The sequence below is a fragment of the Arvicanthis niloticus genome, chromosome 1 (genome assembly GCF_011762505.2).
Source record: "Arvicanthis niloticus isolate mArvNil1 chromosome 1, mArvNil1.pat.X, whole genome shotgun sequence".
NCBI classification, from domain to species: Eukaryota; Metazoa; Chordata; class Mammalia; order Rodentia; family Muridae; genus Arvicanthis; species Arvicanthis niloticus.
Genome location: NC_047658.1, coordinates 2,005,445 through 2,077,533, shown reverse-complemented (window position 1 = coordinate 2,077,533; position 72,089 = coordinate 2,005,445). Strand labels below are relative to the sequence as shown.

Here is a 72,089-nt window from a genome sequence, read left to right as displayed (position 1 = left end):
ATGTGGGGAAGAAATCTCGCGGTCGGGGGGAGGGAGACCGGCGGCAGGGTCCCAGGGCAGGCTTCCCACATCGCCAGCGGAGGATCCCACATTCATACAGCTGCCTCGGGCTGGCGGCTGCATCGATCGACAAGGTTCCAGGGTTCCAAAAGCTGGGAATCAGCCAGAGAGACCATGTGACACGCGACACGTGTCTGGTTTTCCAAAGCTTTATTGTTCATGACATGGTAAATGGATGCAGGTGGTACGCGTTTCCCCCGCCAAAGGCCAGGGGACTCTCATTTTATAGGGAAGGAAAAAGGGGAGGGAATAACTTAATTAGCTACGCCCCTGGCCTTTTGATAACTCATTAATATTTAAATCTCTGGAGGTAGAGACTTGTTAATCACGCCCTCTACCTGTGTCCTACGTGACTGAAGGTAACAGGTTAAATGGAGTTACCTCGTCCAAGGCCCAACAAAAGTATTATTGCCCCTGAAATTTTTAAATCTGTTTTCAAATTCTCGCATCAAATCAAGAACAAGACTACAGGACCCACTTGGTTGGAGAAAAATCAACTCCCACAAGCTGTCCCCTGTTCACACACATAAATTAATGAAGGAGTAAATAAACAGAATTCAAGTGTTTCAAATAGCCCCCAAAAAACCTTTTTTGGGGCACCAGCACTTGTGTACATATAGACCTGCCCACACATACACAAAATTTAATAATAAAAACAGCCAGGAGAATCAATTTTCCGAGGAATGTCAAAAAATGCAGTGGGCAAATCACAAATAGTTGGTGGGTTCTTTTTGATTACCACTTGTTGAACTTATACTGACAGGTGTGGTTGATGGGTAGGTAAACACCACTTCAGATTCCCCAGAGAGAAGTGAAACTTTCCCAGTAAAAAATTCTGTTTTTAGTTCTGAGGAGCTGAGGGGTTGGAACATTGTGTCCTGCGTTCTGGGAAATGACAGCCAATCTCTCTTGTGTGCCATCTGGCCCATTGTGGCTCCCGGCAATCTGTGCTCTTCAGGCTGCGCATGTGTTCCACCTTCACAGCGAACTAGTCCAAAGCCCAGAGCCGGTGCCAATGCTCCCACACCCCTGGCCCACTCCCAGACTTCGTGCTCAGTTTCTCAGCTCATATCACAATCCTGAACCCGCCCAGACATACTTCTCATCACCACGGTCTCACGGCACAGCTGTCAGCTCTTTGGTTCTTTCCATTCTGGTTCACATCAACTCTAAGCCAAGTGTTTCTCTGCTAATGCAAAATGTGTTTTTTTTATATACTATGCAATGTGTCAAAGTTATTTAATGATAAGATGTTTATTCCTATCCTGCCTTGGTAAATGATTTTTACTATTGCCACCAAATTATAGTGTGCTATATTTACTATATACATTCTCAAGCAACTGATTTAATAAACACACATTGTCTAACTCACATATGGCCAATCGATATAGTTCTCAATCTTGTCAGAAGTCCATATATATATATATATATATATATATATATATATATATATATATATTAAGCTTATTATATATATATGTCATAATGCTTATGACAGACAGGGAGACTCGAAAAGCCTAACAGCTTACCCAACAAGGCTTCAGAAGATATGAGTGAGGCTACAAGAGACTGCCTAAATTGTGTAATGAAAACCACTGAAAAGCATCATCATCACCCTGCCTGGGCTTGGTCTACACTGTGGAAAATAATTAGAGAGTCAAATGCCTCATATTGCTTAAGTCAAGGTGAGTCATTTCTCATTTCATGCATTATCTGATCCCCAGAAAAGAAGCCCTGCATCTTCTGGGCTTGAAAGCCAGACCGACTCTGCCCAAGTTGTCACAGAGACTACAGAGAACTGCTTGGACTATAAATGAATTCTGCTATTTCTTAATTAATATAAGACTACTAGATTATAATCTACTCTACTCTGCCACAGATTTCTGACTACTTTGACAGCCAAGGTAACTAACTGTAGCTTGACAGGTAGACAAAAGATCTAGCTCCTTACCTAAACTCAGTTTCTAGCAACTAGTTCAGATGTAAGTATTCACAGATGTAATCTGTTATTTCCTTACCTAAACTCAGTTTCTTCTTTTTGCTGTGCCACTGTCCTAACATTATTTGAGTCCTTATAAATTTGACTAACTCTAATAAAACATTTCAACTATATGGTCCAACTTTTAAATCACAAATTCTTGTTTCTTCTGCTCCACAAAAGGCTCATCTTAAAGACTGTTCATTTTGTTAACTCATGCTGTTATCCCTTTTATAAACTTATAAACTACAGGAAACCCACTCAGATCTACCTCTCATGGACAAAATAGACTCCATCCAGGTAAGTACATCTGTGTTGAGAACCACTCTACTCCACGCTTGGGGGCCAAAAATGTTGCAGACTGCACTACCCCACATTTGGGGACCAAAATGTCACGGACTGCTCTGTCAGTGTTGGAACCCACACTGCCAAAAGCCTTGGGGGCTAAATTGTTAGAGCCTGCACTGCCCCAAGCTGCTCCAGTCTGCAGGTCAGGGTTCAGCAAGAGAGAGAGTGAGGATGGATGGGAAGAATGGAAACCAGACAGAGTATGATTCAATCCTGTTTATTCTTCAGTCTCTCTTCTTCTCTCCAAGTCCCTAGTTCCTAGTCCCTAGTGCCTCCAAGTTCCAAGCTTCTTTCCAAGCTACCTTCCAAGTGCCTAATACTTAATAATTTCTTCTGTCTGCCTCTTACCTTTTATATGTCTCACTTCTAAGCCTTGCCTTTAAGTCACGCCTTTAAGTCATGCTCTTAGGTCTTGTCTCTAAATCTGATCTCTAAGTCACACACATTTAAGTCTCACACACCCAAGGGAAAATCCTGGTTATCTAAAACAAGATGTTATCAGAGTGTGCTCAGCTGTTGTAAGCTATTGTAATCCAGTCTCTTGTCAGGGTACATGGCTCAAGATGGCTGCAAGGATGATAGCCGCCTTCTGTCCGCTCCCCACACATCTGCTAACAAATATCCTAAAGTTCCTACTTACTACCTATTCTAGAGGGTAGAATTCCTTTCAGTTTCAAATGTACATAGACCATACTCTGAAACTGAACTTCTCAAAACAACAGCAGAATGGGGCCAATGGCTCAGCTCCTACTCTGCCTCCCGATGTCCTCCTGATTCTGTGGATGAGAATCTGCCCCAGCTCAGGCTCTCTGATCTTGTCACATAAATTAGTCTGGGAGCAACATGTGGAGGCAGATGTGTCTCTAGGAGTCTTGGGTAGTTATTCATGTCAAAAGGTTAGATATTGGGTTAACACATGTAATTGTGTGGGCATCTTGTGTATTGAACATTTGATAATACATAAATCCATTGGATAATCTGTAAGCATTAACAGTTTTCTGTCTACTGGGTACTGGAAAAATATATCTACCACATGGGGTTGGCAGAGTTGGCCCTTGGGCCATGCTTAGAGCCATAGACTCCACAGAGCTGACTGGCGGAGACAGCAGCCAAGCTAATGTGTCATGGAGCCAGGGCGGTTGCTCCAGTAGTATGGGAATGTAGAGCAGGAACATGGCGGAGGTCAGGAGCTAGCTGGACCGCTGCCGTTTTCTCCAACACCTCCTGCTACAGGATATTGCTATTCTAAATATCTGTGCGTCAAACACCAGGGCAGCCAAAGTAACAGAAGAAACACAAATAGACCTAACAGCACATATTGACCCTTACACAGTGATACTGGGTGACTTCAGTACCCCACTCACACCAACCAAAAAGTCATTCAGATGAACTAAATAGAGACATGGTGGAGGTGATGTCATCAACATAATGGATTTAGCAGGCATCTTTAGAACATTATGTCCAAATACTAGAGATCTTTTCCCAGCAGCCTGAGGAAATCTCTTCAAAATTGAAAACAAATTTGGACACAAAGCAAGTCTCAACAGATATAAGATAACTGAAATAACACCCTACACCTTGTATCTGACCACCATGAATTAGAGATTGATATCAACAACAGAAACAACAGAAAGTTTGCAAACTAATAAAAACTGAACAATTCACTACTAAATGAAATGGATCAAGACTGAAATTGAGAGGAAATTAAACACTTTTTAGAATTGGATGCAAATTTGCTTCTCCGTAGCCTGTAAGCATTAGCCTGTAAGCATTAGCCTGTAAGCATTTTCAGGGATATCCAACAACTGATATCCAAAAGTGAGGGTCACGACCATTGGAAAAGGTAAGAAAGCTTTTTAATTGGATATTTTATTTATTTGCATTTCAGGTGTTATCCCCTTTCCCAGTTTCTCCTCTACAAACTCCCTATCCCATCACCCCTTACTCTGCTTCCATGAGGGTGCTCCTTCTACTCCCGACTCCCACATCACCACCCTAGCATTTCTCTACACTGGGGCATCAACAAGCCTTCACTGAACCAAGGGCCCCCCTTCCCGTTGATTCCAGATAATGCCCCTTCAGCTCCTTCAGTCCTTCCCTAACACCTTCATTGTGGTCCCTGTGCTCAGTCCAGTGGTTGGCTGTGAGCATCTGCATCTGTATTGGTCAGGATCTGGCAGAACCTCTTAGGGGACACTGTATCAGGTTCCTGTCAGCAAGCACTTCTTGGCATCAGCAATAGTGTCTGGGTTTGGTGTCTGCATATGGGCTGGAACCCCAGGTGGGGCAGTCTCTGGATGGCCTTTCCTTCAATCTCTGCTCCACTCTTTGTCCCTGTATTTCCTTTAGACAGGAGCAATTCTGGGTTAAAATTTTGGAGATGGGTGAGTGGCTCCATTCCTCAACTGGGGGACTATGCCTAACCTCTGGATATGGTCTCTACAGGTTCTTCCTACCCTTTGTAGGGTATTTCAGCTAAAGCCATCCCCGTAGGGTCCTGGGAGACTCTTGCTTTTCTGACATCTGGGACTTTCTGGTTGCTACCCCCAGCTCCCCAGCTCCCACTGCTACCTACTTCTGTTCAATTTCCTGACCCTCTGTATTATTATTTCATTTGGACTGATCAGTTAGTCAGACCAAAATATCCCCCATTTGTGTTACTAAATATTTGTATATCAACTTTCATCCAGACAACTGGTTCTTTTTTTTTCTTTCTGAAATTTCTTATTTATTTATTTATTTATTTATTTATTTATTTATTTATTAGGTCTTTTATTTACACTTCAGATGCCATCCCCTTTCCCCATTCCCCCCTTAGAAAACTCCTATCCCATGTCCCCTTTTCCTTTTTGCGTTTATACATTTTTTAAAAAAATGTTAATCATAGTCTTTATAAGTATGGTATTGCTCAGAGGTGTAACCCACTACCCAACCTAGATATAACAACTATCTTTGACTGGTGGAGATACATGAATATCTGCCTCCCTGTCTCCCCCCTCTTTCTCTCTTTCATCACCTAGCTTCTCCTCTCCTTCTTCTTCTCCTTTCCTTACTCCTTTTCTTCCTCTCAGTACTCCTCCCACCTTAGCTCCTCCTACACATCACCCTTCCTGTTAAAATGCAATTTTTCTCTCAAAATACAATTAGAGCATAATTATGCCAACTTGTACCAGTGAGGTACAAGATAGTCCTAATACCCAGTCCATCCTTTTGTTGACTAACCAGCACCTCTGTCATCTATCCTAACTAAAACATTTAGTTCTGAACCTGGCTTTAGGATGAATGTCAGCTGCCGACCATCCACTCAACTCATTTCTCTCAAGGTAAATAGCTATAAGTTTTCAACCCTGTCAGAAATCCAGAATGACTGAGTTATCTATAATTGTGGGAAGCACAAAGCATAGCTTCTAAAACTTAGCCAATTTATAGAGACCTCTGAACACCCGGACACTCGCTCTACTTCAAAACGTTGGAGCATCTGTTCTTCTGCCTTCTGGCCCAGGATCATCTGACAGAACTTAGTGCTGCAGAATTATTAAGGGCTGATTACTCTGTCTAGGCAGATATAATCAGTCGACTAGTCTGCAAGTGTGTCCTTTTCTGGACAGTAATTTGTCTGTAGAAGGAAAGAGGCAATTCTTGTCTAGTGGCTGTCTCACCACAACTGGAGTAACTCCAAAGATGCTCAATTTCTTCTTAGAATTCAATATAGGAAGCTGTCCGGAGCAGAAAGGTCTCTAATGAAAATGAAGATTAATACAGAAATGTTTGTGATGTCAATTCTAAGGATTTCTGATGTTTTGAAAACCAACTATCCATGTAAGGTAATCTGGACTGTTGCCTGTTAACTCCACTCAGCTATTTCTAAATAAAACATAGAAAACATCCTAACAATAAACTCCCACCCATGAATTTGCTGTAGTCCCTTAACTGACAGGCTGACCATCTTAAATCAGTTAAAAAAAAGTTAAAGAAGGACTGGGTCTAAGCCTTGTATTCGTAAGTGTGTTATACTGGTCCAATGCCTATGAGGGTAACAATATTCATCTCACTCTTATATCAATAAGAAGCTGATGCCAATGAAAACCTTAAAATTTGTAATCAAAGTAAATTGGTGCCATTTAAGAATTTATATCTTCATCTTGATACTAGTTATACAGATTTCTACTAATAGGTTATGGCTTTGCAATTAACCCCTAGGTAATCCTCTCTTCCCACAAAACCACTACTTTTCCCTAGAAAGACAGTCCAACATTTGCCACCTTAGTCCCCAAGCCCAGGGAATAGGGGCGCTGACTCTTCATTAGCTTCTTCAAGCTGATTATGGGCATTGAGATATTAGAAGAGGAGTGGGGGGAAGAGCAAATTGACAAGCCTCTGTCTTGCTGTGTCTTCACTGCCTCCAGATGGAATTCCCGGACCTCAGAGGTTTGAGCAGGTCTGCCCAGCTTGCTTGTTGAGTAGCTACACCAAGGCTGATCATTCTGCAATATACAGTTCTCAAAACAAATTTTAGTATCAAGATAGTTTTTTTTTAAAGAGGGCTGTCATTTTATTAAGAATGTTGGTTCTAACCGCTTTTCTTTTTTCCCCTCTTTTATTGGATATAATATTTACATTTCAAATTTTATCCCCTTACCGCATTTCCTCCACCACCCAGGAACCCCGTATCCCATACCCCCCTCCTCCTGCTTCTATGAGAGTGTTTACCCACCTACCCCCAGCCCTCCTCCCCACCCTCAGATTCCTCCCCCCCAAGTGCTCAGCCTTCAAGGTGCCAATGACCTTGTCTCCCACCTATGCCCAACAAGGCCATCCTCCCCTACATATACAGCTGGAGTCATGTGTCTCTCCATATGTGCCCCTAGGCTGGTGGTTTAGACCCTGGGGAGCTCTGGCTGGTTGGTATTGTTGCTCTCCTCATGGGGCCACCAGCCCTTAAGGCTCCTTCAGTTTACTCTCTAACTTCTCCATTAGGAACCTTTAATCAGATTAATGGATAGCTGCGAGTATCTGTCTCTGGGTATGTCATACTCTGGGGGACCTCTAAGGAGACAGCCTTATCAGGCTGCTGTCAGCTTTCCCATCCTGACATCCATATCAGTGTTTACTTTTGGTGACTGCCCATGGAATGAATATCCAGGTGGAATGGTCTTCATACAACCCCCCCTTCAGATTCTGTCCCACACTTTGTCTCCATATTTGCTCCCTTGGGTATTTAGTTACTCCTTCTAAGACCTAGGCATCCTCACTTGTTATTTCTTCTTCATGAGCTTCATGTCGTCTGGTAGTTGAGAATCTTTGTGGTTTCAAATTTTGGGCTAATCTCCGCTTATCAGTGAGTAAATACCATGTGTGTTCTTTTGTGATTGGGTTACCTCACTCAGGATGATATTTTCTAGTTCCATCCATTTACCTAAGAATTTCTTGAATTCATTATTTTTAATAGCTGAGTAATATTCCATTGTGTAAATGTACCACATTTTTTGTATCCATTTCTCGGTTGAAGGGCATCTGGGTTCTTTCCAGCTTCTGGCTATTATAAATAAGGCTGCTATGAACATAGTGGAACATATGTCTTTGTTATTTGTTGGGGCATTTTCTGGGTATATGCCCAGGAGTGGTATAGCTGGGTCCTCAGGTAGTGCTATGTCCAATTTTCTGAGGAACTGCCAGACTGACTTCCAGAGTGGTTGTACCAGCTTGCAACCCCACCAACAATGAAGGAGTGTTCCTCTTTCTTCACATCCTCGCCAGCATCTACTATCACCTGAGTTTTTGATCTTAGCCATTCTGACTGGTGTGAGGTGGTATCTCAGTGTTGTTTTGATTTGCATTTCCATGATGACTAAGGATGTTGAGCATTTCTTAAGGTGCTTCTCGGCCATTCGAGTTTCCTCAGTTGAGAATTCTTTGTTTAGCTCTGTATGCCCTTTTTAAATGGGGTTATTTTGTTGTTTGGTGTCTAATTTCTTGAGTTCTTTGTAAATATTCGATATTAGCCCCCTATCGGATGTGGGATTGGTAATGATCTTTTCCCAATCTGTTGGTTGCCGTTTTGTCTTGTTGACAGTGTCCTTTGCCTTACAGAAGCTTTGCAATTTGATGAGGTCTCATTTGTAGATTCTTGATCCTAGAGCATAAGCCATTGGTGTTTTGTTCAGGAACTTTTCCCCTGTGCCTAGGTATTCGAGGGTCTTCCCCAACTTCTCTTCTATTAGTTTCAGTGTATCTGGTTTTATGTGAAGGTCTTTTATCCACTTGGAGTTGAGCTTTGTACAAGGGGATAAGAATGGATTAATTTGTATTCTTCTACATGTTGACCTCCAGTTGAGCCAGCACCACTTGTTGAAAATGCTGTCCTTTTTCCACTGGATGGATTTAGCTCCCTTGTCAAAGATCAAGTGACCATAGGTGTGCGGGTTCATTTCTGGGTCTTCAATTCTATTCCATTGATCATCCTGTCTGTCTCTGTACCAATACCATGCAGGTTTTTATCACTACTGCTCTGTAGTACAGTTTGAGGTCCAGAATGGTGATTCCCCCAGAGGTTCTTTTATTGTTGAGAATAGTTCTTGCTATCCTAGGTTTTTTGTTATTCCAAATGAATTTGTAAATTGCTCTTTCTTTCTCTATGAAGAATTGATTTGGAATTTTGATGGGTATTGCATTGAATCTGTAGATTGCTTTTGGCAGGATAGCCATTTTTACTAAGTTAATTCTGCCAATCCAGGAGCATGGGAGATCTTTCCATCTTCTGAGATCTTCTTTGATTTCTTTCTTCAGAGACTTGAAGTTCTTGTCATACAGATCTTTCACTTGCTTGGTTAGATTCACTCCAAGATATTTTAGTTTATTTGTGGCTATTGTGAAGGGTGTCATTTCCCTAATTTCTTTCTCAGCCTGTTTATCCTTTGAATAGAGGAAGGCTACTGATTTGTTTGAGTTGATTTTATATCCAGCCTCATTGCTAAAGTTGTTTATCAGGTTTAGGAGTTAGTTTTAGGGTCACTTAAGTATACAATCATATCATCCACAAATACTGAAATTTTGACTTCTTCCTTTCCTATTTGTATCCCTTTGACTTCCTTTTGTTGTCTAATCGTTCTAGCTAGGAATTCCAGTACTATATTGAATAGGTAGGGTGAGAGTGGGCAGCCTTGCCTAGTCCCTGATCTTAGTGGGATTGCTTCAAGATTCTCTCCATTTAGTTTGATGTTGGCTACTGGTTTGCTGTATATTGCTTTTACTATGTTTAGGTATGGGCCTTGAATTCCTGATCTTTCCAAGACTTTTAACATGAAGGGATGTTGAATTTTGTCAAATGCTTTCTCAGATCTAGTGAGATGATCATGTGGTTTTTTTTCTTTGAGTTTATTTATGTAGTGGATTGCATTGTTGGATTTCCAATTATTGAACCATCCCTGCATTTCTGGGATAAAGCCTACTTGATCATGATGGATAATTGTTTTGATGTGTTGTTGGATTTGGTTTGCAAGAATTTTATTGAGTATTTTTGTATCAATATTCATAAGAGAGATTGGTCTATAGTTTTCTTTCTTTGTTGGGTCTTTCTGCGGTTTAGGTATGAGTGTAATTGTAGCTTCATAGAACAAATTGAGTAGTGTTCCTTCTGTTTCTATTCATTGGAATAGCTTGAAGAGAATTGGTGTTAGGTCTTCCTTGAAGGTCTGATAGAATTCTGTACTAAAACCATCTGGTCCCGGACTTTTTTTGGTGGGGAGAATTTTAATGACTTCTTTTATTTTTTTAGGGTTTATAGGACTGTTTAGATGGTTTATCTGCTCCTGATTCAATTTTGGTATCTGGTACCTGTCTAGAAAGTTTTCCATTTCATCCAGATTTTCCAATTTTGTTGAGTATAAGCCTTTGTAGTAGGATCTGATGATTTTTTAATTTCCTCAGTTTCTGTTGTTATGTCTCCCTTTTCAGTTCTGATTTTATTAATTTGGATACTGTCTCTGTGCCCTTCATTTAGTCTGGCTAAGGGTTTATCTATCTTGTTGATTTTCTCAAAGAACCAGCTCCTGGTTTTGTTGATATTTTGTATAGTTCTTTCCGTTTCAACTTGGTTGATTTCAGCCCTGAGTTTGATTATTTCCCGCCTTCTACTCCTCTTGGGTATATTAGTTTCTTTTTTTCTAACGCTTTCAGGTGTGTTGTCACATTGTTAGTGTATGCTCTCTCCAGTTTCTTTTTGTGGGCACTTAGAGCTATGATTTTTCCTCTTAGTACTGCTTTCATGGAGACCCACAAGTTTTGGTATGATGTATCCTCATTTTCATTAAATTCTAAAAAGTCTTTAATTTCTTTCTTTATTTCTTCCTTGACCAAGTCATCATTGAGTAGATCATTGTTCAGTTTCCAGGTGTATGTGGGCTTTCTGTTCTTTTGTCTATATTAATGATGAGTCTTAGTCCATGATGATCTGATAGGGTACAAGGGATTATTTCAATCTTTTTGTGTCTGTTGAGGCCTGTTTTGTGACCAATTATATGGTGTGTTTTGGAGAAGTTGTCATGAGGTGCTGAGAAGGTATATTCTTTTGTTTTAGGATGAAATGTTCTATAGATGTCAGTTAAGTCCAATTGGTTTATAACTTCTGTTAGTTTTATTGTGTCTCAGTTAAGTTTTTGTTTCCATGATCTGCCCATTGCTGAGAGTGAGATGTTGAAATCTCCCACTATTATTGTATGAGATGCAATGTATGCTTTAAGCTTCAGTAAAAATTTTTGTATGTGGGTGCCCTTGCATTTGGGGCATAGATGTTGAGAATTGTGAGTTCCTCTTGGTACATTTTTCCTTTGATGAATATAAAGTGTCCTTCTTTGTCTTTTTTGATTACTTTTGGTTGAAAATCGATTTTATTTGATATTAGAATCACTACTCCAGCTTGTTTTTTGGAACCATTTGCTCGGAAGATTGTTTTCCAACCTTTTACTCTGAGGTAATGTCTGTCTTTTTCACAGAGGTGCGTTTCCTGTATGCAGCAAAATGCTGGATCGTGTTCATGTAACCAGTCTGATAGTCTATATGTTTTTACTGGAGAATTGAGTCCATTGATATTAAGAGATATTAAGGAAAAATTAATGTTGTTTCCTGTTATTTTTGTTATTGGCAGTAGAGTTATGTTTGTGTAACTATCTTCTTTTAGGGTTGTTGGAAGGTTACTTTCTTGCTTTTTCTAGGTTGTAGTTTCCCTCCTTCTGTTGGAGTTTTCCACCAATTATCCTTTGAAGTGCTGGATTTGTGGTAAGATATTGTGTAAATTTGGATTTGTCATGCAATATTTTGGTTTCTCCATCAATATTGATTGAGAGTTTTGGTGGGTATAGTAGTCTGGGCTGGTGTTTGTGTTCTCTTAGGGTCTGTATGATATCAGTCCAGGATCTTCTGGCTTTTATAGTCTCTGGTGAGAAGTCTGGTGTAATTCTTATAGGTCTGCCTTTATATGTTACTTTGTCTTTTTCCCTTATTGCTTTTAGTATTTTTCTTTGTTTTGTACATTTGATGTTTTGATTATTATGTGGCAGGAGGTATTTCTTTTCTGGTCTAAACTATTTAGATTTCTGTAGGCTTCTGGAATATTTATGGACATCCCTTTTTTAGGTTAGGGAAATTTTCCTCTATAATTTTGTTGATGATACTTACTGGTCCTTTATGTTGAGAGTCTTCCCCCTCATCTATACCTATTATCCTTAGGTTTGGCCTTCTCATTGTGTCTTGGATTTCCTGGATGTTTTGGGTTAGTACCTTTTTGTATTTTGCATTTTCTTTGACAGTTGTGTCAATGTTTTCTATGGTATCTTCTGCACATGAGATTCTCTCTTCTATCTCTTGTATTCTATTGGTGATACTTGTGTCTATGACTCCTGATTTTTTTTTTTTTTTTTTTTTTTTTAGGTTTTCTATCTCCAGGGTAGTCTTACTTTGTGATTTCTTTATTGTTTCTACTTCCATTTTTAGATCTTGGATTTTTTTGTTTAATTCCTTCACCTGTTTGGTTGTGTTTTCTAGCAATTCATTAAAGGATTTTTGTGTTTCCTCTTTAAGGGCTTCTATCTGTCTACCTCTGTTCTCCTTAAATTATTTGAGAGTGTTATTTATGTCCTTCTTAAAGTCCTCTATCATCATCATGAGAAGTGATTTTAATTCTGAATCCTGCTTTTTCCAGTGTGATTGGGTGTTAAGGGCTTGCTATGATGGGGGAACTGTGTGGTGATGATGCTACATAACTTTGGATTCTGTTGCTTATGTTCTTGTGCTTGCCTTTTGCCATCTGGTTAACTCTAGTGCTACCTGTACTTGCTATCTCTAACTGAATCTTGCCTTTCCACTTATCTTGCTTGTGTCTGAACTCCTTGGGGTTCAGATGTCTCTGTGATCTTCTCCAGCTGCTCTGAGTACAGTGGTATCTCTAGGATGACTCAGGATAAGGTGTCTCCAAGGTAGCAGACCAGCTATGTGTCCACTCTTCTGGGTGCAGTGTCTCCTCTAGGATGTCCCAGGATGAGGTGCCCACTGCTCTGAGTGCAGTGGCTCCTCTAGGATATCTTAGGATATGTTGTCTGTTGCTCTGAGTTCAGTTGTTCCTTTGCCGCTCTATATTCAGTGGTACCTCTGCTGCTCTGGGTTGAGTGGACCTTCCAGAATGTCTCGGGTAGAATCCAGTGTCTCTGGTGGAACCTGGTGTCCACACAAGAGCAGACCAGGCAGAGGTCTGCTCCAGGCCTCAGATCCAGGAGCGGTAGAGACCTGTTAATCATGGCCTCTACCTGTGTTCTACATGATTGGTGGTTCAGGTTAAATGGAGTACAACGTCCAAGGCCGGACATCCCACTCTCTTTTCTTTCATAAAAGGAGGGGCAACTCTGTGTCATCTGTAGTCTGCAAGGTGCAGGTTAATGAGAGATGTGGATTGCATGGAGTAGTTTGGAATCCAGGAGCATGGGTAGATATATGCCGTCCCTGACAGGCAATGACCTGTTGGGTCCCTGGCTACCTCAGACCCGGTGCTCTACCAGGGAGACCAAACTATCTCTTCACAGCCCAACATCTCACTCTCTTTTAGTGAAAATTTTGGATGAGGGAGTCAAAAGAAAGCACTACACAGGCTGGAACGTGGAGCATAACCAAGCCAAGGGCAAAAGGCAATTGAGGATGGTGTTTTATAAGGCAGGTTATCATTGAATCAATCAAATACAGGTTGTACAGTTTGAGGATAATGACATCTGATTATTCTAAATAGACATTATGTTTTCCTCACTAACATGTAACTTTAGCTATGTGACTTTGGCAAAACAGTTTATCTGCAGCTGGAAGGTCTGGATCTGTCTTCTGTAGTGAGCATCTCTGGGTTTTGGCATGCATCTCTGGAGTCTGGTGTATGTCTCTGGATCTCAGTGTGTCTCTGCTGGAAGAAAGCAGCTTGGCAGGTTCCAAGAGGTGGCACTGTCTCTGGGTTTCAGTGTTTCTCTGGAGTCTCTAGTCAGATGAGGTGGCTGGGAGATGTAGCTTGGTGTCTCAGGCAGGTTCCAGAAGATGGTGATGTCTCTGGGTCTCAGTGTGTCTCTGGAGTCTGCAGTCAGTCAAGATGGCTGGGAGAAAGCAGCTTGGAATCTCAGGCAGGTTTCAGAAGATGGCATTGTCTCTGTTGGATCTGTGGGTATAATCACAGGGAAGCAGCATCCCTGGCAGGAAGATGTCTGCAAAGGCTGGATAGTGAGCATTAAGTCACCTGGAAGCAAGCACATCATGGTCTGTCATTAAGATCCTAGAAAAGCAAAGGTGTTTGAGGAAGTTTTAGTACCTTTGAGTCTGTTTTGGATGGCTGAAGGAGAAAAACATAATGTTGATTATGTATTTAGGATTGGCAGCAACAGTTTGTCTGTAAAAAATTAGTTGTTTTTTAAGACTTGAGAAATGGTGATCAGCATTTGGTTTTACCTGTGGAAGTAGATTAGATGGCTTTTGAACCTTGAAGAAATCTTAAAAGTTGAAAAAAAACAATGTTGGACATATATCACGAGTGTTAATAGAGAAAAGAAACATCGGCCTCTGAATGTGTAGGTGGGGGCACATCCTCATAGAAGCATGAGGAGGGGGGATGGGATAGGAGGTTCCTGGGTGGTGTAGGGAAGTGAGGTTAGGGGATAAAATCTGAAATGTAAATATAATATCTAATAAAAAAGAGAGAAAAGGAAGCATTAAAACAAAAAGAGAAAGTTTTGGTTGAAAACTATGAACATTGTTGTTTTAGAGATTCTTGTTAGGGAGAAAAGGAAAGGTTTAAAATTTTTGGTTGAAAAACAGGAATATTGTTGCAAGTCTTCCTGCTGGGAAGAAGCAATGGGGGGAAGGGCTTACTCTGCCATGGATAGTTGTTGTCTGTCAAGTGGTGGCTGGATGTTTCAGCAGAGAGGCCCTGTGTATTCCCGTTCTTTTTTTCTTAGCTGGTAAAATTTAAATGTAGAGAAGAGGATGTGAAAATAAAATTTGAAAGCAGCGTTGAAACAATAACAAAAAATTCATGGTCAGCAAAAACCACCAACAATTTGTTAAATATTAAGTCCCTGCAGGGGCAGGGTGACCAAAAATAAAGGCATGCAAGGGCGTGCCCAGACAATTCCAAACAAGCCCAAGTGAGTAATGGGCTATCTGGTGTTTACTTCTCTCTCCCTCCCTTTCTGGGAGGTCCAAGGTTCTGCAAGTTCTGACAGTTCTGCAAGTTGCTGATGTTTGAAATATCCAATCATGTGTAGCTGCGCGAAAGTGCAACCAATCATATGTAACCGCGCCAAATTTTCCCGCTCTCCCCAACCCCTACCGATAAATATCCCAAGTTTCCTGGGTCCGGGGTCGGAATTTCTATCTCCTGCGTGAGATATGTTCTGGCCCGAGGGCCCTCGTCATTAAACCTCCTCTGCAATTGCATCAAGATGGTTTCTTGTGTATCCTTGGGTTTGTGCAGGTCCGGACTTGGGTGAGGGTCCCCTTTTGGGGGTATTTCAAGGAAAGGCCAGCCTTGAAGAAAAGTTCAAAGCAAGAATCATTGGGGCTTGATAGGAGAGCTAAGAGTCAGAAAGAGTGAAAGTCTGTGTCTATGGGAAAGATGTGGAAGCTGTATTGGAGTCAAGCAGCTCTTGAGAGAAACTGGCAGGTGGCAGCCAGGCCCAGCCTGGCATTTTTAGCCATGAGAAAGAAACTGAGGAACACAGGGTCAAAGGGTGCAGGTGAGAATTTTGATCTGCTGCTTCAGGCAAGATGGCTGAGCTAAGTAGCTCTAGCTGGCTGCAAGTGACTGAGGGGGAGGGGAAGTATACTCTGGCTAAGGAACACAAGGCTGGGTAGCAAGCAGGGTGTCACCCTGTTGCTTCAGGCAAGCTGGCTAAGCCAAATAGTTGTAGTCTGTTGCAAATGATGTGGGAACAGGGGAAGAAGCTGCCTGGCATGGTGCTGGGGACTAGGGTTAGGAGCCAGTGAGAGAGAGAGAGAGAGAGAGAGAGAGAGAGAGAGAGAGAGAGAGAGAGAGAGAACAGTCTCAGGCGTGAGAAGGAGTCTCTCAATCAAGGGAAAGAGTCTTAGAACGAGGGTTACAGCAGGTGTTGTGGCTTGAAGGACAGCTGTTAGCTGTGAAGGATCCCTCTGTGGAGCTGGGGGATGGGAAGATTGGGGGGCTAGGGAGCCACCACCATCTTGCCCTTCAGCTGGAGAACATGTGAGGAAAGAAAGAGACCTAGTCTTTTTGAACTAGACATGAGTTAGACTGTAGCTAAGAATCAGAGAAAAGACATTAGCCAGGAATAAGAAAGAGAGAAAGAGGGGGAAGGGTGAACAGAGAGAGATGTTACTCATGGTTTTTGCAGGCACCAGCAGGGGGCGCTCTTGGAGCTGGCTCTGCACGAGATGCCCACCACCTGCAGGAAAAGATGTAGGCCTGCGCATCTTGGGCACGTGCCGGAGTGGGGTTTTCTGCTGTGTTGAGTTGTGAGTCTGCACATCTTCTGTTCTTTGTAGAAACAGAAGCATGTGCAAGAGGTGTAGCTGAGTGGTTTCACACACGGCACCGAAAGGGCACTATGGTGTCCCTCCTGGTGGGGGAAAATTTCACTCAGCCTCGTTCTGCAGGGCAGGGCAGAGCTCGCATGGGGACATGGGGGTTGATGTCTCTATTTGGAGTTCCCAGACACCACTTGGTGGGGGAGGCACAGCAAATTAGAGATGGGGTATGCAAGTGCAGCTGGCGGCTTGCATGCAGAGAGACAGGTGGCTCTGGCACTGACACCTTTTGGGGAGGGAGTGTTTGCTGTGAGGTTGAGCCCGGGCAGGGAGCAAGGTTCTCTCCAGTGGGGAAGTAGGAATCTCCCTTTGTGGCCCCAGACTCCGTGGGAGGAGGCTTGGCAGAACGAAGACCTTTGGGTGTGCATGGAGCTGTGCTCTGTCAAGAGACAGGCTCACATGTGCACCGAGAGGTGAGGGAGATAGAGAGAGCCCTGGGGCCATGCCCCACGGGATGTATACTTGCTTGGCAGATTTGTTTGGCCTGGTTCTTAAAGCCATGTGGGTGTTTGTGCCCCAAATTTGATGCCAGCTGTGGGAAAAACTCACTGGGTAGTCTGGCAGTGGGAATAAAGTCATGTGGCAGGCTTTCCACACCACTGGCAGAGAGTTCCACATTCACGAGAAGGTCTGGTTCCAAAGGCTGGGAACCTGGTGGCAGGCCCAGGAGACACGTGGAGTCCAGCAGTTTTCCAAAGCTTTTATTGTACATGGCATGGTGAATGGGTATAGATGGTTTGCGCTCCACCAGGGTGAAATATCCTAAACAAAACTCTAATGGCTCATGATCTAAGATCAAGAATTGGTTAATAAGATCCCATTAAACTAGAAAGTTTCTGTAGGGCAAAGGACATAGTAAGACAAATTGGCAATGTATAGATTGGGAAAAAACTTCATTAACTGCATATCTGATAGATGGCTAGTATTCAAATTATAGAAAGAACACAAGAAGCTAACCACCAAAAAAAAAAAAAAAAAAAAAAACCAAACAAAAAATGGGGTATAGAACTAAACCTAGAATTCAAAGCAGAGGAATCAGAGATGGTTGAGGAACACCTAAAGAAATGTTCAAAATCCTAAGTGATCAGAGAAACACAATGAAAACGACCCTGAGAATCCACCTTACACCAATCAGAATGGTTAAGATCAGAAGCCCAGGTGACAACACATGTTGGGAAGGATGTGGAGGAAGAACACTCCTTCATTGCTGGTGGGATTGCAGACTGAATTTCTATTCTACATATTGGTGTACCTGAGATAAGGAAGGTAAACTAAGATTTGAGGACAGAACATCTCAGACAACCGTCAGCTACAATGCACACACATAGCTCAGTTATACTCATCACATGGGCCACATCATCTCCTGAAACACAAAGGTGAAATCCCATGGCCTCTAGAAAACAGAGCAGATAACAACTGCCCTTGACTTCAACATATTCCCTTAAGAACTGATAGCAAGAGTTGTAGTTCTTCACTGAGAACTGTCAACAGGGGAGAAAAGTTCAGAGCATATTTATTGCCTGGTCAAGCCTACATCCATTGCTACTGCAAGTGAAATAATTGCAAGTCTGAGGGGAGATGAGGTCACAGAATCACAGATCCATATCTCAGGCCCTGGTAACTCCCTACAGATGACTTTTTGAATTTTGTGGCCAGGGCAATGATATCAGCATCCCAGGAAGAGAAATGGTGCAGAAAGTGGAACAGACTGCAATCTGAGAGCAGAGACGATTCAATATATGAGTCTTGGTAAGTAATCATAAGGGACATTCAGACCTGGCACTGAATCTGGATGAAGAGCAAAGCTACACAGAACACAGAGCACCTCCTCAGGAAGGGAATCAGATAGAAATGAATGCTGGGGTCCTACAAGCACTGCATTCCACTTCTAGCTTAGCCCATTCCTCACTGCCAGTGTCATCTGTGCTGTCATATTCATTAACAATCTGGTGCTTAAGAATGTCTGTCTGAAAGAAGTCATTTCCCTTATGAAAGATTTCACTAGGACACCTGACAAAGGATGGTTGTTGAGGTCAGTGACACTGCACGACACTGCACATCTTTGTAGTAAGTTTATTAGTTTTAGTTTTCTGTGTGCTGTTATGCACAGTGGTGACTCTGTACAGTGATGGATTAGATCATAAGTTCTGGATGGAGGATTCATTTACAGGGTATTTGTGGCAGAGATTCTTTCATTATACACTTGGATATGTACAAATTATTTCGTGAAATATTTGTAAATATTTTTTATAAACAAAATGGGCTAAAATCTAAGTACTCCTGACAATAAATTCACAGTTTAATAACCTGTTATTCCTTGAAATATGCATAGTACATTTTCAGGACTTCTACATGTACAATTACTATTACTTCAAGTTTGAAGGGATGAGTGGAATGTGTTCCAGAAACGAGTTTGTTCTATCAGGAGTTTCACACAACAGCCAGGCAGTGGTGGCATACGCCTTTAGTCCCATCACTTGGGAGGCAGAGGCAGGCAGATTTCTGAGTTCGAGGCCAGCCTGGTCTACAGAGTGAGTATCAGGACAGCCAGGACTACACAGAGAAACCCTGTCTTGAAAAACAAAAACAAAAACCAAAACAACAAAAAAAAGGATTTGCACATAACTGATGGCCTCATTTGAACAAAACTTTTTAGAGTGAGAATGTGATAATGAAAATAGGTTTCCTATCAGTTTGAAATTATAATAACTGAATGAATACCAGGTTTTTTCCTGTGTATATAGAAAGGGTCTTTTAAATTAAGGCATTTATAAATTTTATTTCTTTCTGACTAGAATTAAATATTTTTGCATATAGTGAAAACATTGTCATTAAATATAAGATTTTTTATTAGTTGTATAGGAAATTAAAAGCAGAAAAACTGGCCCCATAGACGAGTTCAATAGAATGTTGTTTTCTCACTACTAACTTTTCCTCTGAACCTAAACATTTTAAACATTAATGTCTATTGTTGTAGTAATCTTTTTCCAACTGTGTTAATGTTTGAAAATAATGTTATCACAATGCGAGTGGGATTTGTACCCTAAAATTACAAAACTCAAGTCTTATGTTCTTAATCATAGCATCACTTCACTTGGTGATACAAAGATAATATATGACCTTCCTTTAATAATAATTTTGTTACCCTATTACATTACTTTACATGGATTTGTGTTTATTTCCCAGACTTAAATGTACACCATATGACTACTGACTAGTTGATTTGATGGGGTCATTGCTTTATTTCAAACATGAGCCAGTACTCTCACTGATATTTTTCTGCTTGTCCTGTTAATGAGACTTTGTTAGTTTTTCACACATTTCACATAGTATGAACCTAGAAATATCCAATTGCTTTGAGGCCTCTTTCAATTACTTTTATGTGTAGAAATTATGCCAAAGTGGTTGATGCCCTAATCATTGAATATATCTTGTGAATTCATTGAGAAGAGAGAATGGTGACTGTGTCTCCAGCTTCACCTTGCCATGCAGGATCCTCAGTTTGAGAACAAGAACTGACAACATGGGAACCAGTGAGTTGCTTATAGGAATGACTTTCTTCTCTCTGACTATAATTGGAATTCTAGGGAATTTTACTCTCCTATACCACCTTATATATATTTACCTAACAAGGTATAGGTTAAGGTCTACAGACTGGGTTCTGATGCACTTGATTGTGGCTAATATCTTAACTGTACTGTGTAAAGGTGTGCCCAAGACAATAGCCTCTTTTGGGTTTAAAGACATTTTCAATGATATTGGATGTAAACTGTTTACTTTTGCACACAGAGTCAGTAGGGGTGCTAGTATTGGCAGCACCTCATTTCTTAGTGTATTTCAGGCTATCATCATCAGCCCCAGGACCTCAAGGTATTCAGAACTTAAGGTAAGGTCACACAAGTGCATTCATTGCTGTGTGTACCTCAACTGGGTAATTCATTTATTTACAAGCAGTTTATTTTTTGTGCACTTGAGGGCAAAACATGGCAACGAAAGCACAACAAACCTGAAATCTTTTTTATACTGCTATGCTGCCCGGCATGATCCAACCAGTGACATGCTATATGCCACATTACTGTCAGGTCCTGATATGGTTTTGCTGGGTCTCATGCTATGGGCCAGTGGCTCCATGGTTCTCACACTGTACAGGCACAAGCAGATGATGAAATACATGTCAAGAACCAATGCTTCTTCTAGATCCTCCCCTGAGTCCAGAGTCACTAAAACCATCCTTCTCCTGGTCAGTACTTTTATCTCTGTTTACACAATTTCTTCCCTTGGTCAATTCTTTGTATCTGTCGTGTATAATCCTAGCTGGTCTCTGTTGAATATGGCTGAAATGTCCTCTCTGCTTTTCCCTACTCTTTGTCCCTTTCTTCTCATGAGCCAAGACTATCGGTCATTCAGTTACTTGAAAAGGAATAGACATTTCCCCAAGCCCTCTGACCAAGAACAGAATTGAGATCTTCTGCACAGATTTGCATGGTTATTCATTCATTCTGACAGCACTGTGAGCATAATTACAGTAATATCGTGGCATTGTAGAGGCTCTGCAGATAAGCAAGATATCAGTGTGCATGCAGGTGAATGTGTTCACACACACACACACACACACACACACACACACACATTCAGGGATGCACAAATGTAATTGTGCGTGTCACTTTGTATGCAAGTGTAACTGAATTAAATTACAAAAACTAATGAATAACTTGGTAAGTTTTAGGTTTTAAGTCTAGTAGGGTCTTGGTGTTGTGCTTTCTAGTTTTTGGTGACACACCCAGAAATAAGCAATATAACCATTTACTGGAAATCTGTGCTTATAGTTAAGTCCAGTAGGGTCTTGGTGTTGTGCTTTCTAGTTTTTGGTGACACACCCAGAAATAAGCAATATAACCATTTACTGGAAATCTGTGCTTATAGTTTGTATCCTTGCATTTTTGCATTCTATGCTCTACCCCATTTTCTTAAACTGGAAAGTAAAATTGCACTCTGAATTTTCGTTTCCTCCTGTGGATATGTGACATTGTATCCTCCTTCCTTTGTTATACTGATAGTTTAAATGCAGACATATACCTATAACACATTTCTTTTTTTTAGTTTTTTCATATTTTTTTATTGGATATTATGTTTACATTTTAGATTTTATCCCCTAACCCCATTCCTTCCAACACCCAGGTACCCCCAAGTGGCCTTAAATTTATTTTTCAACTTTGGATATAGATCTGCATATAGTTTCAAAATAGAAAGTAATGTAATAAGGCTCAAACATGCCTTCTCCACCTGCTCCTGTATCAAACAAAAACCTTAATGTGCAGGTCATTTTAAATAATTTCATTTCACAAATAGGATGTGTTTCTGAATATATAATTTACATCCGACGTTTACAAATTCTCATGTTTCATATACACTGTTTCTATGTTCCTACACATTGCTGATAGAATTCACCTCTGTGAATAGGAAAGAATCAACATGGACACTGATCTTTTCAGTTCTAGGAAGAAGGATCAGCAGTTCGAAATGTGTACTCCATTCACATAGACAAGCATTGAAGTCCAAACAACTCCACACATGAGTTAACCACTGTCTCTGACTCTAGATTCCAGGGTGCAATGTCCTCCTCTGGAATTTCCAGGCACTGAACATTGCATACAAAATTTAAAAACCTTCAAAATAAGTTTTAAGGATACTTTGGTTTCAGGAGCTGGAGAGATGGCTCAGTGGTTAAGAGCACTGACTGCTTTTCCAGAGGTCCTGAGTTCAATTCCCAGCAACTACATGGCGGCTCACAATCATGTGTAATTGGATCCAATGCCCCCTTCTGGTGTGTCTGAAGACAGCTACAGTGTACTCACATGTATAAAATAAATAAATAATTCTAGAACAAAGAACAAGAAGGAAACATCTCTGAGTGACGTTTTAATTTGTTTAAAAGAAAGAACACATTGTTTTCTTAATCAGCGTGGTCTGTGATATGGAAACATTCTCAGTGTCTCCGCAGACACCATATATTGGAAGCTTGGTGCCATTTAGGAGGTTATCCTGGAGGAAACATTACAGGTTCCAGTTCCATCTAACTACTGGTCTTTACATGTGAGTTCTGAATTATGTTCCCACTAACTTTGATCACATCTGCTCTGCTGTCCTCACTGTACCTATGGAGATTTATCAACATTCATCTACACCTTCAAAATAAATTATTTTATTTTTTGAGAATGACTCAGGCTTATGCATTTTTTCCTGGAGAGAAAGGTTGAGAAAATCAATGTGTGTATTTTTCAGTACAAAGTATCAAGAAGTGAAGTGACATGTGGCTTTTCAAATATGAGCGGGTGGTAGCTAACCACTTTCTGTGTATAAATGCATGTAAATACTTTTTGGTTCACACATATTTTAACAATTTCCCCTGATTTTTATGTTTATCTCTATTCAGTGGATACTCATTTTTTTAAAAAAAATCTATCATTCATAGATTTTGTTTTGTTATGAATGCATTCCTGTTATAATAGCTCTGCCTTGTTACTTCTTCAAAACAATTAGAAGAAACAATCAGTTTCTTCAAAACAGAGAGAGAGAGAGGGAGAGAATTAGGATTTCTCAAGGATAAAGCCCTTAATGTAAGCCTTAAAATTATCAACATTCTGGTAACACAAAGTTCACTTACTAGGTTTTACTTATAAATTTTAATGCAAATGTATGTGATGAGGTTGTAGTCATAATGAAATGAGGTCTTCAATTTGAGATGCGCTGAGTCAGGGGGACATTGAGTGGTTTGAAGGAAGAAAGAAGAGAAATATAATTGCATTTCAATTAAAATAAAATATCATCTTATACATTAAATAGATGGCAGAATAATGCTCACAGTCAGTATACTGAATTTGTTAGGAGCAGTTTAATTTTTTCTTTAAAGGAAATTATACAGTTCAATATATTTCAAAAGTGCAGTGTTGATCTGGGTACTGACATCTGTCATTGCCTCTCTCAGGTTGTCAGCCCTCACACTCTAATATTTGTTTTTAACTCTCTCACTATTTCTATTACTTGTTACGTCTCAAGTACATTCATGACATAGCACACAACACTGAATATTAATCATAGGATCAAATGTCTCATCTAGGGGAGCATCTTGATAAGAGTGTGCAGTCAAAAGCATCAGTGATCTGTCTTCCCTATACATGACATTCCAAAAATCTGATGCAATGATTCTGGTAGTATAAAGTGCACTGAACACTTGACACCTTTCATTAAAACCCTGTATTGTATTTCACTTCTAATTCCAGACTATAGTGCTTACACAACTATGTCCATCTATATTACAACACTTATATGAAGTCATTATATTTATGCATTACTGAAGTATCCCATGCCCATCTCATAAAAGTAATGGTGAGATGTATGAAATGTATAATTGTAAGATATCTAAATGTTAATTGATGTTTTAGTTGTGGATGTGTTTACACAGACTCAGGAAACCATGACTACAAATTTTCCTACACACATGTACATGCCTTCCTCTACTTTCTCCAGATTTAATGGACTAACATAACCTGTATCCTTATGATCATCTATGTATTATACACTAACTTGTTCATATCAGAGCAAGTAGAGATTTTTGGTTAATCAACAATAAGTAGGAAAATAAAGAAATGAATTTGAAACAGGAATTAACAAGACACACATACAAATTACAAGAAAGTGTGAGTGAAGTAGCATCTATTAAATCAGTTCAATGCTGTTGCTCTTTGTGTTGTTTGAAGTGCAATATATATATTTATATATATAAATATATATATATTTATATATATTGCACTTCAATATATATATATATATATATATATATATATATATATATATATATTGCACCCTTCATGACCAAGGGCCTTCCATTGCTGTAAGGCAAGGTCATTATCTGCTACATATGTATCTGGAGCCATGAATCCCTCTCTGTACACTCCTTGGTTGGTGGCTTAATCCCTGGGAGCACTGGGTGGTCCAGCCAACCGATGTTGCTCTTTCTATAGGGTTGCAATCCCCCTCTGCTGGAGGAAAACCTCTTAAGGGATGCTTTCCTTAAGGGATGTGAGGACACTCAGGGCGATGTGAGGGCTAACAAGACTAACTCAGGGCGATGTGAGGGCTAACAAGATGGAGAGGATGCTGGGGACAGCATGGGGACAGCGTACCATGACAGGGACTGCCTGCAGTAGGCTGTGATGGAGACATCTCAGAAGCCCGTGGCAGCTCTTTGTGAAAGAAAATAATGGCATCTTGGACCCTGGAAAGCAGGAGACATATCACTCCAGGGGACCCACCATTGGAAATAAGGGACTGCCTGCAGCAGGCCGGGATGGAAACACCTCGCTAGCCCGTAGGCAGCTCTTTGTAAAAAGTTGTTCCCGTTTCTCTTAAGCTTAGCCCTGGACAATGGCTGTATAGATTTTATTTGCTTTTCAGTTGGTCTTGGTGTGCATAATTATTTTATTATATCTGTCTTTCCTAATTTTTTCTCCTTCTGCTCTGGTGAATTCTGTGAAACTTAATGTTTCTTCATGTAATGATTCTAAAAACAATAAAAAATTGAGGCATAGGGCCCAGCACAGCACAGTCCTAATGGTCCAGGTGCACACTGTGTGTTCTCATCTTGGAAATAATGCAATAACTGCACAATGGTAGTTGTGGATTAATGTTGACTTGCAAAGAAAGTTTAAAGAAATCATGTTTAAAAATATTAGAAAATGAAACAGAGTCATGTACTGCTAGGGTCATACAGGGTCCATTACCAGAAAGTGAATTATTGGAATTATGAAAAAAGCATTAGTAAGAGAGATACAATCATGGAATAAGGGAACATAAACACAGGGTACATTAATTCAGAAAGAAAAAAACTATTCGAGTTGTGATGAGTTTTGCACAACATTTGAGAGTCATTCTTGGTCTCCTTTGGAAATGTATGGATAGGAAAATGTAGAATACATAAAATTTTATACTAGTAAAACTAAGTCAAAACACTGGGACTCTTAGAAGAGTCATTGTGTGCAATGTACAGAAGTAGAAAGTTAGTGGAACTACTGAGTTAAGGGTTAAATTGATTCTTTCCGGCCACTGCCTGGCAGCTTTGCCCATGTCATTTATCTTTAGAGCTTCACAGGAAAATGCAAGTAGGTAACCTTGGGGCTGTGAGCTCTGAAGTATAAGTCAAAAGTTAAAGTTTAAATAGTGATAAGTTCACTATTATTATTATTATTATTATTATTATTATTATTATTATTATTATTATTATTTTGGCCACAGGTCTGGGAATAGGGGAAGCTTGAAACTTTAGGGAACAATTGTAATTCTTGATTCTTTGTGAGATGTGGTTATTCTTTTGAATTTGAGTTGGTAATGATTATATAATGTCCTTTTCTACCTGCTTTTGGAGTAATAATAAAAGACGGGGACTAGAATAAGGTGGAACAGAGAGTGTAGAGAGCCGGGCAGTGGTGGCGCACACCTTTAATCCTAGCACTTGGGAGGCAGAGGCAAGTGGATTTCTGAGATCGAGGCCAGCCTGGTCTACAGAGTGAGTTCCAGGACAGCCAGGGCTACACAGAGAAACCCTGTCTCAAAAAACCAAAACAAACAAACAAAAAAGAGACTGTAGAGAGTGTGAGGAGTGTGTGTGAAGAGTTGTGTGTGTGTGTAAGTGACAGGAGGGTACATGTGAGATGTGTGTGAGGAGTGTGTATGGTGTGTGTGTGTGTGTGTGAGAAAGGGAGTGAACAAGAGAGCACAACCTCTAGCCTGAGGAGGGAGCAAAAGTGTGCACAGCTTCAAGTTGAGAGAGAGAGAGACAGAGAGACAGAGAGACAGAGAGACAGAGAGACAGAGACAGAGACAGACAGAGACAGACAGAGAGAGACAGAGATACATAGAGAGAAAGAGCAACATCAAGCCTTGAAATTTGCCTGTCAGCTTGTACCTGAAATAGTTGTCTGTGTGTGTTTATTATGCACCCTTTGCATATCCCTGGTTCCAGTTGAGTACTCTGATCCTGTGTCAAGGCTGGACCCAGGGAGAGAGGAACCAGTTGGCTGTAGGCCTGTGAGTGGCCAGTGGTGAGGGTTAGCAAAAGAAAACAAAGTATTATGATGAAACTGTGCAAAAGTGTCATGATGGATAACTCAAATCCGGTCCTTGAGAGTGAAAGATAGATTTAGAGGTATTTGAGAAGAGATATGAGCAGAATCATGAATATTTAGCCAATTGCTTTAAATGTGTCTGAGCCCTCTGAAAGACAACAAATTAGATGATATAGCTTGAAGCATTTCAAAGTACCCCGTTTTCTTTACTGGTCACTGTCATGCAGCCCACCTTCCCAGAGGTAGCCAGAAAGGTTTGCAGAATGATGGGTGATGTTAGCACACCTAGCGTTGGGCTGTGTTTTATTGTGAAAGCCATAGATACCAGAAGAAGACTCACTGCTGCCATTCTCCTAAACCAATATAATTCCTGTGGTCTAAATCCTTTTCTTTATACCCAAAGTTCTCTCTCCTGCCTATCAAAGAACTTTCTTTTTGAAACATATGGAGAAGATACAGAGATTCAAAAATTATAAAATGTAAAGAATAAGTGACTGTGGGCTGCACATAGTGCAATCCTAGCTCTAAGGGAGTGTCATTGAGGAAGAGAAGGAGAAGGGAGGGGAGGAGAGAAAGAGAGAAGGAAAAATTATGAAGGAAGAAGGAAGGAGAGGAAGAGGAAAAAGGTATAGAAGAAGAGGAGAAAGAGGAGGAGAAAAAGATGTAGCAGCAGCAGCAGAAGCAGGAGAAGAAGCAGGAGAAGAAGAAGAAGAAGAAGAAGAAGAAGAAGAAGAAGAAGAAGAAGAAGAAGAAGAAGAAGAAGAAGAAGAGGAGGAGGAGGAGGAGGAGGAGGAGGAGGAGGAGGAGGAGGAGGAAGAGGAGGAGGAGGAGGAGGAGGAAGAGGAAGAGGAAGAGGAAGAGGAAGAGGAAGAGGAAGAGGAGGAAGAAGAGAGGAGGAGGAAGATTGTGAGAGCCAGAGAATCAGGATGCCTGTGAGAGGAGGTGTTTCCATTAATTTTCAACCATATGTTTTTCCACCAAGCCTGAATGTTATCAGTTGACATGCTACTATGGATGGGGAAAAGATTCATACAGACTAGACAAAGAGCTATAGGTAATCAATAAGTGTTGAGAGATGGAGAAATCAGGTTTCCCCTGTGATTAAGTTCCCTGATAGGTTATCTAATTCCATGTGGCCAGCCCTAAACCTATGTACATGCTAGCAACACCAAACAGAATGAATATTATGTTATATAATATTATACACAATATACATAATAATGTAATAAACACAGATAGATAGAATAGGTCCTTGTTTGGAGAGGTAGTGGAGGGCACAGAGGGAGTTGGGAGAGGCAAGTATATGAATAAAGTAAATGAAATTCCAAAAACAATAAAAACTTAATAAAAAACCATTCTATCCTTTTGCTGTGCTGTTCCATTTCCAGAGTTTACTTGTCATCTGTGGCTACACCACCCCAGTGTCTGAGACAGCAAAGGGTTTTTTTTATGCCAGACTGCTCATCACTCAGCTCTTGGGATTCTTCTTGGGAAGGTCACCTTCTGAGGTCCAGGTTGGAATTGAAAGTCATTCATTCTGTCTCCACTCTCCTCTTGTGGGAATGTGTCCTGGCCAGGTTTCCCTGTCACTCACTCTAGATGTTTCCAGTGTCTTAATTTACTTCCAGTGTCTTTTACTTCATTTTTAAGATTTTCAGTTCCAAATTGAATTGAATAATACTTTCCTGGATGTGATCCTAGACATAGAACTAATACAAAATGGGTTATGCAATGGTGCCTGAAGGTAAAAGATGTCCAGTGAAGTCTATGTTCTCTTCTTGAAGATATGATTGTCTTACAAATACAGTAACTGGATCAGAGCCCATTCTTTCAAACCCCAATTTGTCTTTAGGAATACATATTTGTGTGTGTGTGTGTGTGTGTGTGTGTGTGTGTGTAAACAATTAAATCAGAAGGGGATTATGAAGTTGAAATACATAAATGGAAGGTACATAGGAGTGTATAGAGGGTGGAAAGTGTAAGAAAAATGATATAAATATATTATAATTTCAAAAATATATTTAAAAATATTCAACTCATTTCCCAGCCTGCTCTTGGTGCTAGACTCCCAGTTGTATCATAAAGGCCCTGTTTCTGAGTTTTGACCCTTCACCCATTTCTGTCTCCACTGCTGCCAGACATCCATATTCACCCACATTCTTAGTCTTTCTTTTAGAGTTACAAAGGTTAGTTATTATTCTTTTTTTTCTGGACAATGGAATGCATTTAGATGAAAATATTAAAGTGGTTTGGATCTTCTGATAAAAATTATATATGACTATGAGAACCTTAATCTTATGGATCAATTCCTGCAGCAATACATGTTCATTGATGGTGTTGGAGATTCAGGACTAAAGAGATGGTTCAGCAGTTATGAGCACTTGCGTATGTAGAGGACCTGGGTTCAATTCTCAGCAGTCATGTTATAGCTCACAGCCATCAGTAACTCCAGTTCCAGGATGTATGTGATATATACACATATATAGGCTCAAGACACCCATACATATAAAGTACAAAAATCTAAAAATTTAAGAAAAAAAGATGTTGAAGACTCAACATAGTTAGTAGAAGCTTGCCCATGTACTCCAAGAAGGGGTCATTATCTTGAACATTAATGGAGGCTCTGGCATCTGTCTGCCTTGAGCATCCTTCTCTTTCTCCTTTCTTTTTTTTTTATAGCAAAAGACATATTATTATAAACACTGCCCCGGCCCGCGGGGATTCGACGAGACCTTAGGGAAGGGGTCAAACGAATGAAAGGACAAGAGACACAAAGAATGAGAGCAAGTCTGGGTTCTGATCAAGCTCTGAAACTTTAATTTTGGGGGCAGGTTATAAAGACACAGCAATCCGGGAAGTTTGGGCGAGGGTCATTGTTTAGGGCTATCTTACTATGGAATCCTTACTGTCTAAGACCTTCCCACTGTCATAATCTTATCACCCTAGACCATCCCACTGTCATAATCATCTCCAAGGAAATGCCAGACGTTCTTTAGGTTCCTGGGACCTGAGACCTGAGACCTGTGAATGTCCTTTCTTAACCTTGTACTGACTAGACTTTCTAAAACAGCAGGCAATTTCCTGGGCTTGGCTCCTGGCAAACACCTCTCTGTATCTGGGAGAATCTGATATCAGAGATCTCAGTGGGGTCAAAACATGTTACCTAGCATTGAACTGGAATGACTGAATCCTGTGCCTCAGATTTCTTCACAACTAAGAGACTTCTTTCTTCATGGATAACCTGCCTCAGTCATCTTGTTATGGTCATGAAAGCTGACTAATACAATCTTTGAGACTTAATTTTTCTTTACTTCCTAAATCTGGCAACTTTAGGCAGTAGTACCTACTTGCACCAACTATGAAATGTACCTCTAGATTCAAGGCAAAGGAGGCTCTAATGCTTCCTGAGCTCCCAAGTGGAAAGTGTACACAAGGAACACCTAAGACATCTGAATATTTTCATAGAATCTCTTAAACTCACTCTAACTCAATTCCAGGTCAGGTTAACATAATTCCTTGTGTCAAAGTCCTGTCATTATCAGAATGACATGGAAGGCTGGTTCACTTTACATGTCTATGTTCAGTCAAAGACACTGCTAGGAGCTCACATGAGCTTCATGCTCCTTTAACAGTTGCCATGTCTCATGTCCTCTTATAGCTTTAGAGCCAAGGCTGCAACTGGAGTCCAAATAACAGAACCAAAACTCCATCCTGCCTTAGCCAAAATGTCCAACAATGGGGAGATGGAACTTGATGAGACCACCCCAAGTAGATAGACAGGGCCCCCAGTGGAAAAATGGTGTCACCTACATACCTTCAAAATTTTTGACCCAGAATTGTTCCTATCTAAAAGAAATGAAAGAAAAAATGGATCAGAAACTGAAGGAAAGGTGTTTCAATGACTGGTCCAACTTGAGTTCCATCCCATAGGCAGGAACCAAACCCTCACACTATTACTCATGCCATGTTGTGCTGGAGCCTAGCATGGCTATCATTTGAGAGGTTCTACAAATAGCTGACTGAGACAGATGCTTACAGTCAACCACTGGACTGAGTTCAGAGATCCCTATGAAAGAGTTAGGGGAAGGATTGAAGGCACTGAAGGAGATGACAACCCCACAGGAAGACCAATAGTATCAACTAACTTGGGCTCCTGGGAGCTCCCAGAAACTGAGCCACCAACCCAAGAGCATACCTAGGCTGTCTTGTGTCCCCTGGCACATATGTAGCAGAGGACTGCCTTGTCTGGTCTCAGTGGGAGAGGATGTGCCTAATACTGTAGAGACTTATGCCCCAGGGAAGGGGGATGCTGGGGGGTGATTTAGTAGGAGGGGGTTGGTGGGGTTGGGGTGGGTAAGGGAGCACCCTCTCAGAGGCAAAGGGGAAAGAGGATGGGTGAAGAACTCTTAGATGGGGACTGAGAATGGGAGACAACACTTGGAATGTAAATAAATAAAATAACTTAATAATAAAAATGATATATTAACACCCCCATTCTGACATATCACAAATCATCACACATAACCTTCTCTGTCTCAATTTTCACTTTGAGTCCTGGCCCCTCCTCCTGTCCTTATTGTTCTTCTACCATAGAACCACTTCCACTCAACTCTGAACACACCCTTTCCTGAGTTCTTGCCTCATCTTAATGAGCTCTGTTAATGCTTCTTTCTTTATTGTTAATAGCTCCAGACAAGATGCCATGCATACTTTCCCCTCCTACAGAGCTAGTTTCTAAGTCAATTCACCTCATGGAATAATAATGCTCTGTAGGTGATACCAAAACCAGTATAGGCTACTTCCCAGGAAATAATCTGTATTATATGAAGGAGCCAAATTATCAAACACATTCACTTTCCAAATGATGGTTTCCATCCTCACCCATCTGTAAGCATACTCAGGGAGTTTTAGATGGTGGTGGGACTAAGACCAGAAGGAAGGAAGCTAATATTGATAGGGTTGTGTGAATTGGTTACTTTCCCTGTCACCTTATTGATTATTGCCAGACAAGGAATGGCATGGAGGTGCATTCTAGCATTTACTCAGAGACCATTCCATGCCAGTGTCAGGAACAGAATCTCCTGCCCCTCCTCCCATCTGCTCCAGCTGTCTGTTTGCTGCCAGGTCATTTTCTCTGTCTCTTTCTCTTCTTTGTGACTGGTTTTGAATTATCACCACTCTGCTTTTTTCTCAGCCTTCAAAGGGGAAGAGAATCATAGTACTCTGATGCCTGTTGCAGGAAAATGTGGTGAAAAGCAGGTGTACACTCCTAGGAGATATCCTCCACCATGGCCTCTCTTCTCTGATGGACTGTAACATCAGCTCTCACAATTTTGTAGGAGGGTCACACACACACACACACACACACACACACACACACACACAGAGAGAGAGAGAGAGAGAGAGAGAGAGAGAGAGAGAGAGAGAGAGAGAGAGAGAGAGAGATTGCAACATTGGGGAAAACGTATTTAACTGTGGATAAATTACATGTCTTGAGACCTTGGTGATATAATTGAGTGCCTTGAATAACTAATTTTCACTCTTTGTAGAATCCACAGGTAAAACCAGGAAGCATTTCAGATTTGACCTTACACAGAGATCAACTGTCTTCCTAAAGGAAATAAACATGATGCAGATTTTGGAAAAGCGAAGGATATTTATGAAATTTTTTGGTTTCAGGCTTGGGCCTCTTACAGAGGGACATTCTACCGAATTCAGCCAATAAGCTTGGAGACTTAAAGACCAGGTGGGTGTCCCTTATTGATTGCGTTCTGGCATGAAATGAAACAACATTTCAGGTTGGTTGCCAAAGCAGCCACTCTGCCTTTGAAATATTCTACTCTTGTCTTTTTTTTTTTTTTTAAAGGTTTATTTATTTATTTTGTGTATATGAGTTCTCTATTTGCATGTACACCTGCATGCCAGAAGAGGGCATCAGACCCCATTATAAATGGTTGTGAGCCATCATCCGGGTGCTGGGAATTGAACTCAGGGTCCTGGGAAGATCTGGAAGATTAGCCAGCACTCTTAACCACTGAACCATCATTCCAGCCCCTTGGAAGAGCCTTGTATGCTACTATTTGAGCAGTTTCATTCTGGGTGGGGAACACTTCTTCCCACCTGGAAAAGGTATCTACAAAAACTATCAAGTACTTGTATCCTTGCCTGACAGGCTGGATCTTGGTGATATTGGTTCCCAGAGTTCTTCTGGGTGTTGGCCTCTCATTAGGATGCCATCCTGTGTTAGGGTTCTCTGGATTGGATTAACTTGAGCACAAACTTGGCATTTGACTGAAACATCCCATTCCAGGCTGTCCATCTAGGTACCTTGGTCTGAGCAACTAAAAATAATTTGGCCCCCAGATGACTAGTAGTCTGGTGAAGGTCAATTACTAGAGTCCTGTCAATTGTTCCTAGGAGAATGATCTTCCATCAACCTGTGGGATTGAAGCTCTTCTATATCCCCTGGGTTGTACCATGGAGTCTCAGCATCACTGGGACAGGCATGATGTCATAATATCAATAGGCCTCACTGGTCATAGGGCCATTTGTCAGGCAACAGTGGTCTGGTTCCCTCTTGCATCAGAGGAGTTTTCTTTTGGAGTCCTTGGCAGTGGAGGATAGTAATTCATAGGGGGAGCCAAATAGCCTCTAGGAGGGCTAGCATTTTTTCTTTGTTTTAATGTCCTTTTCCTCAGGGCTGAGACATCCCCTTCTCTATAGTTCATACCTTGAACATGAACAATAGTAAATAGTAAAAGTATAGTGACTATCCATGTATATGGTGATGGACTCTCCTTTTACCTCTTTGAGAGCCTGACTCAGATTGATCAGTTCAATCTGATCAGCTGTCTGGGCTGAGGTATCTAGCTCAAGCCCAAGTCATTTTAAAGTAACTACTTCAGCTCCCATGTACCTTGTTTTGTGTTTCATCTCCTGACAGTCAAGGATGAGCATCTGTGGGTCATCATCAGGAAAGAGGGTATCAGGATTGATATATGTGGGTTTCTCAAACTGGACTTGAGGATAGTTCAAGAAAAGGACCAGGTACTAGGTCATATAGATATTAGATGGCCAACATTCTGGTGTTCTTCTGAGAAGAAGGACCAGGTACTGGTTCACACAGACATTAGATAGCCAGCATTCTGATGTTCTTGGGAGAACTTTAATGGTATGGTGTTCTGTGAGTATAAGATCCTGCCCTTGAGTTAAATTTTCTTAGACAAATGTCCTAGACAGGTGGGCCATTCTGTGGCTGCAGGGCTCATTTCTTTGGATAGTTATGTCACAGGGTGTGTTCATTTCCCCAGACTTTGGGCAATGTCTTTTGTTTTGTAGCGAAAGAGAAGAAAAAGTTTTAAGACCCCTGGAAGTGTTAAGGCTAAGACATAAGTCAGAGTTGTTTTTAAATGACTTTTGTTTAGGCTCAGTCCAGATTAGAGGCTCAGCTCCCTTCCTTGTAGTGGTGTGTAGAGGCCTTGTTATTCCTGCAAGGCTTCTGGCATCTAGAGGCAGTGATACCTAACCTTGACTAGGAACTCTTGAGCCTATATCATAGTTATTGGAGTTGGGATTGGAAAGATGGTAGCAATCTTAACTCTGAGTCAGTCTCCTTTTGCCTTCTTCATCTGGTAGCCAAGATAGCTAGTCTCTGATGTGTGAAGTTGGGCTGACTTAGCTCATATTCTGTTACCAAAAACGTGTCACTCTTGCAGCAGTCCCTCAGTGGTTCTTTTATAATTTATTTTAATTTTGGAAGCTAGGAGGAGGTCATTTACATATTATAGAGTATGATTCTGGGGAACCTCTGACAGAAGAACAAGAGATCAGCATTCAGTGTCTTATCAAAAGAGGTTGGAGAAATTTTAATTCCTTGGGGCAACCTGATTCACACAAATTTCCTGCTATAACCCCCCTCTGGGTCTGTCCATTTAAAAACAAAGATTGAAATTCACCTCTGCCAATAGGATGCTAAAGAATAGATCTTTTGGGTCAAATACATTATACATCTGTTTTTCAGGAAGAATCAGACTCATGAGAATCAGAGGTCTCAGGTTTCCTCACAGGTAGTAATGACACATTCCAGGATAACTGTCAGGGCCTTGGGATACTTGTCTCTCTAATCTGGGCAATATGGGCTGTAATTTCTCTTTTTGTATACAGGATTATTGAATATTGTTTTATATGGACATGGGTGGCCTTGGGTTGCTTTGTCTCTCTAATCTGGGCAATATGGACTGCAATTTCTCTTTTTGTATACAGGATCATTGGGTATTATTTTATATGGGCATGGGTAGCTGAACTGGTTAATTAATGAATTTATAGGAGCTTGGTGTTAAGCCAGTCCTGAAGGGTTGGTTTTTGCCTATTGGGTTCTGGGAATTGCTGCACAAACCACCCAAACATTAATCTCAGTCAAATAGGATGGTTTATTGAATGTCACACCCTAATACTGACTGATCAGGGCCACTGTACAAGATTAGGGAACTGAACTGTGATTTGAATCAAGATCCTACAGTGTTTTTAAGCCTAAAATCCACAAACATCTGTGCCAAGTTATTCCACCAATCAGGATTTAGGGATAGGGGATTTTCTTAGGAAAATGTTTTTGTTGTACATTTATTTTGTTCCCATTGGATAGGGTATTCAACTTGTCTAATATCAATGTCTTAGCTTGTCTACCAGGATGGCAACTACCCACATACTTGTCCCTTTCTGCCAAGTAGGATGCCAGTTGCCAGGGAGATCATTGGAACTTAAACTTTACTTGACCTCTACTCATAATGAAAATCTTATTCCAAATAATTTTATTATATTGGTGCAGGAGTCTCTCTTATGGTGGGTCTATCCCAGGGGCAGCTTATACCATAAAAACTTATACATAGGTGCAGAAAGTGTTTCTGGGTGTTTGGTTCAGGTTCAAGCTTATTGCAGGCAACTATACAAAGCAGTTCTACTGAATTCTATCATGACTGGTTTCCAGGGGCACAGAACATAACAGAATATGAAATCAACTTGGGCATAGAAAGTTTCCTAGTAATAGCAGAAACATATGAGAAAGTTTTATTTTATAATGGCAGGCTAGCCAAGTAACAGTTACTTAGGCCTTAACATCACAGAGTCAGTTGTGTTAAGGTCTGTGGACCTACAAAGTTCTGGAATCTTTTTACAAACTCACTTTATAGCTGTGACTTTTTGTTGCACTATGCTCCTTTCTCTTTGTCTACCATCATAGCCAACACACTTCAGATTTCATCATTGGACAGTGCCTGAATTTCAATGTCTTTGACTTAGGTTGAACTTTATATAGAATTATACCTCTACACACTTCCTATTGGATTCCTGTGCCTGTGAGAAGACACATACCTGTGGCATGCCTTAGAGCCCCGGAGAAACTGCTGACCAAGTCTGTGAGGAGAATATCAGGGTAAACAATAAGAACACATCTTGGTGGGACAATGCACAGGTGCTGGCAACTTCTTCCATATCAGCCCAGATGCCATAAAAACACAGCTCTACTAGCAGCTTAACTCCTTATTCAAAGAGCAAATAGTAACATATATTGTAGATGAAGATAACAGAGAACTCTTCAGATAGATAACATGAAAAATGTGAACAAGCTTGCCAATTTAGTCGACTGATTACATCTCCCTAGACAGAGTAAAAGTTTTATGAGAGAAAAGTTTTATTTTAACAGGAAGGGTGATATGTAGGAGGAGCTAAGGGGGAAGGAGTACCGAGAGGAAGAGAAGGAGTAAGGAGAGGAGAAGAAGAAGGAGAGGAGAAGCTAGGTGATGAGAGAGAGAAAAAGAGGGGGGCATGGAAGCAGATGTTCACGTGTCTCCACCAGTCAAAGATAGTTTATATATCTAGGTTGGGTATTGGGTTACACTTCTGATTGAGAATTACCAAACTTATAAAGCCTTATAAAATGATTAACATTTTAAAAAATTGTATAAAAGCAAAAAGGAAAAGGGGGCATGGGATAGGGGTTTTCTAGGGAGGGGAAATGGGGAAAGGGGATGGCATCTGAAATGTAAATAAAATATCCAATAAAAAATAAAGTAGTGTTCTATAATAATTTCCTAATATGTATTTGACCATATTCAGCCCTTTCAAATACTTCTACATCCATCCCCACCTCCTGACACAGCCACCTTTATGTCTTTTTAAGCCATTGAGTCCAGTGTGTGATGCCCAAGTGGTTTAGGTGTTGGACTGTCTCATATAGCATGGTTAACATACCAGGAACTATATTATTAGAGTAAATGGATTCTCCCTCCCCTAGAAGCTATTAGTTGCCAACAGCTCTTCAGGTAGTGGTGGAGCTTCATGCCCATTCCCCTTCTCCATATTTCAGTTTTGTCTGTCTTGAACTTTCTCAGGTTTGTGAATGATGCCACAATGGCTGTGAGTTCATGTGTGCATCTGCCATATGATGCCCAGAAGATACCATTTTGTTGTAGTCACCTACCACCTCTGGCTTGTATAACTTTTCCACTCTCTTCTTCTGTGATGATCCCTTAGCCTTGGTTAGAGGTGTGTGTGTGTGTGTGTGTGTGTGTGTGTGTGTGTGTGTGTGTGTGATAGAAATGTCTCATTCAGGACTTAACATTTCACAGTCTCTTTTTCTATATGATGACCAGTTGTGGGTCTTTATTCATCACCATCTACTGCAAGCAAAGTGTCTTTGATGAGAGCTAAGGAGTGGAGGTCTTTTATGAAAATTTTAACCATAGTTAAAAAATTTGTGCTTAGAAAAGGACAAAAAAATTACTATCATTTCCAGGACATAAAAGGAGACTCTTAAAAGTTAGGTGAAGTTATTTATCTGAATGGCATTACTCTGTGAGAAACCTTCTGTCATGTGGGGATTGGGACAATATAGAACATCCCTCAAATCCTTCATAATAAAGGTACAAACTTCTTAATCCTTGATCCTACAATTCATAGGGATATGGTTTGGTGTGCCCTTATTCCACTATGGCAGAAGATCCTCCAAGAACTCTAGCTACATGAGACTAGCTTTCCTCTTCTATAGCAGAAAGGATGATGCCATCCTGGAGTGGCCACCAGAAACCAGAGATTTCATAGTGACAATATTCTACCATGGACCCAATGCCAAGGATAGGAGGTACTTAAGCATCTTGTAAACTATTTGTGAGCTCTATAAATGTTCAGTGCTGAATGACTAGGTTATATGGGATAGGCCATTCAAGATCGGAGCCTACAGTAAAGACTGCTATTGTTTCAGAACATTTCCAGGACATAAATGATCAACAACATTGATTGATGTTGTTGTTGGCCCAAATTCTGGTAAGGGGGTTCCACTTAAGATGATGACCTCTTTGTTTCTGTGATCTTTGACCATATCACTTATTTCTGCCAGAAAAAGTTTACATTACAGCCAAAAAGCAAATTCCTCAAGGATTCATTATTTAATGGCAAGATATACTGGCCTTGGGAGAAGGGTCTGGCGGCTGAATTAGAGGAATTTGAGTTTGTAGCCTGGCTTGGGTATAGTCTAGTTGTCAGCAACAGTCAGTGGAGAACATGGGCCCCCATGGAGGACCACAGTAACATTACTTCAAGGCTTGTATCATACACACATAATGAGGACATTCATGTGATTGCAAGGTGTGTGACATCTTAGGCTCTGGACATTCACTTTCTGCATGAAGTTGAGCTATTAGGTCAGAGAGGTCAGAAAAAAACACAGAAAATGAGCCTGTTGTAGACCTTTGAAATCTCAAAGCCCACCTCCAGTGACACATTTCCTCTCAACAAGGCCATGCCTCCTGTTCATGTTAATCCTTCTCAATAGTGCTGATGACTTCCTGATGATTAAGCATTCAAATATATGAGACTATGGGGGACATTATTATTTAAAGCACCACAGTAGTACCACTTGGCCTAGCTCTCTGAGATATTGGCTGGTTTCTTGTCAACTCTACACAAGCTAGAGTCATCAGAGAGGTATGAGTTGAGAAAATAAATACATGAGATCCAGCTGTAAGACATTTTCTGATTAATGATCAATGTGGGAGGGCCAAGCCCATTGTGGGTGGGTCATCCCTGGGCTGGTGGCCCTGGGATCTGTAAGAAAGCAGGCTGAGACAGCTATTTGGAAATAAACCAGTAAGTAGCACTTCTTTATGACCTCTGCATCAGCTCCTGCGTCCAGTCTCCTGTCCTGTGTTAGTTCCTGACTTTTGGTGATGAACAGCAATGTGGAAGTGTAAGTAGAATAAATCTTTCTCTTCCTATCTTGCTTTTTGGTCATGGTATTTCATGGAAACAAACAAACAAACAAAAAACCTAAATAAGGCATGGCTGTATGTGCTTATCCATTCTAAGAAAGAACCTGGAAATGTTTACACTGAATAAATGGGTACATGAATAAATAAAATTTCAACATTCACTGAACTAGAGAGGAAGAAAAAGAAGACAAAGTGTGATTGAGTGAGAGTCTATGTTAGAAAGCTGTGAACTTAACTGTGACCTGTGGGTGGAAAAGAAGGCAGAATGTTCTCCTCATAAGTTAGTCTTATAGAAGGAATTGCACCAACTATGAGAAGTAGATGCACACGAAAGCAAGAACATGAAGGGAATTCCCTGGTATGATGTGTAGGAAAGGTAAAGGCCTTGGAAAAACATTCCTGAACTTTTCACATAAACACATGATTGGAGAAGGTATGTCCTTGTTAGAGGAAGTACATCACTTTGGAGGCAAGGCTTTTAGTTCTTAAATGCTCAAGCTATGCCCAATGTAAAACATATCCAGTCTCCTCCTGGATGCCTTAGATCAAGATGTAGAACCCTTGGGTCCTCCAGAACCATGTCTGCTTACCAGCTGCCTTGCTTCCTGCCTTAATGATAATAGACTAAACCTCTGAAACTATAAGCCAGCCTCAATTAAATGTTAGCCTTCATCAGAGTTACCTTGGTCATAGTGTTTCTTCACAAAACTGACTGTTGCAGTCAGACATTTGAGATGTTTTATTGACAATTTGGTATTACCCATGTTACTGAAATTCCTTGTAATCTTCAAGGACAAGGTATTGTAAAACAGATATTGTGGAACTTTAAAATAGTGTCTTCATGACTCTCTGAGTGTAGGAGAAGTGGCTGCTGGCACTTTTGCCCTGGTTTTACTAAGAACTCTAAAAACTTGACTTTTTATACAAAAAGGGGGAGCTACACCCCCAAAAAGAGTTGTCCAGAAATATTCTCCAACATGCCTTGTTCATTCTCAATCTTCTAAATCTGAAAGCTTATGGCAAACCTGATGCTGATTGCCACTGGCATGCTGAGGCCAATAAAAACTATGCCACAGATATGTAGAAGGACCCTCTTACCCTTAAACAGAATAGCCCAGACCCAGTTCTCATATGGGGGCCGAGGACTGATATGCCTGTTTGATACCAAAGAAGGTGCAGCTAAATGGCTGCCAAAAAGATTAATGAAATAGATACCCCCACAAAGCCAGGCCCAATTATAAATAAGAAGAATAACAATTAACATCCAGGGAAGAGAAATCTCCCTGAGATTTCCCTTCTTTTTCCTTTCCAGGTAAAAATGAATCAACCATGGTGTTTGTTGTTGGAAATTCTAATCCTGATGCTGGCCTCCAGACTTACACTACTCAGACCTTCGACAGGCCAGTGACAAGGACATCAAACAGCTAGAGATTGACATCATTAATCTGAAGAAATCCCTCATTTTGCTGTCTGAAGTGATCTCCAAAAGATGCAAAGGACTTTATTGTAGTTGATTTACTCTTTTACAGTAGAAAAGACTGTGTACAGCTCTGGACTGTGTACAGCCCTTAAAGAAAAATGTTGCTTTTACATAGACAAGACAGGGATGGTTAAAGAGAGCATGAAAAGGGTCAGAGAAGGCCTCGAGAAAAGATAGAGAGAGAAAGAGATGAGAGCTGGTACAAGAATTGGCTTTCAACCTCTCCATGGTTGTCAACCCTATTTTACATTTTGAGACCATTAATTGGGTTATTTTTGCTTATTTCTTTTGGTCCCTGGGTCCTAAATAGGTTTACTAATTTTGTGAAACAACAGATAGATGATTTGATAGCAAAACCTATTCAGATACATTATCATAAGTTAGCTATGGAGGACCACGAGACTCAAGATGAGGTCGTTACTCTATCCAGGGTGCTCCCAAAACACATCTCCACCAACCTAAAAGAGGGGACTCCCACACCTAGACCAAGTAGAGAGGGGCCACCCAGAACCCCCTCTGACTGCCAATCTAAATTCTTGCCTAGGTTGCGAGCCTAAGCACTGCAAGGAAATATACAACTTAAAAATATCTTTCTGGGTTCCCTGAGGGACAAGCCTGACTGCATAGGGGTTGATGTCAAAAGTATCCCCTCTCCAGCAAAAAGACATCAGGGTGGATATAGCTCTCACGCCTCACTGAACAAGGACAGGAGGACTGGAGCCATTACAAGGTCCCCTTTAATTACTGGAGGTCAGGCCTCTATCCCCGCCTTTGCAAAATTGCAATCACCACAGTCCTTTTATACTTGGAGAAGGTGGGAGATGTCAGGGGCAGCTTTGCTTATGCGCTGATGGCCTAAAATCAGCCATAGGCCTAAGTCAGCCTGCTAACACAGTCTTAGGTCTCTGTGGAAAAAATACTGAAACAGATAACTATAAGATATTGTAAACAGGCAGCTTTGGTGGAAATTTACCAGCCTGGATAGGAACAAGTAGTCATAGGTCTTGTGGATAGTCATAGACCTTGGGTAGCCTTGGTGGATAGTACCAACTTAGATAAGGACAAGTGAATCATAGGTGGAGTCATAGTGAACTGTCCCCTGAACCTTCACCCAACTGACACTTTATTCTGGGAGATATCTGTACTCCCCCTGAACACCTACACTCTTGTGTCATCCCCTTCCCCAAATCCTGCCTTTTTGTGTATATAACCTCTGTGTGAAAAAGTAAAATCAGCGATTTGATCAGCCTATAGACAAGCCACTCGTTCTTTGTGTCCCCTGTCCTCCAGTTCTCTCTTCCAGGTCTTCTGATCCCAGTTCAGTGCCCTATGGGACTGGGGAACAATGGAAATACTAAGACAGAGGGTGAGGTCTGAGAACAAAGGCTCAGTTCTACTCTGTGATGGGTGCGGTGTCTGGTGCCAAGCAGAGGTAGAGTTCCCATGCATTTCTGTTGTTCATTCTAGTCACAGTTGATCTGGCACAGTGCCACAATCAGGCATACCTCCAGCACACTAGACTTGCCGGTGCTTTCCTGACAACTCATGCTGGGATTTTTCTGGGAACCTGGTCAACAATTCAACATGCTTGTATTACAGGGTCATGATACAGATTTCCTTATGACTATCTGATTTACATAGATAAAGATTTATCTTCAAAATGATGGAAAGTGTTTTCTGCAGTGAGAAGCAATTATTAAAATAAATAGAATTGTCTTGCTTAAAGACTTTGATTATTTAATCGTCAGTACAAGGCTTCTCCCTTGTTTCTTCTCTGAGTGGTTCGTGAATATACTGTGACTCCCACCCCCTCTGCCCCCATCCATTCACCTTGTTTGGACAGGTCTCAGTAGGGAAGGCTCCAGTTTATTTTTTAACTTCTGTTCTTCTCTCACACATTACATATCAACCACAGCTTCCTCGCCCATCACCCCCTCAGTCTCTCCTCCTATCTAACCTCTCCCACATATCAACATAGAAGTTTTGCTTCAGAGAGAGAGAGAGAAAGAGAGAGAGAGAGAGAGAGAGAGAGAGAGAGAGAGAGAGAGAGAGAGAGAGCGCAGGGATATCCACTGAACATATAAGACTGGGCACAAACCCTCCTATCTTCTGGATGTGGCAAGTCAGTAGGAGGTAAAGGGTCCCAAGCACAGGCAAAAATGTCAGAGACACCCCCACTCTCATTGTTGGAACCCATAAGAACACCAAGCTACACAACTCTAAGGTATATGTAGAAAATCTTGCTCAGACCCATACAGGGTCTATGTTTGTTGCTTATGTCTCTGTGAGCCTGTATGAGCCCTACTTAGATGATTCAGTGTAGGCTATTCTCACGGTGTGTCGACCCCTCTGGCCCCTCTTCTGTGGTGTTCCTCTGACTCTGCCTGGTGTTTGGCTGTGAATCTCTGCACCCACTTCCATCCTTGCTAAATGACTTCTGTCTAATAACAATTGATCTATGAGTAGAGCAGAATATGATTAGAAATTATTTCATTGACATTTTTTTTTTTTTGTCAGTAATGTTTGATTTTCTCACGGGTCTTTGAGCTCGCTTCTGGTTCCTGGCTAACCATTCCTGGTCAACCAGGCAGTGTCAGGCATGGGATCCCTCTTGTGGCGTGGACCCAGACCTCAAATTGGACCAGTCATGAGTTGACCATTCCCAGAAGTTCTGCCCTATCATTGCCCCTTGCAGGCAGGCTTTATGGCTGGATTGATGTCCCAGGTCCACTACTAGAAGCCTTGTATCAATTACAAGGAGAGTTGGTTAGGATCACACTTGTAGATTCCAGGGAGTTTTCACTACACTAGGTTTTTACATGGTCTCTCAAGTGCCCCTGTTTCTGTTGTCTCTCCTAGTATTCTCTCCTTTTGCATCTTCCACCTGATCCCATCGTTCCCATCCCCACTTACCCCAGTATACTCACAAAACTTATTCTATTTACTCTTCCCAGCGAGATTCATATGTCCTAAGAGACAAAGGAATGTTCATCATCCTTAGCTATCAGGGAAATGCAAGTGAAAATAACTTATACTCCTGTCAGCATGGCTAAGATCAAAAATGCAAGTGACAGCTGATGCTGGTGAGAATGTAGAGCAAGGGGAACGCTACTCCATTGCCAGTGGGAGTGTAAACTTGTACAGCCACAATGGAATTTAATACTGCAGTCCCTCAAAAAATTGGAACTCCATTTACCTCAAGACCTAGTTTGGGCATATACACCAAGGACCCTCCACCACACCACAAGGACACTTGCTCAACCATTTCCATTGTAGCTTTATTCATAATGGCCAGAAACTAGAAACTACCTAGATATATTTTGACTGAAGTGCCCGCGAACAGCACTTTGGGAGGTTCTGGAACTTGAGGACAGATGTATGGAATCAGCAGAAGTGAAGACTGACCACCTGTTGACGATCATGCAAGTAGCTCCAAATAACTTGAGCCATCTTTACGCACTCACAAGCCTGCTTGCCTGAGCAGTGACATCATCATAATGTCAGTGCAATATAAGCCACATAATTGTAAAAGCCCCCAATAGTTTCCTTTCCTTTCCCCCATCCCACTAGGCCAATCACCCCCTAGCCATATTTTACACTACAAAGCGCAATTTCACCAAGCCAAAAATAACTATCTAGTCAGGCATGTCCTGTGGACACTATGGACGCGTTCCCCTGTGAAGTGGACAGCCTACATGCTCGTGGCTTCACAGCCAGTGAGACTGAGCCTCTCTAGGAGAGCCGTGGCCTCAAGGTCCATGTGCATATCTCATCCCTGTGTCTGCTCTGGATCATTCTGTCTACAACTCGGCACTGGGCTGCTGCAGAGCGAGGAGAGCGGCAGACAACAGGAATCCCTTTGCACGACTGGATCCCCATTGGTTCCTGCCTTCTTGCCTCACAGTGAGAATGTAGCTTAGCCACAGGGATGCTGCTCAGTGAGGCGGGTTGTGGTTTGGGGAGTCTGTGACAGAGAGATGGAGACATCTCAAAAATTTTAACCCGGAATTGTTCCTGTCTAGGAAACACAGGGAAAAAAGCAGAGACCGAAGGAAAGGCCATCCAGAGACCTCCCCACCCAGGGATCCATCCCATCTGCAAACACCAAATCCCGGACACTATTACTTATGCCAAGAAGCACTTGCTGACAGGAGCCTGGTGTAGCTGTCCTCTGAGATGCTCTGCCAGCATCTGACTAATATAGATGCAGATACTCACAGTCAATTATTGGACTGAGCTCAGGGACCCCAGTGGAAGAGTTAGGGGAAGGAATGGAGGAGCTGAAGGGGATTGCAACCCCATAGGAAGAACAACAGTATCAACCAACAAGACCCCAGAGCTCCCAGGTAGTAAACCACCAACCAAAGAGTATACATAGGTAAGTCCAAGACTTTAGCTACGTATGTAGCAGAGGACTGCCTCATCTGGCATTGGTGGGAGCGAAGGGTCTTGGCCCTGTGGAGGCTTGATGCCCCAGAGAAAGGGGATGCTAGAGGGATGAGGTGGGAGTGGGTGGATGGGTAGAGGAGATCCCTCTAGAGGCAAAGGGGAGACCGGGAAGGGAAGGAGGCAACATTTGAAATGTAAATAAATAAAATAACAGAGAGAGAGGAAGGGGGAGAGAAACACAACAACTCAAGCCCCAGAGACAAGATTCCTATTAACGGGAGGTCCCTGCACAGCCTCTAACTCAGCTGTCCTGCAGCAAAAGCCCCGTAATAGTCATGTCAAAATGAAATAGTGACAGTAAAGCAACAACATCAATAACTTTTTAGTCAAATTAATGTAGTGCATACACATACTCTCTTACATTTGCTTGCATGAGGTTACCCCATTCTCTGATCGGTGTTCTAGTGCCATCTAGTGACCAGTTTCTAAAATGCGACTCAAAAATACTAGGCAGGGTGGTTGTGCTGTTTTGAGTATAAAGGTACATAGTACATAGTATTACTTTAGATGTTAGGAAACGTGCTTTAAACGTCCTGACCACATGATATAAAAATGTGTTTAGATAGATAATCCACAGAATGGGAAAGGATACATATAAATTAAAGATTAGTTAAAAGCCTGGCACAGTGACCACCATTTAATCCAGCAGATCAATTTCTGTGAGTTGGAGGCCAGCCTGGTCTAGCAAGCTCCAGTCCAGCCAGGGCTACATAGTGAGGCTTTATCTAAAAATAAAAATCATGTAAGAAATTAATACCTAGAAGATAGCACCTAAAATCATCAAAAGAAACATTCGAATATCAAATTAGACAAAGATCCAAATAGATATTTATACAATGAATATACACAAGTGGTCAGTAACCTGAGAAAATATATCCAATCTACAGATCCCAGAGAAAACAAAGCTCTAAGGACTTCAGACTCAACTAGAATTGTTTAGGAAAGAAAAGGAAGATCAACTGAGAAGTTTTTCAAGAAGTTGAAAGCCATGCATGCACCTTGCTACTGTAACTCTGACACTGCTCAGTGGCTCTGAGAAGAATGTAGCGGTTTTTCAGAAACGTTGTAGAATTATTGTGTGACTCAGCAGCTGCAGTTGTGAACATACAGCAAATACAACTGAAAGGAGCAGCACCCAAAGCGGAAGCAACCCACGTGTGCATCAAAGGAAGGATAGAGAAGTGAATGTGGCCGGTCTATATGTAGAATGTTATTCAGACATAGACATTCTGGTTTTGTTCCAACATGATAAATATTGATGATACTATGCCAAACAAAATAAGCCAGACAGATTTATTATCACATTTTAAAGTTGTTATTAGTTATTTGAGAATTTCTTACAATGTATTTAGATCATTTTTCATCCCTTCCTCAAATTCTTCCCAGATTCATGCCCCATCCCTTCTCCCTGAACTTTGTGCTCTTTTTTAAAAAATCAATTCCAGTTTTTGTTGCTCCTATGATCCTGGATACATGGCATTCCGATGGAGAGCAATCCCTGAGTGAGAAAGTAAATCATTTGGATGAAGAGATGCAGGTCCCCAGTGCTCAGAGTGTGTTTACAAATCCCTCAGATGTTGAGGTTCCCAGTGGATGCCCGAGTACCTAAAAGTCTCTTCATAGGAGCTCATGACAGACCTAAGTTGTTTGTAAAACAAGCTCACACTGTGGCCACTCCAGTGAGCCTGAGAAGTACACTTGAAATCTTGGATCTTTCTCCAAAATGTCACAGGGGAAGTTTGTAAGACTGAGTGTGAAGTTAGGGAGGGTGGCTAGAGATCAGGGAGCTGGCCCACAAGCAGAAATTCCTGGTGACAGTCTTCCTGAGACTCAGGACCTTTCTAACTAAAAGGGAAAAAAAAGCAAAACGGATCTGCATAAGCTGAAGCCAGACAAAATCTCAGCACACAGAAGGAATGTGGGCTTGAAGCTTGCCTCTTAGCTGAGTAGCTGTAGGCAATTGGTAGCTGATGGGAGAGATAGAACCCACCTTATTTGAAGGTGTGGCCACTGGTAAGTCAGTCTCACTCCTATGAATAACCATACATGTAAGAATATATGAGTAGCAAAGCTGGACTTGCTGGCTTTTATAAAACAGAACACAAAGTTGATTGAGTGATGGATCTGGGAGGAGTTAGAGGTGGGCTGAGTAGGATCAAAATGTATTGTATGAACCTCTTAAAAGAAGAGAGTGGGGTATAGAGAAGCAAGCGACACACATGAATGCACCAGGCATGATGAAATAAGATGAAACACAGGAATTATCTTGAGCAGCTGTAGATATGCGTCAAAGCCAGGAGCTTCAGCCCTTATGTCTTTGAGACCTTGCTCTGCTGCCTAGACAGGAATACAACTTCTTACTTCAGTTTTCAGAATGGATGAGTCATGGTGGATTCTTTACTCATTATGTTTTTTTTTTTTAAAAAACATATTTTAATTTATTCTTTGAAAAATTTATTCATGTATACAATGTATTTTGATCACATCAAATCTGGGACTGTGAAAATAAAATTTGAAAGCAGTGTTGAAACAATAACAAAAAATTCATGGTCAGCAAAAACCACCAACAATTTGTTAAATTTAGTCATAATAAAATATTAAGTCCCTGCAGGGGCAGGGTGACCAAAAATAAAGGCATGCAAGGGCGTCCAAACAAGCCCAAGTGAGTAATGGGCTATCTGGTGTTTACTTCTCTCTCCCTCCCTTTCTGGGAGGTCCGAGGTTCTGCAAGTTCTGCCAGTTCTGCAAGTTGCTGATGTTTGAAATATCCAATCATGTGTAGCCGCGTGAAAGTGCAACCAATCATATGTAACTGCGCCAAATTTTCCCGCTCTCCCCAACCCCCTACCGATAAATATCCCAAGTTTCCTGGGTCTTGGGTCGGAATCTCTATCTCCTGCGTGAAATATGTTCCAGCCCGAGGGCCCTCATCATTAAACCTCCTCTGCAATTGCATCAAGATGGTTTCTCGTGTGTCCTTGGGTTTGTGCTGAAGACCCCCAAATTAGGGAGACCCTTACTCAAGTCTTGGGAAATCACAGCCACCCAAGAACTCTCGCAAGACACCTACCTGGATGCAAATGGCAGAGGCTTTATTAGGGAAATAGGCCAGCGGTCAAACCGCAAGCTCTCTTGCAAGAGCAAGCAAGGTTTGGCACTGAGTGATGGGTATGGGGTCTTTTAAAGAGCAAAACCACAAACCAGGGGAGTGGGGAGGGGGTGAGGAGTTGCCAAGGATACATAACATAAGAATAGTGATACATTCCAAAGAAACCCACCCTAAAAGGCCATGAAAATTACCCAGTACAATCATTTTCTCAAAAATGTGGTTTCACCAAGTCACTGCCCTACCTTGTATTCTCACTAGCTCCAGCTATAAAGTCACAGTCCTGTCATTGTGTTTTTACCACCTGAATGACTTTCACTCCTTACAGCCAGTTCCTGGACCTGGCCTGGCTTGTTTCAGAGAAAATTTTCCATGTCCCTAAAAGAACTTAAAAGGCATCTATATATGTATATATTCTATAAAAATGATTTTTATAATTTTTCATTCTTCAGAGCCAGGGCAGCTAGACAAACAGCCGCAGCAAGATTATTCACCTGAGAGTTAATTGTTTTTTTAAAAGAGAAAATTTTCCATGTCCCTAAAAGAACTTAAAAGGCATCTATATATGTATATATTCTATAAAAATGATTTTTATAATTTTTCATTCTTCAGTGCAGGTCTGGACTTGGGTGAGGGTCCCCTTTTGGGGTCTTTCAGGACAAAAGCCCATTGATGAGGAGGCCTTAGACCCTGGATAAGAACCGGCTACTATATTTTGCTATGGACATCAACTGCTTTTTAAGCTTTTATCTTTATTGGTATTGATTGCAGCAGCTCTGAGCCCTCATCAAATGACATTCTCTTTGTAGTGAACTAAGGTTGAAACAGAGACCACAACTGGTCAAGTTTCTGAGAATAAGTGAATGCTGAATGCTTGGTTTTAAATAAAATACCTATATTATACCTCCTGCATCATCTACCCTAGCCTTGGAAATAGGTTAATTTCTCTCTCGTTAACACTATGCTTTTCTTCAACAACTTCAAGCATGCTTATGGATGACTGGGCTTGCATGATCATTGGTGGGTAGCAGGGTGGTAGGGATGAATGGCAGGAGCTGGTTCTCAGCAAACCTACTTTAAGTCACTGCTCTTTACTTTGGGAGCTGTGTTTCCTAGGCTCTACTCCATCTGGCTTTGGGCTCCATAGCATGTAGGCAGAATAAGTGTGGGGAATTATTGGGAGATTTGGAGAAAGAACAATGTACTTCTGTCTTGCTAGCCTCACCAGTGTGGATCAGAAAGAATGCAATTGGTGATTTAGACCAGTGAAATCGGATGTGCATATAAAGCGGCTGAATCAGAGATGTCCAAGGCTTCCTTTCTCAAAGTGTTAAGGACAGCCTTTTCACAATGACTCTCTTTGGATTTGCAGAGCTACCTAAACATGGTGAGCTACAAGTCTGGCTTCTGTTCCTGGCACATCTTTTTGATCAAGAGTTGACATGACTGCCTTGACAAATTACAAGGGTCTTTGTCACTGCTGTGTTTTTTGATTAGTAGGCATCTATTTCCTGGGTTGATGATTTAGCTTTAACTTTGCTTGCAGCAAAATGCAGTGGTAAGAGTAATTTCTTCTTCCAGTGGAATCGTGTGGAGATTCAGTTTGCAGTGGAGTATACTCTTTTATTTCAGACAACTTTTATAACCAAGATAAACCCCAGTTTTAGTGAAATAAAATTGGATCCAAGTAAAGAACTTCCCAAAGGGGTTCTGAGTGAGTACCTTGATGTGTAAATGTGGGACACGTGATCTCCTGGGTACACCCATGTGAGCAAGTGTGGGGCTGCAGGGAAGAGGTGGCAATCACTCTGCTCTTTTTTGTTTTTCTTATCCATAAGTTGTTATCTTAAACCTACCAGATGTTTCTCTGGTTTCAATGTTGTGGGAAGTATGGCATGTGTTCCAGGCCAGGAATCTAGTAGGGAGCAGAGAGCCGCCTACTGTCTTGGGTGGCTACCTGGGTTCCAGGGAGACTCTGGAGCTGCTCTGCCTTACCGAGTTTCCTGCTGTGACACACAATGTGAGCTAGCTTTGACTGGATTCAGCTAAGGGAGGACATACAAAAAAGGAAAATATCATTTCTTTCTTCTTTTGCCCTATTCCTACCTTGTTCAGCACATCTAGTAGCAGATGAAACTCCATCCCCTTAGACTCAGGCCACAGTCTGTTCTACCGTTTAATGAGCCTGCCTGGGTTCTCCACACCCCTTCTTTTTCTCTTCTTAATCACTTCCTGTTCTTTCCATTCCTTTTGCTTCTCTGCAAAGGAGTTGCTGTGATTTCCCATTGTCACCAATCTATGTGTATCTTCTCAATCAACATCATAAACAATTCTTCATCTTAAAGTCTCTTGATTTTAAACACTTTATATGATTTTACTTATATAAGGTAACTGTGGTTAAGTAGATGCTTTGATAGAAATAACTTTGTAAATCTTTGTTATAACAGAACTTAAATAATGTTTGTAGGGTAGGGGATGTTAGTGGTAGAGCAATAGCCTAAGATGCATGAAGTCCTTGGTGTTAACCTTGGTACCAGAGGGAAATAGTAAAGAATCATATGATTTGCAGACAAAGTAATCAAAATATTAACTGCTTAGAGCCTTCCTGGTCACTTCAAGCCAGTATGATAAAAAATAGTGGCATTCATACCATAAAGGACAAATTTCATGGCTGAGGTGATAGATTATGTTTTACTGAAACACTCATGGCTTGGTAAGAACTCTCAGGATTTGCATAGCTACTGAAATATGGTGAATATGGAGCTTATCCAGAGTTTAAAACTCTGAAAATTATAAGTCTCATGTGGACATTGAAGCTAGGACTCTCAATGAAACTTAAGAGCACATAAAGAACTAAACTGGTCTGTTAAAACCACCTTGGGAGTCTTGAGACTTTGGTATACTAAAACAAGTAAACCTGGCTGCTACGATGAGTAGGAAGCATAGAGAGAAAGAACATTGTAGTGACTAACACTGTTATGTGTATAGTGACCACTGCTGTGTTTTCTACCATTTCAAATACATGAGGAGATTCCTGATTTAAACTTTAGTTTGTTTCTTCTCTGATCATATCCAGTAACAACCTACCACCCTAGATGATAACAACCACACCACATCAAATGACTACAGCATCCATACCAACTTAAGGGAGTAGGGCAATTTCTTCTTGTTGAATTGGGGTGAAAAATTCCTGTTTGGAGCCCAAGGAAAAATGGTTAGTCTTAAAAACACTAGTTATAGCATTTGTTGCCCAGTCTCTGTGTTGCCTGTCCAGTCTATGTGTTGTCCAGGCTCTGTCTGATCTTTAGATCAATGTTTTCCCTTTCCACAGTAGCTTTGATACCCTGGAAGCCTTTGTGTTTAATTGCAACCAAAATCTGCTTGTTCTCATCTATAATACTGTATTCTCCAGCATCAATGTATCTGCTACTTTGAGCTCTGAATATTTCTTTTAGCCTTACCATTTCTTTGGAAATGCTCAAATTCACCACAATTAAACATCAGATATTTCGATTCCTAAAACTTCTAGCTGCAATTTGCCTTATGATATTAGCATGATGCTCCTGAGAACCAACACCAATTGTCTCTCTTATCTAGTCATCTATCAGGGCTCCTCATGTTTTCAGTGGTATGATTGCTCTCTTACATTAAGTATTTACATTTTCAAATGCCAAGATCTCTATCAATGACTATTTGTTTTCAGGGTCTGATATGGCTCTATTTACAGCTGACCCCAGTTTCTGTAAGAAGATAGTAAAGGCTTCTGCAGGATCTTAATTTCTATGTTATCAACACAATGTTTTCCTTCAATTGCTTAAGAATGTTGATGGATGTCTGGACCACCATGACCACTGGAACAAAATAGGCTGCTGGTAGGGATGGATGAGAGAAGGAGCTGTTTCTCAGCAATGCTATTTCACACTCACTTGCCCTTACTAGGGACTTGTGTTAGCAGGCTCCACTTCATCTTGCTTTAGGATGCATTCCAGCTAGGCAGAAAAAGAGTGTGGGATTATTGAAAGATCTGGGGAAAGAACAGGTTAAATCTGTCTCATCAGCCCTTTCAGCAAGGATGGGGAAGAGTTCAATTAATGACTTGGACCAGTGAACTGGGATGTGAGTCTGAAGTGGCACAATCAGAGCTGCCCAGTGCTTCCTTTCTCAGTGTTTTAATGGCAACTTATGATCGTTTCTCAAAAGTTTTTTGATTTTCTGAGCTATATAAACATGATGGATTGCAAGTCTCGCTTCGATTCCTGGCACTCCTTAATTCTAAAGAACTGTGGGCTGCCTGGAGAAGTTCCAGAGACCTTTATCACTGCTATGATTTTTAGTTAACAGGCAACGACCTGCTGGGTTTGTGACTATTTAGAATTTAGATTTTGCTTGCTGCAAGTATACAGTGTTAAGAGGAATTGGTTCTTCCAGCTGATTTGGATGGAGATTCAGTTTTCAAGTGAGAGTACTCCTTTATTTCAGGCAACTTCCACAGCAAAGATAAATAGCACATTTAGTGGAATAGAATCGGATCCAGGTCATTTAAAGAGACTACACTTCCCAGGGTTCTGAGTAAGTACAATGACATTTATATGTGTGTTTTGTATTTGTGTAAGATTCATGATATCCAGTGACACAGAATTAGTCAAGTGTGGGGTTGGTGGGGGGAGTTGAAAATCACTCTGATATTTTTCATTTTTGTTCCCTAATTGGTAAGCTTACTCCTGCTGAATGTTTCTCTGGTCCTAATGTCAGCTAGCTTCAAGTCAATTTAGCAAACTGAGGACATAAGCAAAATTTTGGAATGCGCAAGGAGGGAAAAAATGTCCATGTCTTTTGCCCCAATCCTGCCTTTTTGAGCACATCTAGTAGTAGATGAAACTCCATCTCCTTAGATGTAGGCCAGAGCAGTCATTCTTTATATCTCATCCTTCATCACTGAGCCTTCCTTCAGTTTTGAACACCCCTCTGTATCTGTTCCCTTCCCTTTCCTTCTCTGTAAAGAAGTTGCTATGACTCATCATTGTTGCCAATCAGTCTATGTGTAGCTTCCCAGTTGACTATATAAACTATTCCTCATTTAAATTCTCTTGATTTTAAATAATTGATGTGATTTTTCTTATATTAAGGTAATCCTATTTAAAATAGATTTCCTTGAGAAGAATGTATTTGTAAAACTTTGTTGTGACAGAATTTAAAATGACATGTATGGGGTGGTGGTTGTGAGTCAGTAGTAGAGAACACTTGCCCATGGTCCATGAAGTGTTGAGTGTTATCCTCAGCACCACAGTGAAACAGAGTCTTATGTCTTTTAGGCAAAGTACTTAACAAAATAAAATTATTAACTCTTTTCAAGTTTCCTGATTATTTCAAGCAGGTATGATCAAAAGTGTGTGAGTTTATGGCAAGAAGAGTGGATTTGTAGGGTTTTAATTTACATGCTTTTATTGAGCTACTTTGAGTTTTATGGCTGAGGTGATGAATGTTTCATGTTTTTACTGAAATGCCCAAGGCTTAGTGAGGACTTCCAAGATTTTCAGAGCTACAGAAACATGGTAAATATCAGGCATATCCAGAATTTAAAACTCTCAAAATTGTATGTCTGATGTGGAGATTGAGAGTAGGAATCTCAATGTAATTTAGGGATGTCTTAGAGAACTAACAGGTCTGTTAGAAAACACCTCTGGAGTTTCGTGTGAAACACAGGAGACTTGGCGAATAAAAACAGGTGAACTTGGCTGCTCTAGTGAACAGCAAGTGTAGAGACGAAGAATTATAGTGTCTCACATCCTATGTGTATAGTGTCCTTTGGTGTGTTGGCCACCATTGCAACTGTATGAGAAATCTCCAACTATAAAGGAAATTTGTATAGCATAATTGCATAAAGGTGTGGAATAATTTGCTGGGAAAATTGAATAGCATTTTCTATGATGGAGCACAACTTAGTATAAGAACTTCATAGCCCTATTTTTGTGGAGGCACACAATTATAGGAGTGATAACCCTGTTTTTCTTTTCTTTTGTTTTTATTGAAAGGGTAGTGGGACTTCATCGCAAAAGGCTTTTGTAAAATTGGTATAAATATAAGCCAAGTGTGGATCCCCCTTTCCATGGTGAGAACTAAAGTCCTGAAACATAAAACCTGGAGTCCAATGCTTGAACAAAATGGTTTTGGGGAGAGAGTTTCAGAGTCTGTCTAGTGTGGCATGAGTGCTAGCTTGAGTTATAAAGGTCTGTTCTAACAGCATGGTAGGAGAGGAAAGATCTGAAGCACAAAGCTCCTTGGTGGTGGGGCAAACATCAATAGGTCATGGCTCTAGGTACAAGAGTCCTAAGGCAGGATGGAAAATTCTTCTAGAGTAATTTTCAATTATGTCTCGCATGCTCAGCAGTTAACTTGGGCACCCTTTATAGGGAAGATGATGTTAGGACACCAGAAGGCAGTTGTGTTTCCATTTATTCTGAACTGAGTGTATCCAGTGAGGCATGATTCAACCTTTTAGCAATTCACTCTTACAGAGCTATTATTTTGAGAGGTTCCTATGGGTGCAAATGTTTAAATGGCTCTTTATATTATGATAATACAGATGCCATTGGAAGTTCTTTTTAGAGGCTGTTCTCTTAAGTGAAAGAACTTCTAAAAATGGGTTAGACAGAATTTAGAGACATTTGTGCCCCTCTTTTTGGCTATGAGACTATTGCAACAATGGTTCCAAAGAAATTAGAATTTCTGCAGGGATATCATGCTGGAAGAAGGAAACCAATCAGAAGGGTAACTATCCTTCAGCAGAGATTTTATACAATTTTGACAACTTGTCAGATCATTTTGTAGGAGAGAATGAAGCCATGACAATGGTGATGAGTGGGACAATACCTTGACCCAGGATGGCTTAACTATGGACATTGTGGTCATCTATATAAACCTAAACTCCATGTTAAGACTCTGAATATGTCATGTGTTCATGAAAAAGATGACAGATAGATGAGTGCTAGATAGACAGATAGATAGAGACTGTCCTTCCTTGTTCTTCCCAATGCAATTTCACTGAATGAGCCTGCTTTCCATCCTTCCTTGTATCTTTAATTGGACTATGAGAATGGGTGGCTAAATCTGGCTTGATAGGGCTGTCATTCTCTTACCCTAAAATCTCCAAGAAGGTCAGTCTCTTTCTCCTTGGTTAAATACTTCTATTCTATGGTAGTGTCTGTTTCTACTATTCTGCAATTGAATTATAAACACTGGGATTGCCATTAGGCATAAGTTGATGTAGGATATATCAGACAATAGCAGTGTAGTCACTCCAGAATCTCACCATTTGTGGCTTGAGTCACCTCATGTTGTAATATTGCTTCTTGGTGAATCACATGAAAAGGGTACCTATTGTGTTTTCCGCACAATGATTTAATTTTCACATGCCTGGTTTTATCCCTTCCCAAGCACCCACATGGGCTCCTTGCCAAATACATGGTGGAACTGGGCATTGGTCTAGATAGTTTCCTAATGCACTGAATATTCATGTAGACTTTTCCATGGCAAAACATGTTATCACTATAACTAAAATCTGAGCCTCTGGGCCATGGATTCTCATGAACAGATTTCAGTAAAGACATTTCTTATATCTTGAAAGACAGAATTATTATTGGCTTTTTAAAAATGATATTTACTTATTTGTATGCCAGGGTAAGTACATGGAGGTATGAGTGAATCAGATCTCTCCTTCCATCATGTAGGTTCTGAGAACTGAACTCAGGTCATCCGGCTTAGTAGCAAGTGCCTTTACCCACTAAGCTATCTTGACAGCTCAGAGTTATCATTTTACACTGACACATGAGATCAAGGTTTTGGTTTGCATTCATGAGTCAGAAAGCAGAAGCACTTGACCATGTCTGTCTATATGCTTGACCTGACTTGGGGACCTAACTAACCTTTGGTAATCTTTCAGAATCATGCTTCACTTGACTGAAGACATTTCTATCATTACCAATTGCAATCAATTTGAAAGTGAGAAGTAGAGCTTGTTTTCTGACATCAGGAGCTGTTCTGGCCTCCCAGAAAGGCTTGCTGTTCACAAAGCAACTGTATCAGGCCACTCTGTGACTCTAATGGATACAGCCAAGTGTCAGGCCACTTCATAGCCATGTCTTCACATGGACAAGAACATTAACAGTATTCAAACCACAACACCTAGGAGCAAACATCCCTCCACCTGTGCTAACACTGGTGGCTTGTGATCTCTACTAACTATAATCATATAATCCTTCTCTCATTCTACACAGCAGTTAGTAAGTCACTGTATCAGTCAGCTTGAGCTGCCAAACAAAACACACAGCTTCACAAATCAGGCAACAGATATACTTTGACAATTCTGAGATGCCAGATGTGTGATTTTCCTGGGGAGTTGTGCCACAAACATGTACTCACCTTACATGAGGAACTGAGGGTTTACGTAACAGTTTAACAATGGTACAACTTTTTAACTAATCAGTTTATTTGGGTTGTAAGGACAAGAGTGTGGGCAAGGGGTTACTGACAGGACAGGGAGGACTCAAAGGCAGCTGTATTACTAAAAGGCCAAGTCCAGCCTGGTGACCACTCACAGGAGGTGTAGCTCCGGAGCTCACGGCAGAACTGCAGACATCTTGACTGGTTGAGAGTCTTTTCTCTCAACCATAGTTTGTTGCTTCTATAAAATTGAGAGTATCCTGTGGATCTTGATCCTTTCCCTTTTCCTAGATTTTTGTTCAGGTCTGGAGCCTCCTGGGCATCCAGGAGGGGTCATTTGTAGAAAATTACTACATATGCCCCACAGCTTGAATTTTTGTGAGGGTCACATGCCTGACTTGTATGTAGCTGCCTTTTTTGTGGTCTCCTGGACTCTGGAGTGAGTACATTTATGTTTAGTTTCATTGAAATACAATAATTTTAGAAAGTTATGGGAGAGCATTCTGACACATGCTTAAGTGAACAATATTTAAGTGAACATTGTAACAAGACAAATATCACTGCACTCCAGTTCTTCAGGTGTCCATTCTTCAAGTGAGAACATTCAGGAACTTTCTTGCAGAAAAAAGCAGACTCTCAAGGCTGTCCAGGGAAGAAGAATTAGAGTTGAGATTCCCAAAACACAGGCAAACACACATGACTAGAAGGAAGATGTGTGTGTGTGTGTGTGTGTGTGTGTGTGTGTGTGTGTTTGTGTGTGTATATGCATATGGGGAAGCACAAGTGTGACATGAAAGTAAAAGTGAAGGTGACAGACCATGTGAATATAGTAAAACACATTGTTTGAAAATGCCCAAATGACATTTATTATACTGTACACTGACTTAGAAAATAAAAATGAGAAACACAACAAGCTGTCAAACATAGACCCCAGTGTGTGTGTTTGTAATTCACAAGTGCCATTTTAATAAATGTTCCTGCTGTCAAAAGCTCTTGTTTAACATATTTAACTTTTTAATCTTCATTTTTTATGTGTGTGTGTTTTGCTCTCATATGCCAGTGCACCATGCATATGCAATGCCTGCAGAAGCCAGAAGAGGGCAACCTGGGACTGAAGATACAGACAGTTGCAAGACTGTGTGTTGAGGATGTACCTCAGATTATTTGGAAGAACAATGGGCGTTCCTAGTTATAGAGACTTCTCTCTAGTACTCAAATTACCTTCTTAATACTTTAATTTATACTCATACATATCTGCTCTCAACCTCAATGATGGACACTTCTTTTTGCAGTAGGTAATGGTTGTTAGAGGCTATTAACTGGTCCACATGCCGAAAGCAAGTGACTGTGAATCCCCAGCTATGGATGGATCTTCTGCATCAACATCCCCAACCAAGGCTCAGGGAGCATATTGGAACAGTGTGTAGTAAGAATGCAAGAGGTTAGGGAGGAGAGCCATGAAATCCTGGCTTCCAGATATGATGTGGCTGAAGCACACATCATTTCATAGCAACTGTGATTGCTTACACAAGACCTAGACAAGTTCAAATCAGTCAAAATTCCAGTATATATCGGATATGGGGATACTTGAGGCACCACCCCAGGCTGAGAAGCTATTGACAGCTGAGGTATTGTGGGGAAGGGACAATGTTTTTCCCCCTTTGGTGATATGGCATAGGTTTTAACTCATGTCCCAGTAGTTAATTAAGTAGGGAGAGAGGGAACCCCCGTGAGACTTGCCTTCTCCCATGCTTGGCTGTTGACAGGCTTGATCTCCCACAGTCAACTGAAGTAAGACTGAGCTTGCCAACAGCCTGGTCTCTTTAGAATGTTTCCTGAGCCTTAGAAGAAGCTGTATAAACATTGTGTTTACAACCCAGCACTCAGCCTTCATTTTGGTTGGTGATTGCATAGATCCTGAAGCCTACTTGGGCACTACTTTATCTCATAAGAGAAAGTTAGTTTTTTTTCAATATCTTCTCCATGAAAAATCTTTTTTGCTACAAAGGAGAAAGCAAATTGAAGAATCAGAGAAGGGAATGAATAAAAGAACCCGAGAGTTTGTTAGCAACAAGAGTAGGGGGCAAGGGTTTTCTTAAAGAGATATACTCACACATCCCTCTTTTCCATTTTCATATTTAACCCTATACACAGACAGGAAGAGGGTACTCACCTTTCACATTCCCTGGAGATAGGGGATGAATTGCAATGGGATCTCTCTCCCTGAACTTTCAGCTTGACAATAAATTTCTTCTTGTGGCTATAGGACTCAGGACAGCAGAGCTCAAAGCAGGGCCAGTAGAAGCATCTAGGGCCACAGAGGTTAATCCTCTTAAAGGGCAGGATGGTGTCATCAACACAACACTCCTCTGAGGTGTTGTAAAATCTGCCATCACACTTGGGATTGCACTGACATGAGCCAGGGTCTGAGAAAGTTGGGGATTCTTGAGCTCCTGTAACTCCTTCAAGTATAAACAGGAATACTGCAATAAAGACAGCACCTGAGAAGTATGAGAGAGAGAGAGAGAGAGAGAGAGAGAGAGAGAGAGAGAGAGAGAGAGAGTCAGAATGTGCACAGCAGAGCAGCTAGTGATGATCAGAGTCAAGGACACATAACCAGGACCTTGGTGGCCAGTGGTGATTCTGAATGGCTTTTGTGACTGATTCTAGATGTGGTTCTGGTGTGGGCTAATACATAGGAAATGCAGAATGCTGGGAAGAGGGGGAAGTTTGTGAAGTCTGCAAATAGAAAGAAAGATTTCACTTAGAGATGCTAGGTCTATGGTTATGAGGGAGACCCTGGGAATTGAACAGGAAAGGCAGGATTAGTTTGAAGTTTAGAGGTGCCTTAGAGTTTTTCTGGACTATCCTTCCAGAAGATTCCAGACACCATGATCCTGATCAGGCTTCAGTGTAGTAGATAGCAGAGAAAGAGAAGAGTGTGTTTCCAACTGGAGCTGTTATAGTAAGCCTGAAAACAATGAAGACCTTGATGTAGACTGAGCATATAGTATATAGAGGGAAGTTTTGATAGGTCCATAATGAGATGGTCAGTTAGCTATCAAGGAACAGCTGGTGCTTAGAGGTTCCTTATGTGTAGGTGAGGGAAAGACTGGGCAGTGTTTCCCTATTGGAGAGTTTGTCAACAGCTTTCCTAGTAAGGTGTTCAGTAGAATCATGTTTAAAATGTTTTTACTTCCTTATAGTTATTATTATTATTATTATTATTATTATTATTATTATTATTATTATTATTATATGTGTGTGTGTGTGCCACACACACATAGGTTGGCAGGCACACACACACACACACAGTGAGGGGAGGAGCACGAGGATGTGAAAGGAAGTGGGTGGACATCATGGAGTCAGGTCTCTCTACCTTTACATGGGTTTTGCCAATGGAACTCAGGCCAAGTGAAAGCTTGCTTACAGTCACTTTTATGTGCTGAGACATCTCAACAGCCCCATGTTTAATAAATACATAAAAAGAAAACCTTTCTATGTACCCATTCATGTATGTGAATATGTGTGAAAATATTGCAGAAGAGTGACGTTCAGAGGACAATCTCTGGTGTTAGCCTTTACTTCCTGCCTTTTTTGAGATAGGGTCTCCTGTTGCCTGCTGTGCATTCCAGGCTGCTGGTTCTTAAGCTTCTTGAAGTTTCTCTCAGTCTTTTCATGGGAGTCCTGGGAGTAAATTACAGTCCTGGCTTTACATGGGTTCTGAGTATTAACTCAGGCACTCATACTTGAACAACAAACATTTTACACACTAAACTATCTCTTTGGCCCCAGAGCCACACTTAAAAGTTTCAGAGTAGAATTTTATTGAATCTGGAACTGAATTAGAGACACTTTGGTAAACTAATTTATGTTCATGATTTACTGGACCCACTCTTACCAGGAGCTGCATGGCTTCTCCTGTGCTCTGAGGTGTCAGGATCCACAACCCTCAGTGACTCATAATGACTTACAGAAAGTTCAAGAGCACAAGGACATTAATACTCATAGCATTTGATTTTTCCATGGCCGAACAACTTGCTTGAGGCTTGGTAGTTTTTATAATCAGACAATGAATTCTGGCTCAAGGTCATAGAGGCTGGAAAGTCACAGGCCACACAGCAGCCTTTAGACAGGACTATGTTTCTTCAGCTCTGTGTGGATATTTTGGAAAGAGAGGTCATGAGAGGCAACCTGCTTTTTTTCTGTCATTGCTGCCATGCACTGACATCATTTCCTGTAAAATGGCTCGGTCTTCATGCTTTAAAACAGCTTATAGGTGCTACCCTGAGTCACTTTATCATTTATCAACTAAGATTTTATGACATAAACATTTAGGGGACACACTCAAAACCATGTAGTAGTCAAAAAACATCAGAGTATTGTTTTTAATCTGTGTGATATTTGGGTGACTTGCAATTATCTGCCTAAAGTAATCTAAGGGGCTAGAGAGATGCTCAGTGGAGTCAGAACTTATTTTTCAAGCAGCAAGACTTGAATGTAAATCCACAGAGCCTATGGAAAAAGCCAGGCATGACCTTGCACATCTATAACCTAGATTTTGAATAGAGACATAAGGATCTGAAAAGCTTGCTGGCCAGCTAGAGTAATCAAAACAGCAAGCACTGGGTTCATTGACAGATCTTGTCTCAAGGCAATGCAATAGAAGGCAACAGGGAGACACTCACTTATCTTGTTCTCACTTCCGTGTGCAACTCTCATGGGCATTGGAACCCACACAACTCATAAACATGCAACACACGCACACACACATACACACACACTCAGCAACAATAATAATCAACAATTGTCAAAAATAATCTAGATGAAGTCAGATCTTGTCAGATCTGGCCATGGGTGACTTGGGTGATATTCTTATAGAATGAGAGATGAAGTAGAGGAGAGTGATAGAATAAGAGAGGAGAGAGGGAGGAAGAGGGAGAAGAAGAGGAGAAGAGGAAAGAGAGAGAGGAAGAAGAAGAGAAGAGAAGAGAAGAGAAGAGAAGAGAAGAGAAGAGAAGAGAAGAGAAGAGGAGGCCAGCACATAAGGTTTCCTGTAGGTGAAATTTTAGGGCACAAACAGCCAGACTCTATCCATAATACCTCCGACCCTCAAGCCCTTGCTATATAGTAGGATCCTCACTTGTACATATACCTTACAATGATGAAGGTGAGCAGTCAAGCTTCATGCCTAGGACTGTGAACCTTATGACCCTCTGAATCTTGGAGGCTCAGGACTCCAGGCTACTGTGCTGACAGGCACATCTGGGATGTGCTGCTGGAGCCACAGAGATGGGTGCCAAGGGTAGGGATAGCATCCTTGTTCCCGCTCTTCTCCCCTACTCCAGGTACTGTTTTTATAATTAAAAGGTAGCTATCTGGAGAAGTTATAGAGGGCTTTGGGACCCCTGGCATCCCTTGCCACAGTGTCCCAACTCCTTCCTTTACTTTGGCTTTGAAGTGATCCCTTCTGAGACTGAGCAAAGAAGTTAAAAATGAGAAACAGTAAGGGAGTGAGGCTGATACTGGGGGAACCACCAGGTGGCCATGACTAGTGCCACAAGATCATGATTTTGAGCTTCTTTAGTTGGGTCTAGTGCCTCACACTAGATTTTCAGAGTGGCCATATGGGTATCTGAAGTTGACAAAAAATTTTTGAAGAGGATCTTCGAAGAGGGAGATCTCTGAACTAGTAATGGCTTATCTAGATAGCTGTCTATTAATGATCAAATCAGCCTGGAGTGGGGGAGCAGAGAGGAAACAAGGATGCCATCCCTACCTTTGGGAGGTACCCATCTCCGTGCCCCAGCCTCACATCCCAGATGTGCCTGTCAGCACTATGGCCTGGAGTTCTAAGCCTCCCAGATTCAGCAGGTCATGCTGTTCAGTCCTAGGCATGAAGCTTGACTGCTCACCGTCATCACTGCAGAGCTGTTGAACAGTAGTCAGAGACACCAGCATGTATCATGCGATGGGAAACCAAGAATAAAGTAGGGAAGGGAGGATTCCATAAATTCAATAGAGCTTAGCATGATGGCTTGTACCTTTAATGCCAGCACTCTGGGGCTGAAGTAAGAACATCTCTGTAAATTTGAAGCCAATGTGGTCTAAATAAAATTTTCCAGGACACTCAGAGCTGCATGGTGAGACTCTGTCCCAAATAAATAAATGATAAGAAGAAAGGAAGGAAGGAAGGAAGGAAGGAAGGAAGGAAGGAAAAAAGGAAGGAAGCTAGACAGAGATAGCTAGCTAGCTAGAGAGACAGAATTCACAGATAAATGAGGGATGCTAAACACCCATCTCTCCTTAGGGTACAGGGTACAGGGTACTTACCGGCATTTCTGATCTTCATGTTTATGGTTAGGCTGAGTGATCTTAAGTGGTGGAGTTGTGGAAGAATGATCATCTGGGACTGTGAGCTGTGGCTGACACACACATGATATTTATACCTTATAGGCTATGATTCTCTTGGATGGGTGGAGTTCAAAGTGCTACAGAACAGAAAAAAGACAAAAGAGTCAAGCCAAACAGATAATCATACCTTAGAACATTCCATTGTGTGACTGCTGACTATAAGGGGAGGTGCTGATACTAAGGTCTAGTTCCCTAATTGGTTCTTGACTTGTCAATAAAGAAGGCTGGGGGTTGCAATTGCTGGAGGGAAGGTACTAAGGGAAAAAGGCACACTGGGAAAGGGAGAGGGGCTTTTTGGGCTAGGTTTTGGAATAAGAATTATTCCCGGCAATCATGTAGGGACAAAAGGGAGCTGGGAGGGGTCAGAGCACAGCAGCTCCTGGGCAAGTATTGGTGGCGCTGATCCAGCTAAGCCTGCAAGGGAACTGGGAATGGGCTGGTCATGCAGCAGCTCCTGGAAAAAAACGGTGGCATGAGTTTTAAAACTGCACACAAAGGCTGACTACCTTCTGGATTTCAGGTTAGAAGGGATATCACATCTGGAGACATTCTCCTTTATTTGTGTACAGACTATCACCGAACATCCACTCTTTCTACCTTTTTCACGTATTTTACCCTGAAGCCTTAAGGTCTTGCCCTGCCTGTGGTTGGTTCTGAATTCAGAATTCTGTTGTTTAAGAAGGTACTTGCCTAGCACATGTAAATCCCTAATCCTGCTCCAAGTCGTGCATCAGGTTTTGCAAATTAAACTCTAAGAGAGAAAAGTGAGTCAGAGAACCAGCAGTTTTTGAAACTTCTATTCTAGACCATTATTTAAATTCATAATCTGTATCAAACAACTCTGAAGACTTTTAATTGAAAAACAAAAGTATTTTGCAGTTCTAGGAACTGAGTCTAGGGCCTTGGTCTTCTACCACTGAGCTGTATCCATCAAATGTCAACAATACAGTCACACAAACCAACCCTAAAAGGTGATACTGCCAGTTGCCATGCTAATGTGTGTTGGAGAATTCTCACAAAGCTTCATCCTTAGAAGAAAAGAAAGAATGGATTCAAGGATAGGGAAAATCAATCTTCTTCAAGGATGAATACTGATAGGTTAGTCAATCTAAAAATTCATCCATAAACATGTATGAGCAACACTAAACTAACACAGCAGATTATATTTATAAACATATGTATGTATACAAACACACACACACACACATACACACACACACACACACACACACACACACACACACACACACACACACACACTATGATTAGAAAATACAGGCCATGTGGTGCTAGCCATGTTGCATTTGCAGGGTACAACATACTAGTGCTTCACTGATGGGGCTCTTCTGTGGTAAAGCCTATGAAGACTCCTGGGATTCTACTTTGGCAAGGCCCAAGAAAAACTTTTTTCACTTGGCAAGGGCCTGTGGTGAATTTGGTGGCTTCCATGCTTATTACCTAGATTGTGTGTGTGCTATAAGCTCTCCTTGCTTTTGCTATGCTGTCTATACTCATAGCAATATTTAGTTTTACTTCTCAGTCACCAGCAAGGCAGGGAGAACACAGGCTAAAAGCCCCATGGATGAGTCTATGTAATTTTTCAATATGCTTTTCAGGGATAAGATCCTCCTCTCTTCTTTTTGCTTTTATTGATCCTCAGATGTGAATATTAATTATGGGTATCTTGGGACATGTAATCATTTCCCTAGAGAAATAGCTACAGTCACACTGTGTAGTTGTGGAGGGTGGTAGGTCCTGTTTGCACGCCTGCTCTGAGGAAGCTATGCCTGATCAACAGAGACTTGAAATGGGGAGGCTATGTATGTCTGATCAATAGAGACTTAGAAAATAGGGAAGTTATATCTGATCAATAGAGACTTGAAAATGGTTCTTAGAAAGATGGTATCAGGAATTGATGGGTACATGTCAAGAAAGGTTGCTTGGTACAGTGAACATGTCTGTTGATAATTTAAAAAGTATTATGGCAGAGGAGTGCTATTTCATGACTGGACTTATACCCACAGATGGTTAAACTGTCTTTCACCTTGCATAACTGTGTAACTGCATTTGTTACCAGCTGGGTATGTGCTCATGACTATAGGACATGCCTGGGTAGATATTTATTTTTGGCTTGCTGAAATTTTGTACTCTAGTGCAAAATAAGGTTAGGGGATAATTGACCCAGTGGGAGGGGGAAGGAGGAAGGGAAACTATTTGGGGCTTTTTGTAATGATGGAGCTTTTAAAAATTGCTGATGTTAATAATATAATAAAATTATTTCTTTTAATAAAATAATCAAATGAGCAGGATTATGACTGTATAAACATGGATCGAGCTATTCAGTGCCACTTGTCTGAAAGTCAACAGGTGGTCAATGCCTTTACTTTTGCTGATGTTCCTTCCCTCTTTCAGGACCTGAACCTTGTAGCTGGAGCTGGTCTCTGGCAGAGTAGTGCCCAAGTAGGGACTTGAAGATGGTAGGTAAACATTGGGACTGAGGTGAATAGGATTCTGCATAAGAGTACTTCAGACTCACCAGAAGGACCCCAGGTTTGAGAGAGAGAGAGAGAGAGAGAGAGAGAGAGAGAGAGAGAGAGAGAGAGAGAGAGAGAGAGATCAAAACAAGAATTTGAGAAGTACTGTGCTCTATCCTTCAGAATGGGATCGCATGAGTCAAAGGAAACTATGTACTATGCAGATTATCATAAAACACAGAGTCAAATCTAAAGGTCTTCCTACTAGTCAAGTTTTAGAGTTTTTATAATTTGTTCAGAAAATTTGTCCTTGGTTTCCTGCTGAGAGAACTTTTGATCCAGATGTTTGGCAAAGAGTTGGTGTTGATATTGGGGCTTAGTTCTCAGAACATGGGAATATTAGTACTTTTGCATTGTGGGGTCTGGTTCACACCTCTATGACTCCTGCTAAGGAGGAAGCCTCTTTGGTTCCTGAATTTTATAAATAATTGCAGAAAAAAATCCTTAATTCTTTGAGGGTGCCCATTCCTTTTTCCATGTCTCCCCCTAAACTCTACCTTCTCAAAGGAGAAACTATGAATGATGAGGAGGGACAAGGTGAACCTCTGGATCTTGGAGATGCCTTTGATTTAGAGGAAGAGGCAGTTTGATAGCATAATCCAGATTGGCCTTTTAAAGGGAGAGATAACTGAGACACCGAAGTTTAAATTTAAACCTCTTCTGAGAGCAATAGGATTTTGGGGAGCCACTGCTGATTATGGCCCCTTACACAAGAAAAATTGCAGGCAGCCTCTCAAGTGGTAGAGGAACAACTTAAGACAGGTCACACTGAGCCTTCAAATAGTCCCAAGAACACACTTATTTTTGTAATCAAGAAAAAGTCTGGAAAATGAAGATTATTACAAGACCTAAGAAAATTAACAGTACTATGTAGGAAATGGGAACATTATAGCCTGGGCTTCATTCTCCTGTAGGAGTTCCCAAAGATGATAATATTATTGCTATTGGTCTTTAAGGCTGCTTTTTACTATTTCTCTGTCACTCAAAGGTAGACAGATATTTGCCTTTATCCTACCTTCCCCTAATTTTTTCTAGACCTCACATCAGGTCTCAATAAAAAAATTCTCCTTCAAAGAACAAAAATAGTCCTACATGTCAAAAATTTGTGGATCTGGCCCTGCTTCAAGTTGTACAAGATTCCAAGAACATGTTCTTGCTACATTATTTGGGTGGATGGAAAACTGCACCTTCTTACAAGAGATGCTCCAACATCTCATAATAGCGCTTAATAAATTTGGACTTAAGATGGCTCCAGAAAAATACAGATTCAACCCCCATATTCTTATGTATGAAGAAGGAGAGAGAGAGTGAGTTTGTCACCTCTCAGCCTTTGCAGATCACAACAGACAAACTACAGACCTTAAGTGGATTTCAGACTATTAGGAGATATTAATTGGTCAGATACTATTTGAAATTACCCACTTCCCAATTTAGGCCTCTGTTTGATATACTTAGTGGTGATTCTGAGCCTAGGTCATCAGGGACTCTCACCTCTGAAGCTCAAGAGGCACTCAGGATAATAGATATGGAACCTGAAGTGGCCACCTCTTGTAGCCATACAGAAACCCCCATTAGAGAAATAAGGACACCAACCCATCCACAAAACTTTTGACTCAAAATTTGTCCTATTTACAAAGGATGCAAGGACAGAGATGGAGCAGAGACTGAGGGAATAGCCAACCAATAACTGGCCCAACTTGAGACCCATCTCATGGGGAAGCAACAGTACTTGACACTATCAGTGATTTTCTGTTATGCTTTCAGACAAGAGCCTAGCATACCTGTGAGAGGCTCTACCCAGCAGCTAACTCAGACAGATGCACACACACACAGCCAAACATTGGACAGTGCTTGAGGAGTCTTATGGAAGAGTAGGGGAAAAGATTAAGACTGAGAAATAGAAAATCTTTCCCATTTGCTCTATATAATGATACCTATCTCCAGGGGTCATAAAACCCAACTTCTTTTTTCATTTATTTGTTTACTTATTCACTTTATCTGGGGGAAGATAGAAACTCCACAGGAAAACCAAGAGAGTCAACTAACCTGGACCCTTAGGGGCTCTCAGAGACTGATCCACCAACCAAAATACATACATGGGCTGGATCTAGGGTCACTGGACATATACAGCAGATGCACAGCTCTGTCTTCACATGAGTCCCTCAACAACTGTATCAGGGGCTGTCCCTAAAGCTGTTGTCTGTTTGTGGATCCAGTTCTAACTGGGCTGCCTTGTCTGGCTTCAATGGAAAGAGGATGCGCCTAGCCCTGAAGAGACATGATTTGGCATGTCCTCGACCCTTTTAGAGGAGATAGAGAGGGAATATGGGGGCAGGGGCTTTGTGAGGGGGGGCTGGAAGGTGGAGGGACAGTGATTGAGATATAAAGTGAATAAGTAAATAAATAAATAAATAAATGAAAAAAGGTTGAGTTTTATGACCCCTGGAGATAAGTATCATTATATAGAGCAGATGGGGAAATTACTCTATTTCTCAATTTCTTCAGAACTTTCCACCTTTGCTTCAATTTCCAGCACTACTAATGCCCCCGCTCACTGCCCCATTCCATTATTTTCACATATAGAGGAAAACCATGGATTTTAGCTAGATGACTCAAATGCTTCATTCATAGGTTTTTCCTACAATTTTGTCTCACAGTAAGTAATATATTTTTGAACAATTTTCTGATAGTCCATAGCTTACTCATTAGGGTCTTTCAAAATTATACTAATTTAGTTTACATGTATGAGTGTTTTGCCTGCATGTCTGTGCAGCACAGACATGGCATGTGACTCTGGGTGTCAGAGAAGGCATTGAGTCACATAGGACACCAGTCACAGACAATTGTGATTTTCCATGTGGGCGATAGGGATTGAACCCAGGTGCTCTGGAAGAACAGCTAGTGATCTTAGCTACTGATCCATCTTTCCAGCTCCACCATGAGTAGATTCTTCAAAGCCACACTTGAAGTGTGAGGTGTAGGCCATTTTCTACAGCAAGTACAAAGGCAACATTTGTACCACAAACTACTCTATAACATTGCTTTTGTCTCTCCATGATTATAAATAAAAGGCAGCCTCTTCAGAAAAAAATTGCTGTTTGTCCTGTTGAAAAACAAGAGCATTGTTATTGAAAACAGTCAGAGGCTCCTGCAAGTCTGTGTTTCTTGGCACATTTGGGAACATGTTAATTATTTCCCTAAGCAATGTTAGTATTATTGCTTATTTTATTTTCATTATATGAACAAGCATGATCACATGAGGTAGGTTGTTGCAATTCTATTGTCTGCTGGTAACAAAGAAAAACAGACAACAGCGTTAGTCCATATAGTGCAAATATCCAGCTGTCTTATTTTCCCATTGCTCTCAGGAACAATATCAAGTTACTAGAGACTCAATATGCCTGATGATGGAGAGAAATCCATCAGGTGGGCAAAGGTTGCTCCTTCAGTTTCTAGGCCAGACTGGAAACAAAGCCATTTCACAGACGGATCAGGAAACATGGAGTATTTCATCAGTGAGAGATTATGTTACCCCAGAGCCAGGTGTTAGAAAGCTGTAACATTTAAATATAAGGAGATATGTTTTTGAAGGTCTGATTTCCTTCATCATTTATATTTTTTCTTATTTGGTTCTATTTCTCTATCTCCTTTGGTTAATTTGGCTAAAGGCTTTCCAGTCTTGCTGATCTTTTTAAAGAACCAGCTCTCCATGCTCCCTTTTCCAAGTCTATTACATCCCCGACTTTCATTATCTCTTCCTATGGGTTTTGTTTGCTTTTGTCTTCTCAAGACCTTTGTGTGAATCATTATTAAAATGCAATCTTTCCAGGTTTTTGATATAGACATTTAATACTATAAAATTTCCTTAGGATTTATTATACAGGTATTCTTCCTCATTGGAATATATTCTCTCCTAATGGAAATAGTTGGTCATGGAAGACAGGGGAGGCTTTATACATGCAGAGAAACAGCAGGAAGAATGTAATCCATGGGTCCGAGTTTGCTTCACCTCTTATGAGACTGTGAACATCCTCTGACCCTGGGAAGAGACAGTGTTGTCAACAATGGCTATTGTTGCTCCCTTCAAAGGTCTAGGTCTAGCAGGGGTGAAAGACATATCACCAGGGGGTGAAAAACAGAGTTTTTTTTTTCTGGAAGAGAACACAGGTGGCTAAACTGAAACATTTTATATGTGCTTCTGGATCAGGATCTGTGATGGGTCCCAGAGGGTGGCACACAGATACTATTGGATACAAAATAATTTGTCACATGGGAGATGGCACTTGGGATGCTCAAACAGGCCTTGGCTTTAGTCCAGAGGAAGCCAAATAAGAAATGTATTGATGGGTTTCACTACATTGTTGCTAAGGATTGGGGACAGATGAGAACTGTACCCATAGGTTAACTTTAGAGGCTGAACTTACTATTGCCTCTGGAAAGTGAGTATAGAGAGAGCCTAGGTGCATAGTAATATGAGGCCAATGATAGGTGGCAGGGTATTGAAGAAAAATATTGAAAATTAAACTTCTTCAGGCAGAAAGATGAGCATTTCCACTTAAAATTGTTTTCTTTTTCTCTATGGGAAAATGCGTTAATATGTGCCAGTTTGGAACTTTGTGACTAATGAGTAAGCAGGCCTCAACATGCACAGAGTCCTAGATGGTCTCCACTGCCTGCCCAGTTTATGCATGCCTTTCCAAATAATTATATCTCTACATCTTCTTTTTATGGGGCCCCAGTGAATAACCATGAGAGATCAGACTAAAGGTGCACAGAAAGACCATATTTTCTCTCCTTACAGATGCTCAGCACATTCCACACCCATAAAGCTTGTGTGGATTTTGTCTCTGGACTGGCTGTTCTCCAAATTCAGAGCCACCATGTTTACAATGGAGGAACTAGTCTGGGTGCCAATGCAGCACCTGGGTTTGAGGCTATGAGAATGAACTTATTGTGTTGAAATTTTAGTGAGGTAGCACTTCTTAAATGCCTGGCCTTCCATTTCAGGTCTCCCAACACTTTTCTTTGACTCACTATAAAGTTGGTATTATTAAATTATGAGTAACTCACACATGGTTTATAGAGAATTTTACATTAATTGATAATATTTTGAGTTGTGCACACTTTCATTTTGTAATCTATGAGAGTTCAACTGTGAAAGTCTAAGTAATAGTAGACACAGTGATGATATGATAGAAACAATGTCAGGAGATAGTTTGGATTACTCAGCTCTGCAAACAGCTGGAGAAGAGGTAAGGACAGAGAAAGGCATGGGCTAGGGTAATATCACCCCAGAATTGGCATGGGCTTTTTCCACTTCATTACCACATGATTGTTCTGCTCCAGCTGCTCCTCATTAGTCTCCTGATTCATCACCTTCTACCTCACTTTTTCTCTGAGAAGGGCATATAAAAAAATCTGACTGCTTCTGTCACCTGCAAGGACTTCCTTCCTTGAAACTCTAGTAAATCATCCCTACTCCCTGTGAATGTAAGAAGGTACCCATGAAACCAACATTCCACCAATCTTTGGAATCACAGCCTTCAAGCTCTACGTCTGTCATCATGCAGATCCTCTATCCTGACTACAAAGTCTTGTCTCACACACATGTTGGAGATACCAACAGCTGGATGAATGGCAGTAGCTCAGGTGCACCTAAGTTTCACCATGCCACCAGTTCAGATGAAGTCACAGTTATAGTTTAGAGCCTTTCAGGGTAGACAGGGATGTAATAGGCACATGGAACTATGATGCTATCACCTCCCTCCAGGGAAGCCCAGCTGAGGTTATCAGTCTCTCTGTCAGCAGAAGCCAGAGGCAGCAATGGAATCAGCCTTACATACTCACTATATCTCGTGGGAAAGTAGTAGTGTTAGAAGGAAAGGTCTGATACTCTCTATTGTCCCCACCAATGATCCAGCAACACAGTTCTATAAACCTAGTCAGCAAGAAAAATGATATAGTGATGGATATACAGATGTGGTCATGAAGGTACTCAGATCCTGTCTTTAAACCAAAAGTATTCTGAAGTGAAAACTTCTGTTTTATTTAAAAAGTCGTTTATGTCAAATAATGTTTTTCTGAAGCAGACACAGGTAAAAGAATGTTTTACTATATCAAACATGAGAAAGGACTCATGAAGCTCAGAAGGAATAGAAATATGACCACACAGACAGTGGGAGCTCGAGCATTGGTTTGCTTTGCTCTGCCTTGCTATTTGCTAACAACATTCATGCATGCATTGGTTTGCCTTGCATTGCATTGCTGAGGCTGTAGTGATGGCATAGAGAAAAACTAGCCAAAGAACTTCTCATGAGGTTCCTGTGGCCTCCTGCTGCATCAGTGGCCTTGAGTCAGTTGGCTAGCCTTGCAGTTTCTTATGGATTGAAACTGGCCTTGCTGGTTCATGTGTGGTGACTGTCAAGAGGATTGGACTTCAGCTGCTGCTTTGTGTGTGGTATCTGCTGAAAGGACTGGACAGTAGCTGCTGATTCATATTTGGTGTTTGCTACTGGACTGAACTGCTGATATCCTGACAACATTGGGGGAAGACATTAGCTGAAATATCCAACAAAGGGGAGAGAGAACCTGTAGAGACCAGGCATGGCCCCTGGTTAAGAGATGGGGCCACTCACCTTTCTCAACAAATGTTAACCCAGAATTGCTCCTGTCTAAAGAAAATATAGGGACAAAGAGTGGAGCAGAGACTGAAGGAAAGCCAACCAGAGAGTACTCCACATGGGGATCCATCCCATATGCAGCCATCAAACCCAGACACTATTGCTGATGTCAAGAAGTGCTCACTGACAGGAGTCTTATAT

The 72,089-nt window shown here is 41.1% G+C and overlaps 2 protein-coding genes across 2 annotated transcripts; one reads left to right on the top strand and one right to left on the bottom strand.

Moving 5' to 3' along the window:
* Positions 1 to 19,904: 19,904 nt before the first annotated feature.
* LOC117713750 (vomeronasal type-1 receptor 4-like) lies at positions 19,905 to 20,927 on the top strand. Its single transcript, XM_034510214.1, has one exon. The coding sequence runs from the start codon at positions 19,989 to 19,991 to the stop codon at positions 20,925 to 20,927; it is 939 nt and encodes a 312-aa protein (XP_034366105.1). The 5' UTR covers positions 19,905 to 19,988.
* A 23,131-nt stretch (positions 20,928 to 44,058) lies between these two features.
* Positions 44,059 to 62,672, bottom strand: LOC117714826 (insulin growth factor-like family member). Its single transcript, XM_034511509.3, has 3 exons — positions 62,654 to 62,672; positions 58,494 to 58,821; positions 44,059 to 44,290 (listed from the first exon to the last, which is right to left on the bottom strand). Exons 1-3 carry the CDS (start codon positions 62,670 to 62,672, stop codon positions 44,059 to 44,061), a joined length of 579 nt encoding a protein of 192 aa, XP_034367400.3.
* Positions 62,673 to 72,089: the final 9,417 nt, after the last annotated feature.

What these genes read in the sequence shown, in the direction of transcription:
- LOC117714826 (XM_034511509.3), bottom strand. An exon ending in ATCTCCAGGGAATGTGAAAG is followed by an intron (nt 44,291 to 58,493) that starts GTGAGTACCCTC and finishes TCTCTGTCACAG; the next exon opens with ACTCCCCAAACCACAACCCG.
- LOC117713750 (XM_034510214.1), top strand. Translation starts at nt 19,989, where the DNA reads ATGGGAACCAGTGAGTTGCTTATAGGAATGACTTTCTTCTCTCTGACT.